This window comes from Polyodon spathula, chromosome 4, assembly GCF_017654505.1.
Source record: "Polyodon spathula isolate WHYD16114869_AA chromosome 4, ASM1765450v1, whole genome shotgun sequence".
Lineage (NCBI taxonomy): Eukaryota > Metazoa > Chordata > Actinopteri > Acipenseriformes > Polyodontidae > Polyodon > Polyodon spathula.
The window spans coordinates 2,906,304-2,978,392 of record NC_054537.1 but is presented as its reverse complement, the minus strand read 5'-3'; the positions used below and the strand labels follow the sequence as shown (position 1 = coordinate 2,978,392).

At 38.5% G+C, this 72,089-nt stretch overlaps 2 protein-coding genes across 2 annotated transcripts; one reads left to right on the top strand and one right to left on the bottom strand.

Moving 5' to 3' along the window:
* Window positions 1–7,888: 7,888 nt before the first annotated feature.
* LOC121313781 (5-hydroxytryptamine receptor 5A-like) lies at window positions 7,889–11,674 on the bottom strand. The gene is made up of 2 exons (XM_041246575.1): window positions 10,910–11,674; window positions 7,889–9,396 (listed from the first exon to the last, which is right to left on the bottom strand). Exons 1-2 carry the CDS (start codon window positions 11,606–11,608, stop codon window positions 9,064–9,066), a joined length of 1,032 nt encoding a protein of 343 aa, XP_041102509.1. The 5' UTR covers window positions 11,609–11,674; the 3' UTR covers window positions 7,889–9,063.
* A 30,921-nt stretch (window positions 11,675–42,595) lies between these two features.
* Window positions 42,596–67,584, top strand: LOC121314058 (PAX-interacting protein 1-like). Its single transcript, XM_041246868.1, has 21 exons — window positions 42,596–42,783; window positions 43,731–43,865; window positions 44,293–44,336; window positions 44,735–44,798; window positions 45,402–45,515; window positions 48,124–48,882; window positions 50,386–51,196; window positions 52,082–52,176; window positions 54,931–55,026; window positions 56,948–57,085; window positions 57,472–57,593; window positions 57,835–58,019; window positions 58,580–58,623; window positions 60,158–60,225; window positions 61,481–61,583; window positions 62,889–63,057; window positions 63,755–63,855; window positions 64,761–64,895; window positions 65,886–65,961; window positions 66,202–66,262; window positions 66,828–67,584. Exons 1-21 carry the CDS (start codon window positions 42,703–42,705, stop codon window positions 66,841–66,843), a joined length of 3,417 nt encoding a protein of 1,138 aa, XP_041102802.1. The 5' UTR covers window positions 42,596–42,702; the 3' UTR covers window positions 66,844–67,584.
* Window positions 67,585–72,089: the final 4,505 nt, after the last annotated feature.

Sequence of the window (72,089 nt, the reverse complement as noted above, 5' to 3'; positions counted from 1 at the left end):
CTGTTTTTTTAATTAATTTGTTTATTTTATTAATTACAGTACAGTATTATTCAATATGTTAATGACATGTTTTTGTATTTTTTTATAATTCATTTAGCTGAACATCTTCATCCAAGGCAACATAGAATTACTGTATTAAATAATTAAAATACAAAATGATACGTACTGTATAGTAATGTACAGTACTAGTTACTTTGTTTTATATTTTTTCTGTAATACACCTTTATACTACATTGTGACAAAGATGGCTGTAGTGGGGATGTCAGACCAGAAGAAACACACAGTACTGCGAGATGAAATGATAAATGAATGCACTGCTCTGCGGTTTATTATTATAAAATAAAACAGGACAAAAAAACAGGACACGGCACTTGACACCAAAATAAATAGACTAACAAAACAGACTAACACTTAAACCAACAGTGCACTAACAGACAAACACGGTGAGTCAAAACAACGCTTATTTATTTACGTTTAATTATCGTTTTACTTTCTCCGTCTCCAATCCCGTTCTCCACTCACCGAACACACAACCTGAGTGGCTGAAAACATGTTGCTTTTATGCAGCTGTACCGAGACTCTACTGCTAATCAATCATTCAATTGGAGTCGCGGTACAACTGCATGTGAATTAATAAAGTGCAATTCCCCGTGCTCACATATTATTACTTTTTACTTGCACGTGAAGTGCTGTGCAATCCTCGTGCCTAAATACAAATATACATTTTAAACACTCGTGTTACACAGACCCATTTATATCGCGTGTACCAATGACTATACACCAACATTAACATACAACACAAAATACACACAGGGGCGGGGCACTTTGCCACATACATGCATTGTATATGTACACTAATCAATTAATACTGTACTAGGTTTTGACTTTTGTGCTGATTTGGCAGGTATGTGCATGTACCTGGTTATTACATACCTTGGTTATAACATACTATTTCACTATATATATTTCTGGGTTGTATGTTGTAGTGTGTAACAATGCATACGTAAGTAACAGAATTAAAACAATCCTGTTTCCACAATAAATAACTGTCTGTATACTGGGCACTGTGTGTAGTGGGGGAGTAGACAGGTTGAGAGTGTGCATAATGGAAGGAGCAACACCAAAAGCATAGAGACAGACAAGGTTAGTCGGCCAGGGGTCCAGGGCCAGAAGGAGGAGAGGGCAGGAGGGGCAGAAAGAGGAGAGTCTGCAATTGCAATTCATATTTTTGTGATATAGAATCGGTACCATTACATGTTCTTTATGCATTTTAAATTAGGCTGTTTATTACATCAAGTAATTCTCAGATTTAATCACTATTCTTCTGGACATGTTCATGCCTGTCATGGAAAATCTCAAAATATAGTTGCATATTTAGAACGGCTTGTCACTTCAAGGGATTTGGGTTTCTAACACTGAAGGACTAAATTATATCTGCCTTATGAATAACTTATTTAAAAACTCCCTGAGTAACATTTTGTTTTAAAGTAGTTTGCACAGGTTCCGTGATTGGTGTAAACTGGGAATGGGTACTTGTGATTACATTTTAAAATCTCTGGCTTTGATTAGCTGTCTGTAAAGCAGCAGAGAATGAAATTCAGGGTTTAGAAAAGATACAAAAGAGAAAACATGGAACACAACATTCCTACATTTTACCAGGGAGACAAATGCAGTCCAATCTATTATCCATAGATTATAACTGTTTGTTTGCCTCAAAGAATGTTTGGGTGATGCATTACTTTAAGTGGCCCTTGTTTAGTTTATTAACTGTTAATAACTAGTTTATGACTACAACAGATGATGATCATTTTTTGTTAGAAACCAATTTACGAACTGAAAGGTGTGCTAATTACAATTGATTAATACATGTTTTCATCTTTTGAATAGGAAATAAGAGGTGATGTCCACATGATACTAAAACAAGGTATTAAGTAAAGTGAATTAATGTCGCAACACCTTTGTTAATTACTGCACCTGCTACTGAGAGTTGAGATATGTCTCACATTTAAACAAGAACACAGCACACCTAACAGCCTTTAACACGAATGAGGCCCAATGTCTTTGTCAAAATGGATTACAATGTTGAGCTATTGGTGTTGGTACAAATCGCTAACGTAAGGGGCGGTGTTGTGTGATAAACTGTGGTTACAGATTCTGGTCAGTGCTTTTGCATTGTGGTTAAGATGCTCACGTGCTGTGTGTGGGGTCGCTGGTTTACACCCAGCCTCTGTCCTGTTACATTCAGAATATGTGGCTTTAAAAGACAACGTAGTTGAAATTCCAAATAAATTATTAAAGATATGGAGAATACTGACACAGTGCTATAACACAAACTCTCACTGGGAATGATTTTAAACATAGAGAGTTTGCTGTCCACTGTACCTAAAGAATAATTATGAATTAGAATAACAATGTTAACAACATGAATAGTCATGCTACGCCATTACAAGCTATGAGTTCACCAAATATTGTTGATCTGTGTAAATCTGACATCAAGTAGAGAAAAGTTTAAAGGGCCTTGGCGGCATTTTTATTTAAACTCTACAATAGTAAAAGCCTATTGAACTACAAAATGCAGTTCAGATACACCTGAGTAACAATTACAAGTTTGTATTATATACTGCCTTAAATAATGGAAGGAGCTACATCCAACATATTGTAAAAAAAAGTTAAAATAAAAATCTAACCATTGCAAAATGCAGTGGAATGTATTATTATTATTATTATTATTATTATTATTATTATTATTATTATTATTATTATTACTAATAAAGGCAATTTCGAAAAAGTCTAAAATGTAGAGATGTTATTTTATCAATACAACCTTCCAGCTAATCAGTTAGTTGCAATTACATATATTGGCATGATGGGCAGTTATCTCTGCAGTAAAAGTTATTAACAGTTATCCTTTCTCAGATTTGTATAGAGCAGTGTGGCAAAGCGTAAGCCTTGCACAATGAAATATGTAGTTTATTGTATGTTTTTGTGTTAATTGTTACAATTGATGTAATTGTTTAGCTGGGGACGATTACCAGTCTGCGTGGAGCAGCAGCAGAAAGCAATCAGCTGTTCCAGCGGGCGGGTGGGCGTGTCTCAGCGGAGCGTCAGTATAAAAGCGTGGCGATCGCTGTGATCGGGGCTGCTGCAGGGCCTGCCGTTTTCACGGCACCTTTTGAGTTATAGTTTGGGGTATTGTGTTATATTTTGCACTTTTTGTACAGTTTGCTGTATTTGTCCTCTGTGCGTTACCATCGCAGGTAACGTCACATGACCGCCTTTATTTTACTTTCGTTTTCTGTTTTTGTTAATAAATCCTGCGCGCCTGTGCCGGCGTTTCAACACCACCTCAGTCTGTCTGTATGCTTGAACAGCGGCGACCCACACGCATGACCCGAGGAAGACCCTGTCACAAGCACTTATAGAGATATGCAGGCACTTGAACGTTGATAATAGGAGAAACCCCCTTACCATACAACCCGAGAGGAGGATGGTTTCTATGGTTACTACACATAATGAAAGACATTGCTTCTCACTGGATTGCCTTCTCCGCCAGGTCAGCTAAGAAGGACTCAAGATCTCTCTGTATGACAGCAAAACCTAAATAACAGCCAAATATATTTAACATTACATTTAATGGCCTCCTGCATTTTAGTACTGTGTTTCAAGATGTCTCCAAACCATTTTCAAAGAGCTTAAAGTATATTGTAGGTGTCTTCCCACTAGGCACAGTCCGGTATGAGGTAAGTCACTTGCTGAAACCCAGCACATTGCACACAAAAGCCCATATTGTCCACTTGGTCAAATGTAGTTTGTTTTATTTTTATTATCAATATAGAATGGATCCCCATAGCTCCATCGAAAAGGTTCTCAACTGTAAAATTGAAATTCATATTTAATTACGTTATTTAAAAAATGCATCATGGGATTCTGTATTATTGTTCAACCATTTTAGGGTATAATGCATTATGTATTGCAGAGTGTTGGTTTGGTTTTCAAATGGCAATTTTCTTTTCTGATAGTGATTTCACAGTTACAATACCTGATACAGTACACTTCAGTCCTATTATTTTCCGATCTCCACAGGGAATCTGTAAACACACAAAGATTAGCAATAGCTGAAGCATGGCTGACTAATGTCCCTTTCTTAATCACCTGTACTTGTCACTCATCTTTGTGTTCGGAAACCTTATGCCAATGTAGATTCCTAGCTGCATGCCTAGCTTCTTTGTGTTTTATATTTGGATTCACAATTATGGGGGCTACCCGTGGAGTTGAACCAACCTGTTTTGTCTGTTTGTTTTTCCAGGACCTGAAGTTATTGCATAACTGAGAAGGCATCATCCTTATTGTTTTATCGCCCAGTAGAGTGCAGTGCTCATTTTCAGCCATGGGGTCAAAGTTATGATTGTGTGTAATTATATATATTAGTAAGATAGCAGGGAGGGGGTTAAATCCTTCCCTGCAGAAAACGTGTGAGAATGCACATTTGGGTGAATGGGTTAATTGGTTTATTGTTTAGTAATCCCCTGCCCCTGGTGCTAATTGTAAATTAGAGCCAGGTGCAGGGTATTTTAAGGATACAGCCAGTCTGTTCAGGGCTGCTGAGGGAAGGAACAGAAAGTGTGCTCTGGTTCCGAGCAGTCGGAGTGAGGTACTGTGATAAACTGTGATTTTGTGGTTTTGGTTACCGGTAAACAGCTCAGCTGTCCGGGGTGTTAGTAAGAGGAATCCTGACTGTATAGTTAGTGCTCCAAGAAGGAGCTAGGTGTTTGTTTGTTTGTTTATTTTTGTTTGTGTTCATTAAAAGCGTGTGCAAGCGCTGTTAAAAATCCATTTCTGTGTCCTGGGTCTGGTTATTGAAGGGGCAACAAACCGTGAGTTGAGAGGATCTTTCACTATAATACACACACACACACACACACACACACACACACACACACACACACACACACACACACATCTATATACCGGTGGTCTTCACAAAAGCCCCTGAACCAACTTGACTTCTGTGCCGTAGGATCAGCTGCATTTATTGCTGTAAACACATATTGCTGTTAGGGCTGCACACACCTGTACTGCTCTCTGCTGCGCTGCTTTTGCTTGTCCTTCTGAAAAGTAGAATTGTGTGTGTTCTGAAGAATTCAGCAGAGTAGTTGGGCTTGCCAGAGTTGAGCTTTGTATGGATGTTTCTTTCCACATCTGTTTCTGTAGTGCAGTTTGCAAAGCTGATTGCGCCCATCCATTGGGTTTGGCTTTGTGTTCTGATACCACATCTCAAAATAAAGCAGTAAAAATGAACTCTGACACTGCAAGATCAAAATACCCCCTTTTTTAACAGCACAAGACAGGAAATAATTCACATTTAAGGTTACAGGACTGCTGATGTACTGTATTTTATTGTACTGTACATATAGTAATGTTGAAAAATGGGTCAACAAATCGCCCATGGGGGGAAAAAGAACACACCAGCAGGATTAGTGTAGAGTTTAAAGAGTAAGTAGCAGGGACTGTTTATATAACATACCTGTAATATTTATTTTTATTGTTGCTTATTCTTCTTTCTTTAATCATTAAAATAGACACCCGTGATTTAACTGTTCTTGGATTTGCTTTCTTAAAGACACATAGGGGCTGTTCTGTCTTAGCCAGGTGCTACACTGTCGTTACTGATACTGTGCCCTGTCGGTGAGATCAGATGAGATTAAAAGCTCTAAGACCACGAGTGCACACGAGCTCGGCTCTTTTGCATTGTGATTAAGGTTTGTGTAAGTTTATTAATTACTTAATTTTGTGAGATTTAGAAATAAATGGGCTGGAAAGGGCTTTGTGAATAAACCATGTGGCCACAAACCCAATTATATCTGCTTGGCAAGTTGTTTTGAAAGAGACAGTGTTTTTATGAGGTGGACATGATATTAGCTACTGGCAGGCTTTAATAAGGACATCATTCAAAATTGCTAGCTTTGTTATTTATGACAAGTCTTCCTAGTATAATTGTATTGGGTATTGTCGATAAATCCCACACCACTACTAAGTTCAACAGTTTATATTTTTGTTCTTATTTTTTGGTTCTGAAATCTGCTTTTGAAGATTATGAAGTACATTTTTAAACAATATGTAGAATTCATTTAGATTTCATGAATTGTGGCTACAGATAATAATCTATTCCATTTATTACACTATGTAACACAATTTTTGTTCCTGGGTAGTAAGTTTTATTTCCTAATACAAAATGAGTAGTTTTTTGAGATTTACAATTATACTGTAAATACAGTATAATAATAAATCTCGAAAAACTACTCACTTCTAAATATTTTGTAGTATTTTTGTATTACTTTAGTATAAATACATGTAATTGGATTCATATGTTGTTTTTTTCTGACTATGTGAACGAAAAGACACTAATTTGCCCGTTTTCCCATTAGAAATAGTGATATTTTGAAATATCACTGTCCTGGTCACAAAAGCAAAGTCTGTGGGGAATAATAGCCATTTTCTATACTTTTGAGGCATAAGCAATTAGGAAATAACACTTACTACCCAGGAACAAAAAAATAATTGTTACATGGTGTTATTCATTCATCCGTCCCTACCTTTCCCACCTAGATGCAGAGATACTTTGCCATGCATTTGTCTCCTCTCAACTCGACTGCTGCAACTCTCTATATGGTGGTCTCCCGGCAGGCACCATAAACCAACTGCAGCTAGTTCAGAATGCTGCTGCCAAGATCCTTAAAAATCACGATCACATCACCCCCCCTGTCTTGTCCAGCTGCACAGGCTACCTGTAAAGTTCAGGATTATTTTCAAAACTCTCCTGCTCACCTACAATGCCCTTCATCACACAGGTCCCAAGTACCTTCTCAACCTGCTGACCCGCTATCTCCCTGCCTGCAAGCTGAGGTTCTCCGACTCTGGCCTGCTTGTTATCCCCAAGCACAAGTGCACCATGCTTGGAGAACGCTCGTTTAGCTCCAACTCTGGAACTCTCTCCCAGCTTTGTTGTGTGATGCTCCTGCTGTCGTTTGCTTTAAATCAAAGACCCACCTGTTCTCTCTTGCTTCCCATGCCCTTTAAGTCTGATATCTGCTATTAGCTACTGTGTTGCTGCTACTGTTTCATGTATTATGTCATTATCATGTATTATGCACTTTCCCCTGTGTTTTAATGTATTATGCTTTTTTCTACTGTATATCATGTATTATGCATTTCTCTGTATTTAAAGTATGGTTTTTCTTCTTGTAAAATGCTTTGTGATGGTGGTCCACTACGAAAGGTGATATATAAAATAAAGATTGAGTGAGTGATATGAAGTAAAATTCTTACAAAGCAAATGCAGTATAAGTCTTACCATTACTAAGGTAGATTATTAGAAAGGTTGTTTTAAAGTGATGACACATTTAACCTTTTTCTATACATACAAAAGGGGCAAAGCTCAGTAAGGCTTGTTCTCCTTTACTGTAAGGAACATCTTTTAGTTTGTTTCTTGCACATGTGATAATGTTGCTGGTGCGAAGAGGAGGTAACACAAAGCTTTGGGTAGCACTCCTTAAGATAAGTACAAAATCAGCTCATTACAGTAGCAGACATCATTTTAATACTGTATATAGAGTACTGTGCTACAAACATATACACTGGATATAAAGCAAAAGAGTTCAGCAATATGGGCTGTACATTTCTCAGGGCAAAGCCACACTTTTTTTAAAAATATATACATATCTATAAAAAATAGTTCTTATGTACCATAAAAGCAATAAACACAACAACACTGGACTGTGATTGGTCAAGACCTGGTTACATGCCTGATTAACTAGCTAGGTAACCATGGCAGACTGTTCAAAAAGAACCCCAGCAATCCACAGAACTCTTAGGGATTGTCCATCTAAAACAAAGTAACGCAGCATTACATACCCAGTACAACACAACAGCACAACTGCATTTTATTTTGCTACCGTTTCGTAACAATTAAAAGAGGTGCACAACTTTTCATTCATCAAGCATGCAATAACTGTTACACAATCCACACCATGTGTGATCAAAATCAATACATCAATAACTGTTACACAATCCACACCATGTGTGATCAAAATCAATACATCAATAACTGTTACACAATCCACACCATGTGTGATCAAAATCAATACATCAATAACTACATACATACATAATTAAATAAATACATAAAAAAATGAAAGAATAAAAAAAGCTCTGGGATATGTAACAGGGTGGAGGCTGGGTGTGAACCAGCGACCCTGCACACCGCAAGCAAGCGTCTGAACCACAATGCAAAATGGGCTCGTATGCATTTGTGGTTTCAGCGGTTTTAACCTCCTCTCGCCTCAACGACGGGACAGGATCAATATCAATGTTAAAACCATGTAGGCCTGCTTTTCAACTGTGGGCACATTCCCTATTAAAACATTTATACTGGGATGGATATATAGGCTAGTGCTTGTCGTACAATTTTTGCATTAACTTATTGGTAAATGAAGATTCAGCCGTGTGTTTACTGTCCATGGATACAGAATTGTACTCATGTTTGACTGAGGAGTGTTATAATCACATTGCTAAGATCCATGAGCTAAAGTATATGCAGCACAAAAAGTAGCACACGTACTTCATCAAAAACATACAAAATAGTTATTTTGCCCATTTCAATTCAATGTGTTCAGTGTTCACTGAATTCCTTCAAGATCAGTCCAACCTTAGAACAAAACAAAGCAGGTTGCTAATTGCAAAGATGTTTGCCAATTACAAAGCAGGTTGCTAATTGCAAAGGATATTGCCATTTACAAATTAGGTTGCTCATTTTTTGTTAACAAATCACATTTTTTTTTTTTTTTTACTACATTGTATCTCTCAGTCACTGCTTGAGAGGGCATCAGCTATTTTTGTTTTTAATAATTGTTTAAATAATAAAGCCCCCCCCAATTACTATATTAACAACTGATAGTATGTGAGAGGAGAATGAGCCTTCTCAAGTGACTGATACAACATTAACATTGCTTCACTGCAGGAAGTCTTTTAAAGTCTCTCAGCGGGATGCAGAAAATCTCACGCCGCTCACCGCTGGCGAGAAAACAAATTTCTAAAGGCGTTGTTGTAGTTTTTGTTAAAGGCTGTGTAGATCAGCGGATTGAAAAACGAGTTGGAGTAGCCGAGCCACAGAAAAATGCTTTTCCAAATAGGAGGGATGTCACAGGAACACAGAGGGTTAATGAGTTCTGTGATGAAGAAAGGGATCCAGCAAAGAACGAACACCCCTATGAGGATTCCCACCATCAAGGCAGCTTTCTTCTCCTTCTGCTCTCTCCAAGTATCCTCATCCGTCTGGAAAGTGACTGTGGCGTGTCGCACTGTGAACACCCTCTGTGGGTGATGGGAGGCTTCTTTTACCTGAAGGATGCATTGAACAAACACTTTGTGAGCAACGCCTGCAGTACACCAAACACAAAGAGCTCATGACAATATATTCCAAACAATCATCCCTTATGTGTAATGATTACATTGTCATGAGAAATATTGATAGATTTCCTTTTACAAAAACTCCAAAACTCAGTCAGTAAAACAACATGGCTTTCCCCTTAAGACTTAAGGCTAGATTTTCAAAATCATCACTAGCATGACACTTTCATTCAGCAAAGAAAACAGGAAACACCCAATAAAGTTACTAACCCAGAAACACACAGCTCAGACACTTCATTGAGGGGGCTTGTGAAGTCTGAATGTTTTTCTTATTTGTTTGTAACTGGTGTTATTTTGCTTTCAGACAATGATTGCGCAAATGAAAATCTGGAGCTTTGAGAATCTAGTCCATTGTCTTCAATGTTCACCTTTGTTCCTTCAAGAGCGTGCAGAAGTGCAGCCTTGTAATATGCACAAAGCAGGCTGCTCAATTTGTGTTCACTAATTACTATGAATAAATATCATGCTTACAATAATGTGTTCACCTCATATAGAGGAAAATGAGAGATCTATGAAGCAAAGGTAATGCATATTAGGAAACAGAATACTTGAATGAATTGCAGATTCACCAAAGATAATGCACAGACTGGAAGCACATAAGAAAATATACTTAAAGAAATAGATCAGGTATATCTTTAAATAGCCTTTTTAGATATTCTTAGCTAGGTACCATATGCTGATCCATTTTATTCCCCCTTTGTGTAAGTATAAATGTCAGCTCAAATTATTTCTGGTGACTGGAGGGTAAGAACTAGTGCAGAATGGAAAGACTAAAAGTAATCAATGCCATGCGTACAAATTTGGTCAACTGGATTTTAAAGCTTTGATTAGCCATACTTTAAGCAGAAGTGGATCAACCTGTAGTTTTACTGAACCACCCAAGTCTTACTTCTTACTACTATTGTTTGTTCAATATATCTTCTAAATGAACAGTTAAACCTCATTTAAAACTCACAGAGTTCATTCATAAATACAAAATATGTAGCTATGTAGTAATATTATAAGAAAACTGGTAAAATCCTTTCAACAATAATATGAAGACGTCTAGTCAAAGTTTTGCAAATAATTGTACAAGTTTCTTTTAGCACTACTACATTGCTAGACAGCGCTGATTTATGACCACCACTGTGCTGCCAGTCAACATCAGACTTAAACTGACTTAGACAGGTATGTGGGAGGGTCTATTTTAATGATCGTAACTACAGCACTGCTACCCTAAGACCTGACTGCATGTGTTATTATAGTAAGTGAAGATAAAAAGGGAGTCAACAAAGAGCATTGGCATTTAGATTCAACATTGTTTAGATACTGTTACACATTGTTAAGGGATTGATGGATGGACAGACATATAGATAGATAGATAGATAGATAGATAGATAGATAGATAGATAGGTAGATAGATAGATAGACAGACAGATAGATATATAGATAGATAACAACCTACCTGCACAACATCAGCCATTGGTGTTATAGTATTTTTGTCACGGGATCCAATTCTGAATTTGGCAGCTTTATAAATCTTCCAATACACAAACAGGACGACACACAGGGGAACATAAAAGGCTCCACATGTTGAAAAGATGGTGTATGAGGGCTCTTGGCTTACTTGGCACTGCTCTTCATGTTCTGAGTATGTCTCCCCCCAGCCAAACAATGGGGAAAGGGAGATTACTGCAGACAAAAGCCATGTTATAACAATCATGATGTTTGAAATTCTTTTCCTGGTTTTCAGTGTGTATTCTAAGTGTCTGGTGATTGACCAGTAGCGGTCCAAGGCAATGGCTGTAACATTCCAGATGCTTGCTGTGCAGCAGAGGACATCAAATGATATCCAGACTTGGCAAAGAACCCTCCCCAGTCTCCAGTGCCGACCATTGAGTTCATGCACCAAACTGAGAGGCATCACAAGTGCTGCAACCATTACATCAGAGATAGCCATAGAAGCAACCAGGTTATGGGGCACACGGTGAAAAGTTCTCACCCTGAGGATCGTCACAAGCACCAGCACATTCCATACAAAGGTGGCAATAACAAGCATGGCAAGCAACGTCAATATTAAAACACTGAAAATAGAAAAGGGTCTGTAGAAGTCTTCTTCCCCCACACTGTGGTTCGCTGAGACTGTCAAATTAGGAAGTGCCATTCTGCAGATGGTTTTCAGTCCTGTGCACTCTCAGAAAGATATGCAAATAAGGTAATTTGATGTGTTCACCCTGCATCATTCAAAGAAAAGAAAAAATATTCAGTGCTTGCATTTCTACCTTTCCTCTTCTGGTAACACCATGGAGAAGAAACTAACATTGCAAAACAAACGTTATGCTGCTGAAATGCAAAATCACTCATTTATAACCCATAATAGATTCCCGTTGGCAACATCTAATTTAATGCAATCATTTACTTTCACTGTAATGCCGGGCGTATCTCCATAGCTCTAGGAATACATGGGGATGTAGAACAACATACCTGACAAAATGTACCATCCTGCTGTTCTCAGGAAAGAGCCTGAGCAATTAACTCAATCGGCAAAAGAGACCCAGCAAATGAATAGCCTTTTTTATTTAAAGCAGGATGTTTTTTAAGTATCCAAATTCTCTGTTCTTCTTAAAGAAAACAAGCTGCCTCTTAGGAGTGCGTGTTGTTCAATTTTCAGCATGGGGATCAAGCTGGGTAGGCTTTCCTTCTGTAAATTGACCAATCGTGAATTATGAGGTGCAAAAGAATAAGTAGCCAAGCCCGTACAGTACGTCCTCATTCAAAGTGTCAGATATCACTTCAAATGATTATTTTTAATTTGAAGCTGTATGCTCCATCAGCTCTTTTGTGGTTGATAAGAGCTATTTGTATAGGTCGTGTAACTAGGCAGCAAATTGTTGTATTATTTCAGTAGCTGAGCTTCACTATTAAAAGGTTTGATATTAATATGTATTAGAGTTTTCAGAAATGAATAATGGGTGTTTATATAAACAATACGTTTTTGTACAGAGGAAAACAGGAAAGTATTTTTATAAATAGTAACACAGCAACAGCATGTATAAAAAGAACGGCAGTCTAAAGCAATGGCAACATTTCTATTGACGTAGCTTTAATATTAGGGCTGCTTGTTTTTTTACAGTAGTTGTTTATGATAATAAACCTGGATTTCTTGCTTCAAATTATTTAACAATATAAAGAAGAGAGAGTACCAGCAATACTGCTGGAAGGGTGCACATGGTTCATGTTTTTATATGTTTTATTTTATTGATGTTTGATTTTCTTTTTCAGCCATACTGGTGTCAGTTTACATATCAAATACATAGACTTTCATAGTTAGCACCAATGTTTAATTACGCTGAATTCACTTCTTTTCTGGGTCACAAATTGATTCACATGTCCTTACTTTGTTAAGACAGATGCATGACATGATTCAATTATTATTTTCTGGAAATTTACTGTTATAAAAGACAAATAAAATGCACCATAGTTTATTTCTGTCAGAAAAAAAAAACATTACTTAAAATTAAAATATACTTTAAACGAGTTCTGTTTCATGAAATCTCGAAATTTGCCTCCGTGATTAATGTAATTTCACCCCTGTCCATGGTCCTGAAACTGATGTGAAAAACGTTTATTTATTTATATGTGTGTGTGTGTGGTGTGTGTGTGTGTGTGTATATATATATATATATATATATATATATATATATATATATATATATATATATATATATATATATATATATATATATATATATATTAGCTCAAAGAGCCAGCTGCCCTTTGTGATGTGTGCTGTCAAGCTCATGAAGACTGCTTTAAACTAGACACCTAGATTTCAGTAAAGTGTCTAGAATTGTAACTATAGGGGGACACTAGTTTAAAAGCTGTCAGACTGGTGGGAAGGTGGAGAGAGGACTGCCTCAGTGCTGTAAAAATGTGATCTTTATGAAACGGCTTATACTGTAGTGAATTTCACCTTTTTCAAATGTCCACCTTTTAAATTATAACACTGTCAACTGAGCGCCAAAGAAAATTGCCCCGTCTCAATCCAGAGCTGCATCACTTTAATTAGTAAGACGTACCGTGTGTGACAGGCCAGAGGCTGGCTGCAAACCCATGGCCTTGCACCCCACAAGAAAGTCTACTAACTGTTATGCAACCGTTAGGCTCTTCTGCATTTGTGGTTATAGAAGTTTTAACCTCCTCTGGTCTTTCGCGAAGGTTTCGGTTCAGTAAGTAAATGCTTTAGAGTCACAGCAACATGAAGTGTTGAGTTAGTCAATAGAGTTGCTCCACTACTGAAGAGCCACAAGCTATATTAGATTCCTGAGACACTCTCTGACATAAGCAGTCTGTTTGGCACAACAGAGAAAATGGAATATCTGCTGTGAACCAGCAACCTTGTATTGCATGCTGTTAATACAGATGGCAGCTTTGACTAAAGCAGGAATGTCAAACAGATGCTGACAACCCTCTCCTAAATGCTTTCAATAATAATTTTCCCAAGGTCAATGCCAAATTTGGGGAGAGCACTGCTCTCAAAGTACCAACACAGAGCATAGTGCGGAATCATTTACATACACGTTTTGTTTGTTTGTCTCCTCTGTTAAGGAAGCAAGGCTTTACTCACTATTTGTTGAAAATGGCTCTTCTGCAAAGAGATATGGTGTATTTTCATTTGCAAGTGAACTTGCAGATATTAATAAAAACGTTTCTATATATTTTTTTCTCTCTGAACAACCTACTCTTGCATAAACCACATTTCTCTGCTTTTGTACTGTTTACAGTGTAATAAAAGGGTCCCTGAACCCCCAGCAGGGTGCTGAATGGTGTGAAAGTGGTATTAAGTTCTGCCCCTGTTTAGGACACTCAAACTATCTGTATTATGTATTAGTAGTTGTTACTAATAGGGACCCACTTACACATACAAACCATTTAAATGGCAACACTCTTTAGCTGGCATTGCAATATTTAATCATCTATTAAATAAAGAGAAGTCGCTTCATGGGATTACCTCACCGTTTGAACAACTGTATATGATTCAGTTCACAAAGTGTCTACAGACATCAATTGACATAAGAATCAGTTGGAATCAGCAGCAACAGAAATGGTGTTGTTTTAACTGAACCAATTGAATCATATCTCTAATGATCTCAAGACAACATGATTAAACAGCTGTGCAGTTATCAAAACACAGTCAGTGTAATTGACTTGGGAGAACCAGACCACCTGCTTTATTGAGACAAACTCATACATACTATAAATAAAGCATTGATGTCCATTCATTTTCTGTTATTTAAATCCTCTTTTTCTATTTAAATTGATTTTTTATTTAAAATTATGGAAAAATGAATAGTACCGTAGTTGTAGCTCTACCTTCAGATACTGTAAATTTAACACTCTTGGGATGGTGCAAATGGTGGTTTGTGAATAGTTCCATACCACACCAAATTACTAATAAAATCTTAAATTAATACATAAATAAAGCAAATTATTTATCACTGTGGCATACTCAAAATGTGAATTATAGTATGTTCTGCCTTCTAAATTATTATGACATCATTCACATCATTATTGCATCCCACATTGTCATGTTAGCTACATTTTAATGTACCTTAATATAAACAGTGAGAATTTGAGATGTTGTTTGTGTGTTAACATACTTTTCATGTATTTTCCTTTAGAAACTATATAACATAGATAGTAAAAGAAAACAAATGATTTAAATCAGTTATTTTCTTTAATAATATTTAATGATCAAGGAGTCTGATTTAAATTAGGTCTAATAAGCAAATGCTTGAAGAATGGGTTGCCTTTGGAACCACACCTGAATCATAGGTTTCATTTAGAAATTCATTCTTCCAGAGTCACTGAAATCAGTAAACCTTTTGAAAGAAATAGAAGACCACCAGTGCAGTCTGCAGGTGAGAGAAAAATACAAATAATTTACAACTTAACTATTTACCCATTACCTAATGCACTTAACTGTAAAGCAATGGACTCCTATCTTCAATTAGAGGCTCCACAATTATTATTCATTTTCATTAGATGGACACACAAATGGCATCACACTAATATATATATATATATATATGGGGTTTTGTTAAATGATATTTACAGTATGCTTTCTGGAGTCTTTGTAAAAAAAAATGTTCCAGTTTTAAAATGTAAAATCCTGCCTTGTTTTTCAGTCTGGAAGCCAACAGCAGGATGGTTACAGTCTGATGTGGGATAAGCTGTGCACGATTATCCCTTAATTAATAACAAAGCTTTCACTCATTGTAGTTGCATTACTACAATACATGCGGGGGTCTAAACCAGGGGCTGGTCTGAATATGTTGTAGATAGAGATGTAGATGGTCTGGAAATGATTGTTTAGAGCTCAGGCTAACCCACATTGTTTGTCTGTCTGCCTGCTGAATTCACCCTGAGCTGCTTCTTACATAATCAAATCAAATGACACACTGCCAGCTCAAGAAGACTCTCACAGCGCACATCTGATTGGTCCCGTTGCTTCCTCCGACAATCCCAACTGCTTCTGATCCTGTCTGGTCAGTCTCTGACCATTGAGCTTAGGCTTGGATTACTATGGAACCCCTAGATGTGTTTTTTTTCCCTTCAGCCAATACATATAACAGCACAAGTTGAGGAGCAATCAGAGATAATAACAATATAGCAGCGCGTCCATATTCTGCTGGGTTTGCAGAAAAAGAACATGGATACTTTGGTGCTGATAGAGTGTTGTTTTACTTTCTAATTGGGTTATATGACTACATTCCAGGGGTTCATCTCAATATTGCGAGATCATAACTGCAAATAAGACAGGTCTTTAGACAACAACTTCAGGAGGTTATCCATCCATTATTGCCTATGTGGCAAGAGGACAGAGGGTGAGGCTCAGAAACAGTTTCAAAGTGCAAAAATAAAGCTTTTAATCAACAAAATACACAGAAATACATCAAAAAAATAGGCACAAGGGCCAAACAAAAAGGTTTCAAAACAAAAACAATTGAACACAAAACAAAACTTACAAAATAAATCTTCCAAGCTGGGCGTTGCCTTCACTGGTTTCAAACACACAAAAAAAAACCCCACTCTGGCTCTCCTTCTCTCTCTCCAACCTATCCCAAGACTCTCCTCCCTACTCGGAGGCTGAGGCCTCCTTTTATGCCAGGTGGCTAAATGATAATTGAATAATTACATTAGTTGATTGCTCCCACCTGGGGCAATCAACCTGGGCAGGGAGGAGAACTTAACTCCATCCCTACCAGTATTTCTAAGGGCAGAGCCCTGCTCTGCCACACACCTCCCCCCACGTACAAAGTACGGAGTCCCCTTATGTCCCTAGGGTGGGCTATTTCAGCGGGCGGTGGTGGGCGGGGTTGACGTCGGATCCCCCAAACTTCCATCAATAGCGGAGGCCCTGGACCTTCCGAGCACAGGAACGCTCGTAGGGAACCTAGACCCTCCCGCAGGAGCAGTGATGGTGGCACCTCTGGTGGCGGAGGCGGAAACGGCAGCTTATCTCCCTCTGGTGGCAGAGGCGGGAATAGCAACCCGTCTGTCTCTGGTGGATGAGGCAGGAACAGGAACCTCTCATGAACAGCAAGCGGAGACGCTGGACCCTCAGGAACCACAGGCGGATCCTCAGGAACCACAGGTGGATCCTCAGGAACAGGCGAAGCCGGCAGATACTCCGGCAACGTCAGTTCCAGCTCCTCCAGTGGCAATGGCTCCAGCCACTCCGGCATCGGTGATGGTGGCTGTGGACATTCTTGCGACCTCTGAAGTTTGGCTGGCACCTCCTGCCGTCGCAGTCGGGTGCGCCTACACTGAGCTCCTCTCAGCAGCATGTGCAAGGGCTGCTGAGGGGCGTCAGCCTTCTCCCCTTCTGGCTCTCGGGTCCGAGACTCCTCCCCCTCTGGCTCTCGGGACCGCGGCTCCTCCCCCTCTGGCTCTCGGGACGGAGGCTCCTCCCCCTCTGGCTCTCGGGACGGAGGCTCCACCCCCTCTGGCTCTCGGGACGGCGGCTCCACCCCCTCTGGCTCTCGGGACGGCGGCTCCACCCCCTCTGGCTCTCGGGACGGCGGCTCCACCCCCTCTGGCTCTCGGGACGGCGGCTCCACCCCCTCTGGCTCTCGGGACGGCGGCTCCTCCCCCTCTGGCTCTCGGGACGGCGGCTCCACCCCCTCTGGCTCTCGGGACGGCGGCTCCACCCCCTCTGGCTCTAGGGACGGCGGCTCCACCCCCTCTGGCTCTCGGGACGGCGGCTCCACCCCCTCTGGCTCTCGGGACGGCGGCCCCTCTGGCTCTCTGGCTCTCGGGACGGCGGCTCCACCCCCTCTGGCTCTAGGGACGGCGGCTCCACCCCCTCTGGCTCTCGGGACGGCGGCTCCACCCCCTCTCCAGACTCCTCCTTGTCTGGCTCCGAGTCGAGCTCTTGACACACGTCCTCTTCATGCCCATACTGGCAGCAGTGAGAGCACCACTCCTCTATTTCTGGATTTGGCAGCGGTGGCGCCGCCTCCTCGTACTGGGTGGGGTAGATGGCCGCCGTGTGCCCATATGCCCCACAGCCGGGACATAACTCTGCCGCAAGCCTTTCTAAAAACAACTCCCAGTTGTCATCTACGTCCTCCTGGGCCAGCTCCATCCCAGTTTCTGACACCATATGTGGCAAGATGACAGAGGGTGAGGCTCAGAAACAGTTTCAAAGTTCAAAAATAAAGCTTTTAATCAACAAAATACACAGAAATACATCAAATAAATAGGCACAAGGGCCAAACAAAAAGGTTTCAAAACAAAAACAATTGAACACAAAACAAAACTTACAAAATAAATCTTCCAGGCTGGGCGTTGCCTTCACTGGTTTCAAACACACACAAAAAAACACTCTGGCTCCCCTTCTCTGGCTCCCCTTCTCTGGCTCTCCAACCTCTCCCAAAACTCTCCTCCCTACTAGGAGGCTGAGGCCTCCTTTTATGCCAGGTGGCTAAATGATAATTGAATAATTACATTAGTTGATTGCTCCCGCCTGGGGCAATCAACCTGGGCAGTATTTCCAAGGGCAGAGCCCTGCTCTGCCACAGCCTATTTCTGTATTTCCAGTCAAATCTTTAATGGTATTGTATCTCAATACGATAGGTAGGCCAACTAAAGCTTCCCACACAAGCCTTGTATCTGTAAATACATTAACCATGCAACACAAGGAAAACATGTATCTAAAATGGTCAAGGAAATCACTTCTGTTAATCATCGTTTATGAAAGAGACAGAAATGATTGGTTTAAAAGATTTGACACCCCAATTCTATCTACCCTGTAGGCTACAATATGCATATTAGAATAGCTTACACATACTGTGAGTAGAACTAGAAATGAATAAGTTCACATTGAGCCAATGTGCTGTGCCATTGTAATTGTTTCTGCCTATGTCTTAAACTCTAAGCACACAGCATGAATTTGAGCAGCCACGATACTCTGAGTTCAGTAAGGGAAAATGACTGTGATCAATCTGTTGTATTTAAAGGGCAGGTAATAGGAGAAGTTGATGTCAACAGGTAATGCAATCGAGAAGTGTTATCAACTGTATATGGAAATTCTACCATTGTATATTTTGCTCCCAACATTTTATTTGCCTGACACAGCATTGGACTGGTATATAGAAACATATGGAAACCCTGGCCTTTAGGGCAATTTATATATATATATATACAAAACCATTTCCACAGTTTTTCCGGTGTTTTCCGTTGTTTATGGGCTATCCACCAATTTCATTTTTTCTTTTTGGATCAGGGGTATTTTATCAGTTAAAACCGAAAACCAGAAGCCCTAACTATATTGTGCATTTTACATAGCCTAGTTCTTTGCTGAATGAGACATGCAGTTCTTTGTGCAGTCATTGTAATCTGAGAGTCTATCGCTGCCGCAGAATGATTTAAAACCCACACAGTACCTTTGTTCATCTGTGTGTGTAGGCTATAGACTGAAGTGTCTGTGTCTTTCTTCCATTCTTACAATGTCTTCCCATGTCAACGTATATGGTCCCTCATGTTGCTGCCTAAATCCTAGGGTTTAGAACTACAACTGTAGTGGAGGGGGAACAGAGATTCTGAAATGTATCTAGAGGTTTCTGTAAGTATCTGCATATTAAATATTGCTTGCCGAATGCAGTCCACAAAGACAACAATGAATATTCTAGGTGATGCATATTACACTGTAGATTGAAGGGCCAAGTATAAAAGTGGCCTGCAGGCATTTAAAGAGCATTCTCAAAACAGCATCACCCTACTTTTATATATACGCACTCTTAAACTGTAACAAATATTATATCGTCCAGTGGGTAATATGTAAAGGTCACTTACCTAAACCTCTGTCCACAGCAGCTGCTCAGCAATGATGATGCCATCTGCTAATTAGATTAGGCTGTGACAACAGCTGGATTTCTGGTTTTCTTCTAAATGATCTAATTTCGGGTCCTCTTTTGTGCTTACATACAGTATGCCTTCCTTTAAAATTCTTCTAATTCTGGATTCTTCTTTGGTGAACTCAGACAATTTCCTACAGTCGTCTATCAAACCCAAGTGTTTATATCCAACAAACTTCCGAACAAAAAACACATTCACCTTTAAAACTTACTTTGTTCTAATTAGCTTTTAATTTCTCTACAAATACTTTTGTTTTTCAGTTTGGTGATATTCTTGTTATTTTATATTTGCACAGCTGTCTTAATGCAGTTCCAAATAGAGAACACATTTGGGCAGTGTTTTTGTATCTTACTTGTATAAAATCTGAGAAAACTGGTATTGGTTAAAATTGGTAGGATTCAATCAGAAACTAATATACACCTAAAACATCTAACTGATGAGAAGATTAGTCAATGTCAGATTTAAAAAATAATAAGCATTTCTAAGTCAATACAGTGAACAAGACGAGCAATCTCTTAAATGAATAGCTTTCTAATTTAATATAAGTAACCTGTTTTGAGATTATTCAGAAGTCTGTTATACCGACTGTCATTGGCTCTGTTCATCTCTTCTGAAGTGGTGCAATAAGCACTAAGCACAAGACTTGAAACGGGACTACAGGAGATAAGGAAGTGTATTTCTGTCTTGGTAAGATGATCATTCTTCCATTTGTTCCTTGAATTTGACTGATGTCAATCGAACCAAGCGTTACTGTCCTACCCCCTCCACTCATTGACCAAAATGACATGAAAATGCTTGAAAAACAATGTTACATTCTGGGTGTCCTTTGAGGTAGTATAAAGAATCAACAAACTGGAAAGCAGCACAATTCTCATTGATCTCAGAACACACATCCACACTAGCTTAAGATTTAATCTACCCTGCAAGCACAATGTTATCAACGTTTCTGCAAAATGAAAATACATCTGTGTTGTCTTAGAAAACTAGCAATTACAAATGAGTACCTACATTGATATTCTACAGCGAGCAGCATAAATGGACCGACAATTTCAAATGATACTTCAATAATTTATTTCTGAGACAAAAAAGCTTCCAGCTAGTTTTCTTGATGGCTGATGAGATGCTCTATATGCATTATGTGATCTCATTATATCTGCAGCCTGTTTTTATTTATTTATTTTTTATTTTTTTGCAAATTCCAAGGAATACAATAAATACACATCACAAAAATGAAACACAAAAACGGAAGTGTGTTCTTTTAAACGTGTGCAAGGTATACATGAGTAAATTGACCACTCACTCACTAAGCGCGTCTGTTATTTAAAAAGACAATCTGAGAATGAATGGTGCCTGCTGCCTGCTGAGCTGTGTGTTTTTGTTTGTTTGTTTGTTTGTTTTTAATTATTATTTACCTGGAGCATATATAGGATAGATGTTTTTTTTTTTTTCTTTTATCTCCCATTTTCACAGCTGGGGGGTCAGTATATTAGTAAAAAAAAAAAAAAAAAAAAAAAAAAAAAACCTTGCCTGCTGAAAATACATAGGTTTTTTTCTGTTTTTGTTTTTGTTATTTTGTTTTGTTTTTTCTCAGCTTGTATTCCATAAATCCCGAGTAAAAACATACATTGAAAAGTAAAAACAGTTTTAAAATAAAAGCTGTTGCTACAATGAAAAAAGAATTTCCCAGGCGGCCTGAGACGATGTCTACTCCAAACTTCGAAACTTCATTACATATCAATAGTTTTCCTAATTATATCGAGTTTCCTAATTATAGCAGAAGTACTGGAATGAATTAATGTATACTTAATTCTGATTCTGTATTTTTTTTTTAATGCATATATGTTTATAAAACTTGATTGTACAGTCTGAAAACTGTTCAGCTATGTATGAAACCCCTTAATATTTTTTATTTATTTTTTTTTAATTAAATTAACTGCAACCACTGGATGACTTGTCGAATTAAGTTGGATTCCACAATATCATGTTTCGACAGAGAACCACGTGGAATGAATGAGCTGTCCACGCTGATGGTGTTTAATCTATGTGATCTTTCCTTCTCAGTTTACGAAGTCAACTGAACTATTTCAATTGTCAGTCGTTTTTCTTTAGTTCTTAAATGTATTGTTTCACAGTAGGTTATAGCCCAGTTGAAACAGTTTCAACACTCTGTAACACATAAACCAACGATTATAGAATTTGATACTCGTTAGAAACCCATAACAATGCGCAACAACAAAAAATACACTACAAACAACGTAAGTGAGAAACGCTTACCTCGTGCATAAGGACAACTCTTTTGTGCTACACATTTAAACTGAAAAAGGGGGTTTGATAGTTTTATTCCTAAACCGTCTTTACTATAACTTTAAAAAAAGGAGCATACTAAAAACAGAAAGGAATGCATGCATGCATACTTCAACTAATTCAATAAACTCACTAATACGAACACGTCTAATCAAATGGACCCTAGCGTTAAACAACCTACTAACATCAAACTATATTTTCACATAATTTACACAGAATTATCTACACTTGAAAACTAAATTAACAGTAGCAACCACGAAAATAGCTTACCTTTAAGAAGAAACAAAAGAGAAAGGCAACGAGAATTGTACAGTCCCTTTCTTTCGTCTTCCCTTAGCGGTGCAGGGTCTTGCAGTGGCTTCTGCAGGTGTAACGTGGGACTCAAGACCGTCAACACACTGACTTTGGAAGAAACCAAACAAGGCAGTAAAGGGGGTGCCCCAACTTGAATTATTCATCTTTATTTTTGGCATCAATTACGTTTGTTTTCGTTTTTATAAAATGTGTGGCCTAAAAGTACAAGTAACTTAAACAAAACATTAACAATAAGACAACAGCAAAACAAAACGAAGAAACAATACAAGTCGCATCCCTTTTTTAAAATAATGTTTAGTCTGAATAATACTTTTTCGCAGGCGGGTGTGTTTATTTTTCGAATGCCGCGGGCACGTAGTGTACGAGTTGTACAAACAGCTGGAGCTCTGGAGCCCTATCAATGAGCTCTTAATCGGTGAAATGCATGTTCTTTTATTACGCTTGTTGCACACATAACCAGTAAATAATGTCTGTTGATTTTTAATGATAAACCATGGTATTCTGTGCTAACACGTACAATCTGAAAAAGCAGACTACAACAGGCGCCTAAGACCAGAATCCGTGTCTCCTTTACAACGATATCGAATCTTTTCGTCTCATTAACGTCACCCAAATAGATGCGTCTTTACGCATCTAATGTCCATTTCTGTAACATATATGACACAACGATTAGTCACTCTTCTGTGTTATTATTTTTTAAATCATAAGCCAGACTTTTTCATTTGCAGTACATTATGTGTTGCCGGACAGGGAGAACATTATTATTATTATTATTATTATTATTATTATTATTATTATTATTATTATTATTATTAGAAACAGAATCTAGTTACATAAATAAATATGTTTTTTTTTTTTTTTTCATTTAAAAAGTGCTTGGGCATTTCAAGGTTCACCTATGTGTCGTGACATGTCATTACGTAACAGTTTTCACAATGTAACTAACCATTGGTAAGTCACAAAATGTATTGATATATATATATATATATATATATATATATATATATATATATATATATATATATATATATATATATATATATATATATATATTAGGTTCTGTGGGTGTTGTCGAGTGATTGAAAACGAGACATTTTGTGTTTGAATTGAAAGTGATGGTCTCAAGGAGTCGAATGGGTCAAAGTTCAAGTATATTTTCCTCTAGAGGAATTATCACTTTTTGACGTCACTACTGTGGTATTATGCCTTATATATATATATATATATATATATATATATATATATATATATATATATATATATATATTAGCATGAAATACAATTTAACAATCTCTAACAAGCCCTAATAGTCTTTTAATATCTTGTCAGGGGTCCCAATAAACCGCCTCACATAGACAGCAAGCGATTGATTATGTTGCTTCATGTAAAGTGTGGAATGGAAGCAGAACAGCATCACAATGGTTGCAAAATTGCTTCTAAAATAAGTGAGCTAAGTTATTATAATAATGCTGATGTCATATGATAAGTTTATGTTTTACTTTCTGCAATTCAACCACAGCAGAAATCTTTTCATTCCTTGAACTGCACAGTATATATTTATTTGTCTACTGTAAGATTAATAAGTTTAATTATTGTATTAATTATTCACCAAAGTGCGGGATTGGCAGCACTGGAGACTGAAGTCTGCTTCATTTATACCCACACAGTGGTGCTGCTCAACCAGTGCCAATGTGAGAGCCACAGTTTCCTAGGAGCAGACTGGGGGTGAAAGAGCAGTTCAGTCTCTATATTCATATAAGGAATTGACTCTCTAATGGGGAAAGCAGATGCTACAGCTAAAGGGTTGTTCATACATGTGCAATGGTGTAAAGGTAAGAGTGGCATGGATGGGAGCTGCTTCCTGTCTTTGATTTTGCAGTACTGCTGTAGATTGTTAATACTGAGTGGTGCTTAGACTGATAGCTTTACTGCAACTAATATGATCACTGCAATCAACAAAGAGACTATTCATGCCATAGCCACACTCCCTTACAGTGCTCATTTCTTCACAATGCTGCTCCATTTCTTGTCGATCCAAGGGCGATTTAAAGGAGTGTTACCCAAGGCTTTCAAATCCATTTCTTACTGCTTGTTAGCACTGGTCTCTATTATGAAGTGGTTTTTGTTCATAAAATCGATAGCACTTTATATCACTGTGTACAAGAGATGTACCAAATGGCTCCTTTTTATATATTTTCTTAAAAAGGTAAACTACCATGAGATTAGTAGTAATTGTAAGCAACATGATACAATTGAGAGTTATACATTTCAAATGGCCCTTTAATAGCAGTGAAGGACGTGGTAAGATTTAAGCACAGTGCTTGCTCTGTGCAAACTTGTAATAGAGGCACAGCTTGAAATTGTAATAATTAATTTAACATACTCCCTATCTCAGAAGAGCACTATTGCAACGTTCACAAAACAAGTACAGTCCAGATTATATTCAGTTTGAATATATATATATATATTTTTTTTTTTTCCTGGAATATTAATACAGATATTTCAGTATAAACATGCATAGCAAAATATGAATGTAATAAAGAAGCACATCAGCATTACCAGCCTCAAGGTTTTGTTTATAGCCCAACCTAGAATCAACACTTTATATTTCATTTAGGTTTATAACATGCTTGGTATAAAAATGAATCTGTGCATAATGCAAGGCTATATGATAATGATAATGGATTCTATAAAACAAAACATATAAACTGTGACACAAACGTGCTGGTCCTTTCTTACTGGTCTGGAGTAATAAAGGAATTTCCCTTTTACTACCTTATCATAAAGTTACATTTGCAAAGCTTTCCCATGAACTATGAAACCCCTGGTTAGCATGAATGATTACAAGCCCATTTAGATATATGACTGGGTATATTTATTGTTCAAAGCATTATTAAATATTAGAATTGCTTTCTGCCACCACTGATCCAGATGAATGTTCCCATTAGAGCACAGGAGAGCACACTTTAAGGAACACACACTAACTGATCACTGCAGCAACCCTGAGGATATTGAAGTCCCCATGTTAGGTTAGACAAGTGCAGCGTTCCTATAAAAACATTTTGTTGTCATACCTTTCTTAGTTATAATGAATTGTTTGCTGTTTTATATGACAGACCTTTTGTTTAAAGTATAATATTACCTGGATATTACCTCAACTATAGATCCAAGTCTCTGAGTAATAATATGTTCAGATAATTAGAAAATTACAAATAATAATAATAATAATAATAATAATAATAATAATAATAATAATAATAATAATAATAATCTTTATTTTTATATAGCGCCTTTCATAGTGGACCACCATCCTCTCAACCTTTGGAGACCCACTGAAGGTGTAGCTGGTACCGACTGCTGACTTCTTGGTTGCTGTCTTTCTGACAAAGTGAGAGCCGGACTACCTGTCCTTTGGAGTGCCCATATACTAAAATAAAGGGTGTGTAACGCGTGCAGCATTTCACGTGCTATGATGACTGGCATATGAATCATTTAGCTCTCCTTATTCATGCATATTATTATATTAGTGAATAGAGCAGTTGTGCCTTCCTTTTTGCGGGCAGTATGGGTTTCTCTTACCACTCAGTATTTCAGGTAATTTATTACCATTTAGTGCATGAGACCCTTAATATGCAATCCACGCTAAAGGGTCACAGGGTTCTGAGTTTTTAGCTCTGAATGATTGCATGCATGATTAATCATTTTCTGAAGCTTGGTGTTCAATTAAACATAAAATCGGTACTGAAATATTATTAGAACGGATTATGAAGGCAGAGAGGTGGAGGGAATTAAAACTTCCAGATAGTGAATTTGTTTTGGTGTCGATTAATGATATGGAATTAATTACATCTAATACAAAATGTTTCAGGACTTTACAAACAAATGAACCCATGATAGCAAAAGGGCAAACCAAAGCGGTGGTGCAGTATCTGGAAGCACTTTGACATTGTAATCGGAGAAGTGTTACATTTGTACAGTTTACTACATCAGCATTGACTTGGTCTATATAGCAATGCTTTCTCTGCATTTTTCCACACTGCTTACCTTCTACCCTTAAGTCATTTAAACTACATGTTATATAGAGAATAATGCATGGGGCAGTATGTGATTTGACAATGTAATGCCCATCCGAGGGGTTTATTCAAGCATCCCACTCCAACGCTGGGCATTACATTCTCATTTGTCACACACTACCTGATGCAGTATTTGATATAATCTCTGGTACGCAATCTCTGGTGTGTAATTCCCAGCTGAGTACGAGCGAGCAAAGACAGTCGCTCTGAGAGGTACGGTCAGAATTCCTTTCAGTTTAACGGGGCTCGCTCTGTTGCTGGTGTTAATAAGCGCATGTTTCTCCTGTAACAATCACTCAGTTATTACAGGAAATAACTGGCGCCATCTGTGTTTCTGCTCCTCTGGTCTCTCTCTTACTATCTTCTGGCTTTGGGCTTTTGGGGGGAAGGGGGCAGTTACAATTCTCATTGTCACCACTAGATACCTGATGCATTATTTGATATACTCTCTGGTACCAATCTCCTGGTGTGTATTCCCAGCTGAGTACGGAGCGAGCAAGACAGTCGCATCTGAGAGTACGTCAGAATTCCTTTCAGTTTAACACGGGGCTCGCTCTGGTTGCTTGTGTTTAATACAGCGCATGTTTCTTCTTCTCCTGTAACAATCACTCAGTTATTACAGGAAATAACTGGCTGAACATTTTGAAAAAAATGCTCACCAGTTATTATATACATTTACCATAGAGCAATCTGTGTCTCTGATAAACTATCACAAGCTCACAGACTACTGTTGTGTAGAACCATTTATTTGTATTGGCTGACTGTCTCAAAGTTTAAAATAACAACAAAAAAAATATATCATTATAAATCATTATAAGAAATAACGAACAGAACATGAATCACTAATCACTAATCTTCCTAATCCAAATTCAAAACGTGTCTCAATAAAACACTATACCCAACAGCGGTACACTGTTTTAGGCAAATACTACAGATCTCAAAACACAATGTGCTTTCTCTTTGAGTGCCAGAAAACTATAGTCTTTTTAGAAAGGCATAGTAGAAAACAGCCTGGTAATGCCATTTTCTTTTTATCCTCAATTCAGGCACAATGCTTGAGTACAGTAATTGCAATAAGAACTATTCAGAAAGGTTGCAAACACAAATGCACTTACACCTATTTCTATTTAAATCTATGAATGTGTTTGTGAAGTCTGCATTTCCTTTCTATGCAACCCTTCATGCATGAAGGTATTGAGTCTATTAGTCAATTTATTTTCTTCTTCTATACTGTTCATTGTGCATTTCATAAAAAGAAAAAGAAAAATCCACCTTTTCCTTCCTCATCTTTTCTGCAGCAGTGGTTTAGAAGATAATAATTTATAGTTAGCAATCAACTGGCTGCACACATGAAACACAATACATCTTTGTGTCTCAATATCTTGGTCTTTCTATGGTTTTCTTTTCATATCACATTTAAAAAGCACAACAGCATAACAGTCGAGAATCTAGTAATCTCTTTCTTTTGCCATATTCATAAAAAGAGACACATTTAATTTAGATAAGCACAAGTCCTCTACGGAAAATGAATAGTTATAGATAAGAAGTTGAACAAATAGATACAAGCAAATAGAGACAAATAGATACAATACAAATAGATACAAATAGATATGAGCTTTATGTGATTACTGATACAACCCCAAGGAATGTGCTCATTCAAAAAATGGGGACACTTATACATGGATCATGTCCGTCTGCCACACTATACCAGATGAACCCCATAATTTCATTGCTTTCTACCCATCTTAATCTAATTCCTTTAGAAGTGTCAGATTGCATTTCACCATAAACTTGCTGTGATTATGGGATTAAGACGATCCTCTCTGCCTGCACTATTTTTACAAAACTGTTAATACTGTACTCCCCTTTTCTATTGCAAATTAAGCTAATAGGTATATTTCTATTGGAGACAGAATAGCCAGTGTCCAGTGTTTACTGCTGTTAAAGATCAACATTGTGGAATGAATGTTTCTACAACGTCTCTAAACAGTTTGTAACCAGACCATATTCTGCAGGCAGTAGACAATGTTCAACAACATTTCGCTATAAAGATATACAAAATAAGACAGAAAAGGCATATAAAAAATTCATGAAGTGTGACATCTGTCTTAATAATAACCTGCTGCTTCAAACCCGGTGACAACAGCTTATCAGGCAGTTTTTTGGTTTTATCAAAACGTAATTTCCCTGGGAAATGGAAAACAAATTTCTTGTCAATCACTTTCTTTTAAAATGTCCTGCTAATTGCTGATAATATCTTCAGACTTCATTGGCCACAGATTATGCATATTTATCCCCAGGAGGTGAAAATAACCTTTTAGTTAAAAAATACTGAAGAGAACATATGTTGTGCATGTTTGTTTTGCACATTTGATGACATATTTTTGAAAATTGCCAGTATGTGCACTAAAAGCATAGCAAAAACAACGACAACGGCAATGACAACATTATTACACTGCCATCAGCCAACAATGCATCCATTTCTACCAGACATGGCCATAAAATAAAAAAATAAAAACATGAAAATTGACCTTTGAAAACCTTTAATACCGTTTTCAGTTTAATGCAATGCAATTTCAGTTAATATGCTTCAACTATAAACAACTAATGGTCCATTATCATGCAATTCAACTTCTCTGTGCCTATAGAGCAGTGTCAGCAGCTTAAATGCAAGTATGATCGGCCAGTTTGAAAAGTGCACAAGACATGACATTTATTTTTATTTAAATATGTTTGCTGTAATAAAAATGTGTCTTTCTTTTTTGTACAGGGATCCTGTTATATATTTATCTGACACATATATCGGATTAGTAAAGAAGGGTTTATACAGCTATAGACAAGTCTGAAGTTGTTTTGATTTTGGATATTCACAGTACACTATATAATACTACAATTATAGCGCCAGCTTCAAGCGCTGCTACCAAAAAACCAAACAAAGGAATAGTTTGTCATTTACAAGGTGTACTCTTTGTACATTGCTAGACAAAAGAAAGATACAATTGCAAAGGTACAATTATCAGTAACAGCTGTGATGCGTGTCCATATAGCTATGCATGTAGCTTAGTGTGCAAAGGACCCCAGGATTCCTGTGAATAGACAAGCTGTAGCTGTACTTCTGTTGAATTTCAAACTTTAAAATAAAAAGTTAAATGTAACAAATATGCAAATAGATCCCATTGATATAGCGACTGTAGTCTTGAATGATAAAGACACTGTTTAATGTTCCACAGAGGCTTGCACTTCAGAGTGATGAAGGTGCAGCTGTGTATATAACATCATTAACAGAACATGTTTGTGGTGTGACAGTGCTATTTGCTTTTTCCCACATGTGGTTTGGCTTTTCTTTCCCATCATACCAGTGCCAGTGTCCCTTGCATTTAATCTTCTTCTTCCTAGCGTTGTCCGCTGGTGCAGGGTCCGCTCTTCAGATCTTTGAACGCCACTTCGCTCGGTCTTGCGCCTCGTTCGGGCGCAGGCTGCTGATTTTCATATCTGCATTGATCATGTCCTGCCATCGCTGCTTCGGTCTTCCACGTGGGCGCTGGCCGTCGATCTCAAGATGGTAGGAGATGCTGGCGACGGTACCAGGCGCTGCTCGTTGGACGTGGCCGTACCACCGTAACCGTCTTTCCCACATTATTGCATCAATAGGAGTGATGCCAAACTGCCGTCTGAGCATGTCGTTGCAGATTTGGTCAAGGAGGGAGATGCCCATTGTCCAGCGAACCATACGCATTTCCATGGCATGAAGACGACGCTCGGCAGCTTTGGTCATAGGCCAGCATTCAGTCCCTTACAGCGCCACTGGGAGGACGACTGTTCGGTAGATCTTCGACTTCAAGCGGGTTGGCATCTTCTGGTCACATAAAATTCCTGTGACCTCTCCACCTCATCCAGGTTGCATTGACTCGCACTCGCATGTCGCCGTCGATTCCTCCGTCGTTCTGCAGGTTGGATCCCAGGTACCGGTACAGGTCAGTCTTTGCCAGGTCCACGCTGTTGACTTGGATGGAACCAGCGGCTGGGCTTGTTGCCATGTACTCGGTTTTTGCAGTGTTGAGGCGAAGTCCAAACTGGCAAATTCGATCGTTCCAGGCCTGCACCTGTCGTTGCAGCTTATCCCTGGTTGTGGCCGCAAGCATGACGTCATCAGCGTAGAGCAGGGTCCATGAGACGTTGCTCTGCAGGTCATGCGTGATGGTGTCCATGACGAGGATGAAGAGGAGTGGTGACAGTGCAGAACACTGGTGGACGCCAACCTTCACAGGGAAGCTGTCAGAGATGCCCACTGAGCACCTCATGCGGCTGGTGGCGTTCGTGTAGAGCATACAGATACAGTTGATGAGAAGTTCCGGCACTTCATGGTCACGCAGCGCGTACCAGATGAGTTGGTGCGGGACATGGTCGAAGGCCTTCTCCAGTTCAAGGAAGGCTAGGTGTAATGGTTTCCTCTTCTCTTGGTGTCTCTCCAGCAGCAGGCGTGCGGCAAAAATCGCGTCTGTGGTGCCCGAGCCTTTCACAAATCCGCACTGGTTGATGTTTAGCCTGACGATGCTGCACAGGCACTGGTCGAGGATTCGTTCGAAGATCTTCATGGTGTGGCACAGGAGGCCCTTGCATTTAATGGCACTAACAAAATGGTTTCCTGTGTTAAATGTAGCAGCATAGAGAAGATGTTGGGATCTTCTGTAAACCTTTGTGAGGTTGTACACGGTCCCTTGCATTGGGATCTTCCGTAAAAGTATGTGAGGTTGTACGCAGTCCCTTGCATTGGGATCTTCTGTAAACCTTTGTGAGGGTGTACGCAGTCCCTTGCATTGGGATCTTCTGCAAACCTTTGTGAGGGTGTACACAGTCCCTTAGATTGGGATCTTCTGTAAACTTTTGTGAGGGTGTACGCAGTCCCTTGCATTGGGATCTTCTGTAAACCTTTGTGAAGTTGTACGCAGTCCCTTGCATTGGGATCTTCTGCATGGATAAGTTTTCTGAAAGACAGGATGGTCAAGCCGTGATTTCCAATACATGAGAGTAGATGTTGAACTTCAAGCTGATTTGAACTCGGTTCTCGCCAAGATAAGCACCAACAAAGACGTAGCTTTGCAGTAAACTAATGTGATCAATCTGCATCTCCATCCATTTGCGTTGTTTTCCATCTGATCATGTAGATATCCTTCTGTCTGGTATTGATTGTTGATCAGGGATCAGCTCATTTTGCCTCCCCAGCGCATCAGCACACACAACGGTTGCAATGCTGGCTCCGGGGATCAACTGAGTGCGGTCTCCCCAGCGCATCGGCGTGACAACCATTTGGATTCAGGGTACATCTCTGGTGTCTTCAAGTGGGCACCTTCCATCCTCTGTGTTTCCCTGACTAGAACACGACACCTCAAGAGGGCTCAACAGTGATTCTGGTGTCCCATCATCACCCCCCTCCATCCCCCACTCAGCTCAGCCCAGCTTACTTACCTGTACATCAGCGTTGCTTTCTTTCTATTGTGCTTGAGATCCCCATCCAGAATCTTTCTGGCTCAACCACAACCAGTTGCTGCTTCTTTCTGCTGCTTCAGATAAGTTCTTCACTGTGCGACGCAACTCTTGGCCACTGAACCCGATGTCTCTGAGAAACCGGGTTGTAGAGTGTGCCACAAATCCTCGACAACCCACCTCCACTGGGTAAACTAGGACACTCCGTCCTCACTCTTCCGCTTCAGCAGCTAGTTGAGCATACCGAACTTTCTTCCTCTCATATGCCTCATCCATAGCATCTTCCCATGGCACTGTTAACTTTACCAGATGATCAAGGCGCGCTGATCCAGACCACAGACAATATCTAGTCGGAGGTTAGTGGTGGCAATCTCACGTGGAAAAATAAGCCATTGACCAACATCTGCCAGCATCTTCCAGTGTCTAGCAGCTTCCAGTTGTCCTGGGCGAGGTTTGGTTTTAACACCTTTTCTTGGTGGTTGCTCTCTTGGATGGAGGAATATTGGCTTTTGTGTGTATTGCTTTTATGGAACTGGTGGCAACTTATTGGTCAGGTTACGCTTGTCTTCCAATGCTAAGGCCAAACATTGCAAAATCTGGTCATGGTGCCAAGTAAACCATCCTTGGCTAAGACCCACCTTACATCGTGTCAAAATGTGCCTTCATGTTGCAGGTGTTGAACACAAAGGACATAAGGGATCCTCACCCACCCAGAGGTTTAGGTTCTGTGGTGATGGGAGAACATAATATGCTGATCTGATGAGGAAACTGATCCTGCTCTGTTCCATTGTCCACAGGTCTTGCCGGCCGATCTTGCGTTATTCCACACTTTCCCATCTCATCCATTCTCCCTGCTTGTCCGGGGAAATGGCCTTTACACACCTGATCCTTTATTCCTGCTTTTGCACCTCATTGACTACCAGATTCCTCTGTTGAGCCGGGGTTGCCTTGTGCCATGTAGGAGGAGATGAACTGAAACCAAAACCTCCTTTTCCATGCTGAACTTGCCCCATAATATCTTCGATTCGAAGGGCAGCCTTAGCATCTTCCACAGCTTTCTTTGCCATCCATTTTCTTCCAGTTTTCAACACAGGTGCTGCCTCCCTTACACATTTGTCACGTGAATCTACTAATGTCATTTCCAGTCAGACTTTGGTGCACTTAAACTCCTCGGTTAGAGCAGAGATTGGTAGCTGCAGTATTCCTTTACCATAAAGTCCGACTCTGCTGAGGCAGCGTGGAACTCCCAACCATTTCCTGACGTATGAACTGATTAAAGCTTCCAGCTTATAAACTGTTGTCAAGGAAACTTCATACACAGTCAGTGGCCACAGCAGTCTTGGCAGTAGACCAAACTGAAAGCACCAGAGTTTCAGTTTGCCTGGTAAAGCACTGCTGTCTATGCTCTTCATCCCTTCCACTGCTTGCTGTCTAACTTCTCCCACACAAACTGTGTCCTTTAGATCCTCATCGTACCATCTCCTTAGACTTTTCACTGGCTTCTGGGACACTGTTGGTATTGCCTCACCATTAATGGTCAACTGCAAATATTTCAGAGACTGTTCTTGATGTTGTGGAAAGTGAACAATAGTTGCTGGAACACACAGACATGGTATGCATATTTTGCAGCTGGATAATATGATCCACAAAGATGATAATATGATCCACTCTTCCTCGGTGCCGTACAGATTCTATATCAATGAGTTGCTCTTTTTCCTCTTTTCTATACCAAAATTGCATTATGCACCTTCAAAAGTCATTGGGAAATCTCTGAACCGCCTTGAGCATCCTGGGTAAACACTTCAAGGATATGTGGCTCAGATATCCTTTGTAATAGTGAGTGTGGCAAAGTAGTTTGCAGCGAGCAGGTGCAGGAGTGATGTACTGATCAATGAAAGACAGACAACGATAATCCAAAGTGCAACAATGTTTATTTATAATCCTGGTCTGGTGACCACAAATAATAATCCCAGGCAATACAGCAATGTATATTGTACTGTTCTAAATAACGGGTTGCAGTCCCAAATAATAACAGTCAATTTACACACAAATACACACACGATCACAAGTCCCGAGTGAGTGGTTTCAGTGCAAGTGGTGAAATACAATTTAATACGTGAATAATGGTGCAGTGTTGTTCAGGTTTGTGCTGGCTTTAAGCGACAGCTCCTGGCAGTGTGTTCTATGAAGTGCAAGAGTGTTGTTTAGTGCGCTTGTGTGTAGTTGTTGAATACAAGCGCACGTTTGTTGCTTTGTTCTAATTTGCAAACCAGCTAGTTGAGCCTGGGAAAAAACAGCATTTGATAGGTCAGAGGGCTGCCTTTTCAAAGTTAGAAAATAGAATAATAAACCAGCATTGTTCAATTCCCCAACCTCCTTCACTCCATTTTAGCGTACCGCAATATGCTTTCTATATAGTTGAAACAGTTCCTGTTGAAAGTTTAATTTATTTTTGAAGGTTAAAAAAATAAATAAAAAATCATTGTCGAAACAAAATTTTCATGAAATAAAAAGTCATTAAGTTTATACTTGTTTAAGTCTGAAAAAAACTTTTGTGACAAAAATTTACTGTGTAACGTGACATGCACTGCAAAACCTTCAAGAAAATGCAGGTGGGTATCTAGACATGTTCAGAGTTAATCACAGGAACTTGTAAGGGTTATGAAATGTGTTCATACTATACCATCAAGGACTAACTATTGTAAACAGATTTTTGCGAAACGATTACCTCACATTTTAGTTTAACACATTTTAGTCCTAAGAACTGTAGACCTATTGCTTGTTTTTTTTTTTTTTTTCTTGTTTGAGAACACGTTTTGTCAGCACAGTAACAAAACTGATGTGCTGTACTCAATCTTGTTGTACACACAATTTGTAAATGGTGGAGAATAATAAGTAAACTAATAAATTAAACATTATTACAAATAATCGTTTGTGCAAAATAACTACTGATGGAATTGTCACATGTTTAATTACAATTGGAAACCATGAAAACAATTTTAAATGTAGCTGGAAGAAATCAACATTGTTATAGGGGTGGCATCAAAGACACTGCTTGCAAACAGTGCCAACAATCGCCACCGGCTGAATATAAAAATAATCGTAAAGGGGTAAGAGAGCGAGTTCTTGGGCAAATAAAAGTTGCTATTAAAAAAATGAAAGAAAGAAACAAATCAAAGAGAAGGACACCAGTAATCACACTGTTGAAACAGATTCTGACATTCATTCTGAAAGCTTTGTAATAGATGAGAAAGAAGATGAAAGTGGTTTCAATGGTTTCGAAAATGAACAATGTTCACCTACAGATTCAGTGACAGGTTTTAATGTCCATGATCTCATTACATCAACACCAAAAAGTTCCAAAACACTACACAGTGCAAATAACTTTAATGCCTTACCTCATGATCTAGAAGGTAAAATTCTGGATTCTCTAGAAATTCCTCTATCTGTTATGTCTATGCATTCAAATGATGAAGCAAGAAAGGATCACCTAATACAAACAAATGCTTTAAATCAATCAAGTGAAAATTTAACACCAACAGATGACGCTTGTTATTGCTGGTGTAATATGCCATGGCATGGAGAATAACTTCTGTGATAACTGCATGAATTGGTTTCATCCTGAATGCATATATAACATGCATGAAGAAGCTAAGGACATCAGTTCCATTTTTGTCCTGATTGCAAAGACTGATCTTCTTTACACAGTGTGCCTGAAAGTGAAAATTTGACAATAGATCTAAAGAAGATATGTATTGATATAGATGAGGAAAATCTATATCAATACATATCTTCTGTAGGTCTACAAGCGTCGAGGTGTCAGGCTTTTACATCATTAATGAATGCTTTAATTGAGTCAGATGCAACAAAACACAACAATGCTTTCTTGATTTGTTTGTGTGAAACGAATTAACCCAAGTAATCAGTTTGCAAATGAGATTTGACACAAAGGGTTAGATTCTCAAAGCTCTTCATTCCAAACCATCATTAGTATGAATTTTGTTTTTCAGAAAGTAAATAAATAAATAAAACAACAACCAAATCAGAAATAGATAAATATTTTACTTCTTATTTGTTTTATAGTTGTAAAACAGGTTATTTTTTATGTGCAAGAACCATTTCGCGCTAAAGGACATATTAAAAAATCCATAGGTCCCAAGTTTCAGAAACTGGAATGCTGGGCCAGACTGTTGGTTGATTTAAGATGATCGAATTTGACATTTGAATTAAGAACCCATCTGTGACAGAAATGGCTTGGTAGTGACATCAGGCCAGAAGCAGGAACAAAAACAAAGAAGCAAGTACTGCGGTGAAAGGTGCTGGGGCACCGTTTATTCAAACAAAAATAAAATAAAATGTTTTTACAAAAACACACTGCTCACAGAGCAAAATAAGTTTTAAATAAAAACACAAAACCGAATAGATCAGGCTGGGCAGATTGCTGTCACTGTTCCTTTTCTATTCTATTCTATCATTTCATTTCGCCTCTCGCTCTCCCATATGCTCCTCTGTACCCCCACCCTGAGTGCAGAGAGCTGCAGGCTTACATGCAGGTGACAATCTCCCAATGAATTAACCCAGGAGATGGTCACCTTCTGTACAAGGTTTATGCTGTGGATGGGGCTTCCCATCCATGCTACAAAACAATAACAAAATATAGGGCTACGCCTTCATATATATTTTTAACTAACCACAAAAACGAAAACAAAACAGATAAAATAATACACACTAAACACAGGGGCGGAGGGGTACCCCATTCTAAAATAAATAAATAAATTTCTACATCATAATACAAAACAAATACATTTTACAGCTTTTACATTTCACGTTTTGCACTGCCCCCTTTTATATACAGGGCTCCTGGCCCTGTTACACCATCAATGAATGGGTTGTACATACTATCATATGTGGATAATGACAAACTTCCATTCTTCACCAAACAGTACAGTGAGCTCACATATCAGTTTTATTTTGCAGGTTGTACAATGACTCCCATGGCTCTGCAGGCTTTAATATCAATTGGCAGGTCTGACCCATGGAATGCTGGTCACTTGGGTGGTCTGGAATCTCTGTCACTGCATTTTCCAATGTGAAAAACTATGGTAAAAGTGGCTCATACTCTCAGAGGTCATGTCTTTGCATCAATGTCCCCACACCACTTCCACTGCCAGTGAGCTGTCACAGGGCTGCATGATAAGCTGCTGGTGTTCAGTGGATCCATTTGTGAACATTTTCCTACATCCTTTTCAGTCAAGGGGAATGCTATTTTCTGTTTTGAATTGTATGCCTCAATTGCACTGGTTTATTTTGCACTTCTGTGGTTACAGGGAATTTGAATCAATTCACTAAATTATCAAATGTTCTAGAGTTTAATTTCACAATTTACATTCAATTTTCCAAGACAGAGGACTACACTTTCCTTTATTGACTCACTTTAATTAAGCTCGCCAAAAACAGGGTGGGTAATTGAAAGTGAACTACATTTGTCAGGTTAAAAAAGAAAAAAAAAAGTATCTGCCATAAAAACTCAGGAGACCTATGCTAACTATATAAACATAACTATTATGAGAGGATTGTGTGTTTGCTGAATAAGATTGAGTGTGTTTTGTAGCATTAAGACTAATTCTATAAAGTTGTCTTTCAATGCCAGTTTTATTATTTTCTATAAAGGCCAACAGTCAGCTTCTCTGACATGTCTCTTAATGTGAGAAGGCAATTGTAAGATATATTTAGACACCCTCATAATAAATCAGAAGTTGATTAAGGAAATGGTAGTTATCATCCAAAACCCACTTTGGTGGTGTACAATCTGTTCAGGGATGCCACAATACAGTATTGAATAATAAGTCAGTTGGAGAGTTGTGTATGTTTCAGATTTTCAAACTAAGTAGTTCCCTCTGCTCTTAAAAAAGGTATTTTCACTTGGTCAAGGAGTATTTGATGTCATGTACAAGAAGCAAATGAAGGCCAAAACAGCTAGTTAGTGGAGTAAACTTAGTAACCCTAACCCTAACCCTAACTCTAACCATAACCTTAACTCTAACCGTAACCCTAACCCTAACCCTTCCACAGTGTTATAGCGGAGAAATACTCAGAACACTCTCTAACCCTAACTCTAACCCTAAGCCCCTAACACTTACCTTTCCACACAGTGTTGTAGAGGAGAAATACTCAGAACCCTAACTCTAACCGTAACCCTAACCCTAACCCTTCCACAGTGTTATAGCGGAGAAATACTCAGAACACTCACTCTAACCCTAACTCTAACCCTAACCCTAACCCTAACCTGTAACAGTTTCTTTCATTTTGGTACAGTTCATTGTCGGGGTCACATGTAAAATAGAATTCACAGCTAAGGTCCTCTCTTTCAGCCTCTCTCTCTCTGTCCCTCAGTGTCACACAACCACTCAAGTTCAAGTCTGCGCCACCTTCTTTCCTCGTGGAAGCTTGTTCCCTTTATTTATAGCCTTACACACACACTCTCCCCCTCCCTTATTCTAACGGTGTGCCCCGTACCCTCACAACACATGTAACACTAAACGAGACATGACAAAAAGAAAACAAACAAACAAACAAGCGTCAAGCAAGATGCCATCGCCTGGGTTGTTACAATACATTTCCTGAAGACAGTGGTCTGAAGAATGAATAGATCATAATGGCATGTCTTACACACAATGAGCTGAGCACAGTTACTGGTGACCATGTTCCATTTGCATGTGATAGATGAATGGGTGAAGCACATGCCTGGATAGTGACATGTCAGGTGAGTGCACACGACAGGCTTGAGGAAAAGCATCTGCAGTGTCGAGCCTCTGCTCCCATAAGGCTACATGTCCAGAAAACCAGAAGACACAGGGGTCCCCAGGACCAGTGTTGGGAACCACATGTCTAAGGGGTATGTCATGTGAGATCAAACTGTTTGTAAACGTGGCGTAAATTGGGCATGTGATAAAGATCTGTAGCATTGATATGTCCAGAGGTTAAAATAGTGTGGCAGTGATAAGAATTCTACAGCTTGCAAGCACACTGTATGAAAGTGAGGGGTCTGTGTGACCCGTCCACACTCACAAGATCATTGGCTCAATAGATCAGATTCTGCAAAGAATCTGCGCAGAATGATCTCCGTGAACGCACCCAAGGTTTGTGTCGTGTGGGAAGTTGTAAGAGGGCTTGATTAGGGCCAGGTTTGCTAATTTAACACCACTAGGCTCTCCGGTGCTAAACTTTCAAAACAGTGTAGCCCCAATTTTCTAAATGATTTGCACTCCTGTAATGTCAATTTGCAGGTCTGTCAGCTGAAATGGGTTATGCCAAGGGCTGTCAATTACTTGAAGTGAAGTTCCAAGTGAAGTGAGGGCCAAGGTCAGGTGCAACATTTTCACAATGACTCCTTTCTCCATCTCCACAACCACGCACTTACTGTAGCTACACAAACATTACACATGTTGTTTCAGAGTTTTCATCAGGTTTAATGAATCAAAACTCTCTTTTCACTAACCTGCCTTCCTTGCTGTCTTGTTACTGCTAAATCTCCCTTCCAAAATAGCAGCATTGTATAACTAAGGACTGTGTCCAGCAAGCTCCACGTGCAGCAAGGTCTACGTGCAGCTAGGTTGCATACAACTGTTTTGTGTTTAGGTGCCTTTGTACAGTTCTTTCATGCACTAGTGCCTGTTGCTTCAAAATCTTTCATAAAGTCCTGGGCTGTTAATCTTGGATTTTTTTTTTTTGGCTGCCCAAGCGATTCTCCTAGCTGACGTACTCGTACATGTCTTTGGAAGTCCACGTCTTTCAAGCGTTTCAGGTGAATTTGTTCTCTGGTGGTTCTTTGCTCTGATTGTGGATTTTGGTATTCCATATTTCTTTGATACTGTTCTGTAACCATGTCCTTTATTGTATTTAGTTTGCAAAGAGAGCTTTTCTCAAACATAAATACAACTTTGTCAAGCTGTGTTTCCAAAACGTTCTTCTTTAAGAGATGTTGGAAATAATTATCTTTTTTTTCTGGATATTGACTTTATAATGCAGCTTAGTTACTGTGTAATGGCTTTCAATCAATTAACATCTTTTGAAATCAGTTCTACTACATTTTTACACACGTTTAATGTAAGGGTGCCCATACTTTTATCATGAACAGATATTTAAGATTGCTCAAGTGCTTTTTTTGTTAATTAGTGGCTAATATTGGCTAATATTCACTAGATGCTTGTACTGAACATGTTTTTTTTAATTATCTTATATAAAGTGTAGATTGCCAGTGCTTTTGTTTGTGGCTGCATGTTCAACATTTCACGCAACCTTCACAATTATAGACCCCATATTGTTTATTTACACTAAACTCCCAAATTGAGTTAAAGCTTCATGAACAGGGCCAGACCCATAAAGAAAGTTCATCTGAGATTTGTTCTACTTTAGACTTTTCGACAAAGAAGTAAAAATGCGTCCTGCACTGTAAACACACCATTGTATATGGTGGCTTCTGATATATCAGCAGCTGAAATTTAGCAACCATTTCCAAGAGCATGTGTGCTGCCCTCACAGGTATGCTTAATAATAGCATAGGTGCTTAAGTACACACAGCCAAATAATGACATGTACTGGAGATATAATATATTAACATAATATACACTTCCCTCAACACATATCACGTAAGCCTATTGTATTACAGTGCTTCTCAAATGAAACTTTCCAGCAAGAAGGAATCCTCCTCTATGATAGAGGGTGCTCAAATTAATTGCCCTAATAAAATAAGCATACAGGTGCAAAATGAGGATCCATTTCATACATTAAAACAAACTGCTCCCCATTTAGGAGATGAATGAAGCCCTTTGTCTGCTTTTCCAGTGTGGGTTTTGTGCATGTTGGAAAGAAACTGGTTTTTGCACATATTTTTTGTAGTTCCTTTAGACTATTTTAGGACAATGTCTTTCAGTTTCAATTAACAGTGTAATTGGACAGATCTGTTGCAAAGGCAAGTTAGCTGCATGTGCAGTGGACATTAATATAAATACAACAAAGCTGACAGACAAATCCAAAACATATGCAATCTGATATTAAACTATTCAAATTACATCTTTATCACAGCTATAGCTTCATTTGCTCTGGGAACATGAATACATTTAAATGAATGCACTCCTAAAACCGATGTGTATGTTTTAATACAAGTTAGGCACTGGGGAGCTGTAACCTCGCCCTCTAAATAAACATCATCTAATAGAGTAATGAATGAAATAAAATACACAAAACCATGACGAAAAAGTAGTTGTCTTATGTGTCATGGTTTTTAATATTTTATTTTCGATTACCAAACTCGATTTTCGATTTAATATTTTATTTTCGATTACCAAAACCAAACTAATGTATACTATTAGATAACGTACTTTACCGACTGGGTGTGTGAGGACAGATATTCATAAACACACTTATTAACCTGCTAGTAAACCAAGGTACAAGCACAATCAGTGTTACAAGCTGATTTCATACGGGTTAAACTGTGTGTTAATAGCGTATGTAGTCGTGTGGTTGTAAATTACCTTTTCCACGTTTACAACTTTTTAACGACCATTGCCACTTTCTAGTCTGGCTAACCTAGAATTTCACGATGTTAGGGTTTAATACCAGATTTGCAGATCGAAAAACCTGCCAGCTTTTTCTACGCAATTCATTGGGATTGGGATCAGCTCTGAAGCAGTTAACATAATTCGTAATTTAAAACTTAAACTTTGGGTGTACTGCAGGTCAGGTATTTATTGGCACCTCACCAAAACATGTTACATGTACAAAAAAAAAAAAAAGAATGAAAAAAAATAGTTTAACAAAATAAGATCAGCTATTACCACTTGAAGATGTGAGATATTAAATCACTTATTCTGTAGGTAGCTGTGTAAAACACACACTTGGGGGGACGTGGGGGACGGGACTTAATAGCTAGCTTGACAATACCATAAAATTGCTGAGTACTACCGTTTTGAACTTGTATTATTATTATCATTATTATTATTATCATTATTGAATACAATAACAAAACCGGGACGCTTTAACAAGGCTCTAAACTGTGCCAATCGAAGTGTTCCCCGACCCTCATGAAGTGGAATCGGCAGCCCTGGCTGCGGTACTGCGTGTTCCGAGCAGAAAAGCAGCCAGTGTCACTCGCCGTACGGTTCAATTAGCCGGTGCACCGCCCTGTCAGGCGCGCCTTGCTTTAATATTCGCTTTCCCTGCTAGCGGGAAAAAAGCAGCGCGGCGCATCACAGACACGCTAGCCTCGGCCAATGGGGCGTGACGTTGTTTATGCAGGCTCCTCCTCTTAATGGCATATCTCATTTATACAGGGGAAACGCGTTGTACTATTCATAGCACACACGAGAAAATACTCAAAACCAAAAAACGTATTCATTCACTCATAGTCAGATTTTAAAGTTATATATACATATATAAAGCGGGATTAAGCCGGCAAGTCGTAAACAGAAATCTGCACACCATTCCTTATGAAGACCCCCCCCTCTTGAAACGGTAAAGTAGAGGCTCCCACTGCGCGCCCTGTGCAGTTTGGCGGTTGTTGTGGCGGAAGAGAGGAAACGCATTAACTTTAACGTGTGTTTGTTCTTAGGTAGTTTGTAATATTCTAGGTTTTTATATTTTTTTTTACACTTCAAAAACTATGTCCGATGAGGAGCTCACGGTTCCAGAAGAGCTGTTTAAAGATGTTAAATTCTACGTGGTTGGAGACATTGAACAAAAGGTAGAGCGACTGTATGCCCTGTGTGTGGAGGGTATAGTGTAAGTGTGGATAGCCGCACTAATAGTTTGCGTTGGCTTTATAACGGGTGTTGCGTGCATGGGCGTTTATACAAGTGTGCACTTATCCTGCTGACGTGTACGCATATTAATTACGAATTGCTTGACCTAGTTCATTGTTGTCGGTGTACCTTAGCAAAACACAGCATAGTAACGCTTTTCTTTTGCGACAGGGCCTCCATCTGTTTTTTTTGTAAACCTTCTAAAATGAAAGCATGTGCATGTCGTTATTGTGTCCTGCGAGTGCGCTTGTTTACCGAAACTGTTTAGCGCCGTTTTATTCCGTAGGCAGCGTGCACGTTTAATTTGTGTTTTTACATTCCTTAATTCGGGTTGCTAAATAGTGTGCTCTGAACTAGCGTGCTGTGCTCCTGTCTGGGATTGAATTGCATGTTGTAGCAGGATGTTGCTGGGTTGAACTTCCTGCCAGATAGTGTACCCCTGAGTTGTAAAGAGGGGTGTTGATTATAGGGTTGATTTTAAAAGCTTATGCAACAGGAGCCTTATTTCCATCCCTGAAAGTCAGGAATCTTTAGTGTAATACAGCATGCTGTCCAACTGTCGTTCAAGGTGTATTTATGTACGCCAGCGTAATGAGGGAAAAAAACAGTATGGCATTCTGTTTATCTTTTATTTTACCTTTTTTCCCAATACCTTTTTTTTTTTTTTAATGGAAAAGTTAATATGACAATAGGACTGTAATTGAATGCAATTAAAAATGGTGATATTGAGGTAGATATAATTGTCATTTAACATCTGAAGTTATTGTGTATGAAGTTCATGTAAATATACCCTTAAAAAACAAAACCATGTTTTTAATGTTTAAATTATTTGTGTTAAAGTCTTGAAATCACGATCACAATCATCGCTGTTGTTGTGGTTTATTATTAGGTAGTTCAGCTCCTGAAGTCTGGGAAAGCCAAAGAAGTGTCCTACAATGCGCTCGCTACACACATCATTGCAGTCGATGGGGACAGTCCCGAGGTGGGAGAGGCACGTGAGGTCTTTGACCTGCCTGTTGTTAAGGTATGGACTATCAAGCCCTTTCAATGTTTGTGTGAAACAGTTTAGCGTTCCAGTTTCAAACAGCCCCTCATAGTATACTGTTATTATTTATTTAGATGAGTCGATTTGAGATCAAATTCTCATTTCCAACAACGACCTGGCATGAGACTGGCACTACCACAGCAAACAACATCAAACATTCTCATTGCTGTGTGTTTACATTATTAGATCCCATCAGGATTACAGTACATCTTTAGAAGAGTAATACAAAGATACAGTTGCTGGAAAGACTACAATGTTGTTGTTCTGCCAGCTCACACATGGTTGCCCCTTCTGCAAGCTGTTAAGTAGCAGTTCTAGGGCTCTCCGGAGTTGTGATCAATTCAGCTGAGCATTTCCAGTTCTGCTGTGGGGTTGGTAGGATTAATGTTTGAACTTTGTTTTGCAGCCGTCCTGGGTAATCTTGTCTGTTCGATGTGGAGATCTTCTACCGTATCCTTATTGTTTTGCATCACTTGTCTTGCATTAATTTGGACTATTGCAGTGTTTTCTGTATTTAAGTTACCTTGTGCAACAAACATCAATGTATTAAAGCTTAATCAAATTCTGACAAGCTCTCTGAAGATATCATCTTATTTATAATAGGATTTCAGAACTCCTGCGAAATTTACTTACCATGAAATTACTTATAAGAAATTGTGCCAAAGAATGTTTAAAAAGCTTCATCTCAAGTACGTATTTGGAGTCATAATCACCTGAGTTTTTTTTTATTGCTTTTAAAATTTTGTATTCCAAGTTGCCAGCTCTTTGCTGAACAAAACAGGTGTACTACCTGGTGGTAGCCTTCATTTTCCAGCACGTTTAGTTTTTCCTTGACAAATGACATGTAGAGTGGCTGGTTTTTCTCCAGAATCAGGGCAGGTTTTCTACGGCGTCACTGCATGTTTACCCAGGGTATGTACATTCAAGTCATTTTGTTCTTTTTTTTTTTTAAGTTTCTCATTTTTACCTGCTAAGAAGTTTGTTCTTAAAGTAATAATTGCCTTTTACTGTTGTGTTCTTGTGTGCCGTTTAACCTTGTTTTATCCCTAACGTTATTCCTGAACAACATGTTCATGAAATACACTTTTATTTTGGGATTGAATAAACAATCCACTGTTACTCTCTTTTAGCACTACTTGCCCTTTAACAGATGTCCTATTCAAGGTCGAAGTGTTCTGTGACATTGCAAAGCTATGAATAGGTACATTTAATAGTTCTTGAAAGGGCAAATTATACAAATCATTGCATATAAAGATTTTGTTATTGAGTGAGTCATTATAGACCACAGGAAATATGCAGAGAGGATCATCTACAGCAGGGCTTTTCAAACCCACAGTCTTCTGGTTTTCTTCCAACTGAGCTCTCAATTACTTAAACCCATAATTGAAATTTGCTTAATTAGACCTTTTTAATTGTTTTCAGCTCTTAAATAGTTGCAAATTTCTAGATATACATACTTAAAAAAACTAAACAAAAACATGAACTCGTTTCATAATTGATTTTTTGTTGCACCAGATTTCGTCCGAGGACCGCAATACACTCTGGGCTTTGATAACCTTTTATGGAGGGGATTGCCAGTTGAACCTGAATAAGAAGTGTACTCATTTAATTGTACTTGAGCCAGCTGGGGTAAGTGTACTGCTTTCTTGCTTGCTGCGTATGTGCAGTCATGATTTTGGATGGTTTGAGTTGACAGATAGGGGCCAGCCAGCCAGCCAAGTCTGTATGCTCTTGGTTACTGGTGTCATTGCTTTTTCGAAATGTTATTTTGTGCATATTTTAAAATTACAGCAACCTCTGTATTCTCACTAATTTAATGCACCAAGGGAACTGCTTACCTCACAGGTTATGTACAGTAACTTGTTGCATTGAGCCATGTTTGTGCTTCAGTTAAGCTTAACTCTTTAAGGACCGGGATTGTGTTACACGATCATAATGAAGTGGACTTCTAGGACCGCGATCGTATAGACACGATAAAAAAGCACTTTGTTTTGATGATTTGCAGGGCCACCTTATTTTGCAGTACAGGCTTGAAACGCATGTCATTGGATAGGGGAGGGGCTGACCTTCAGATTTTTTTCGTGTGATGTCACTAAGAGGGACATTTGGTGTCTAAAGGGCGGAGACAGTTTACAGCAGCACACAGAAACAAAACATCACAGGATCTTGCTTAGAGCGAATAATAAAAAGGGAAACGCTGTAAATGATGTATTGACTCATAATTATACTAGAACATTTATTCAGTCTCATCTCATGTTTTAATACAACATTTATTACTATCAAGAAATGATATAAACAGATACTATTTCATGAACTAAATGTATCAGGTATGTTTTTTTTTCCCTTACTGATAATAATGCAATTAGTAACTATTATTTTATTGATAAATATTTATTTTGAGAAAATAATCGAGAGTAGCGTCCGTTCTTGCTTCTAAATCCCCTGAGAATAAACGTGTATTATTGCATTGCAATCACTCGGGTGATGCAATCTCTTGCAATTTGCACAAACGCCAATATTTTTCAACAAAACTTTCAGGAAGTATTATAAGGTCCCTCGAGGCATAGAATAATGTGTTTTTATACATGTATCTATAAGCAGAATGCATGATGAATGAAAGCAAGGACACCATTTCGAAGATGCTACTGTGAAAAATAGACTTTTTAGTGGATTTTCATAGGAAGAGAGTCAAATACAGCCAAAAATCGCTGGTCCTGGGGCAGCATCCCACTGAATGCTTGGTCCTGGGTTAAAGGCAGCACTGCCCGCTGGAATGTCGGTCACTCAGGTGAACGCATTGGATACAGGTGCCTCCACAGGTTTGTTTTACAAGGTCAGAATTCCAGCTGGTTTGGAAGTGGCAAGCACGTCCCCCATCTCCTGGCAGACAGTGACAGTCTGTTTTTACTGCTTGATCACTCTAACAGCAATAGATATGGCAAACACACTGGTGAATAAAACATGCATGGAAACACCGTGTACTTACTGGTATACGTGCACTATTGGATGACTGAACGTAATATGTAGTAGATATACATACAGTATATTCCTTGTGTAAACAAGCTTTTTCACATAAATAATTTGTATACGCGCCTTATCTGTTGTACTGCTTGTCTTACAGGGCCAGCATTGAAAATCAGTGCTAGATTCAAGGGAACTTGGAAATAAATTTTCCTGTCTTCCAGAAATGTGCAGTTTCTGGCTGGTTATTTTCATTTCACATCAGTTATGCATCCGGTCATCCCGTCTGAATGTGTTCTGACTTCACAACGTCAGCAGCTTCAATCCAGCCTCTTCAATCAGAGACATTTCAGTGGTTCCTGACTACTCGTCCAAAGTTCAGCGTTTATTATTTGGTGTGTCTGTCTTACCTACTCGCATAGCCTCAAGTACCTATTTAAGTACCAAGCAGCCCATAAAATGTTTTTTTTTTTTTTTTTTTTTTTATTGCCATTGCTCAAAGAAAATGGGAATAGTTCAAACACATCTGCTTTGTGATCAATTCAATTTAATGGGGCTTTTGACTGGTCTGGTAGACAGCAATAATACTGAGGGCTTTGTATCTGCGTATACCAGGGTGTGTGTGTAGCTTGACGTTGTAGTGTCTGTGCATAAGGCTGTGCTCAGTTTATTACAGGAAGAGTGTTTAGTGTTTATAGCCCAATCCTCTCGGCTACAGGGGCTGGCAGCCAATAAACCTCTTCCAAGTGTCAGAAATTACCAGTGTACCTTTTTTCCAATGATAAAATTGATGATTTGCTTAGGCACTTATATGCAATCATCTTGCTCAACAGAATCCCATATCTTTAATTAACTGAAGCTTATTTTCAGTGTTAGGAAATCTGGCAACAGTAGACTTCCCCTAACATGGCTGCCCAATTCAGGGATGTAGTTAGGATTTCAGATTTTGGCTGGGAATTTAGGTTGTGAGCATGTCTGTGTAAGTTAACCAAGTATTAGACAGCAGTTTTTTAAAACCGGTATAAATTCCCTTGTCGTGTGAAACGGACGACCAATGGGATCCCTTGAATATGCATACAAGGTTTTAGAAATACAACTGGTAGAGAAAGTATTACACTTCAAGATACTGTCATTATATTTGGTACAAACCACACAATTTGAAATATTGCTGAAAATAAAAATCTGGGTACAATTTTGTGAAAGTGTTACTGGGTATTCCAACAGTGCAAAAGTATTGTAATGTGTTTTTTTTTTTTTTTTTTTTTTTTTCTATTAGGAAAAGTATGAGTGTGCTTTAAAGCACAGCAGTATTAAAATAGTGACTCCAGACTGGGTGTTGGACTCTGTTGTTGACAAGTCCAGAAAGGAAGAAGAGAAGTACCATCCACGACTGAATATCCTGGAGGAGGAGGAGGAAGAGGAGAGCGAAGAGGAAGAATATGACAGGGGCTCGCAGTCCGATGGCAGCTACATTGAAAACAGATCAAGGAAGTACAGCCCAGCCTCGTCTTGTGAGGGGTCCCCTTTGAGCACAGAGGGGTTCTCCCCAAAGCAGCAGAAGAGGAGTGACCGATTGAAAAGTGAATTGATGTTTGACGATTCCTCTGACTCCTCGCCAGAGAAACAGGAGAGGAACCTGAACTGGACCCCAGCTGAGGTTCCCCAGACAGTGGCTGCTAAGCACCGGCTGCCCCATGGGAAGGACACCGGTCTAATAAACCTGTGTGCTAATGTACCACCAGCACCAGGCAGCGTTGTGCCCCAAGACGCACGGAGTAACTTGTGTGCTAATGTACCACCAGCACCAGGCAGCGTTGGGCCCCAAGAGGCACGGAGTAACTTGTGTGCAAATGTAGCACCAGGCAATACTCTGCCCCTGGAGGCACGAAGTAACTTGGTGCCTTCGGGACAGAGTGCCCAGGGACCAGAGAGGCAGGAAATGATGGCTTCTTGGAGCCCAGCTGTACGGACATTGAGGAACATTACGAATAGTGCAGATATTCAGCAAACTAGCAGGCCGTCAAATGTTGCACATGTAAGTTAAATCTTCTGCTTGCCTGTTGATATTTGTATTGGTCACATTTATTTTTTTTTTTTTTCCTGGCTTTGTTTTATAATGATCGCCTAGATACTTTTTTTGATTAATTGATTCTTCTTTTCTGTGACTCATTCTAGTACAGTTACTGGGGAAAGATGGGCAACATAGTGTGAAGAATTTAAGGAAAAAGGGTGATCTTAGAAAATACTAGAGAGTAAATAGTACTTAAGAGTCCTTGATTTTGTAATGGTCAAAAAAGTAGATGTCTTTCATGAAAGGCTTAAGCTGTAATCGGATTTATGAGCATTTATCGATTTTTGCCTGTGGATCAAGACATTATAAGGAGTATTTTAATGTTAAAATAGAATATCAGGACCCAATATGGTCTTTCATTGTACAGCTGTGATGTATTCTGGCAAACCCTGTGATAAGGGGTCGCAAAGATCTTCACAGCACTGCTTTGCAATCTCCTTTAAAAAGAACAATTTTATAGCAGACTGTAAAATGCCAAGTGTGTCTACTGACATATGAGTAGCAACATGAATATTTCAGCGGCTGACTAAGGGATACATTAATAAGGTAATTTAGAAAGCCAAAGAAACAATCTGCAGTTATCAAGATCAAACCAGTCCAGTTAATTGAACACTGAGCAGTAATGTATTAGAAATGAGCAGTAGAGCAAGTTATATATAATAATGCGTTCAATCTGTGACCAGTTGATTTTGTAGCAATCTAATCGAAAAAACATTGATAACAAGTACCCTAATAATCCTTGAGTAACAATCTTCTTTTGGTTGTGGCCTTGGATGATTATATTATGTACAGAACATTTAATAATTACTTTTTTTCACAACAGTGTGGATTTGCTTGTTAGTACCAGCAATTAATGGGGTATTTTGTTTAGATTTGGTCTGTTTTATTAATAAACTAGCATGTTTATTCATTAAAACGTTAAATTATAACAAATGAAGAGAGGGACACAGATGGGAAGAAATGGTCTACAATGTTGGTAGTGTGCTGTTTCTGCCCATGATAGACACAAAAATTCAATCTGTTGAAGATTGATTGCCAAGTTGTTTGCTTAGTGATAACATGCATTTAATGTCATTTTTAAATCTGGCAGTCTGATTTCAAAGCAATTTATGGGAATGCCCTGTTAGTAATAGAGCTGTGACAAATAACACCTTCAGTGATTTATTTTTTCATTTGCAGATATTTAATAATACAGAAGTGGAATATGTAAAATATCAGAATATTACCCCCTTGTTGGGAATAGACTGTAAAACCTTGCATGACGATTGTCAGTTTTTGTTCACTGTTTTAACAGACCTACAGATATGCCAATAGAGGTGCACTCCATCTGAGGTTATGCGCTGTACCTATATGAACAATCTGAATTTGAGCGGGGCATCAGCAAACTCGCTGTGGAAGAAAATAAACCACACGGTATACCCCGTTCTCTCTGTCTGCTAACAGATTTTTTTTGTCTTCCCTTTATAGATCTTACAGACCCTTTCAGCCCCTACAAAATCTCTGGAACAAGCAGCAAATCAGACTCAGCAGGGGCATCCAAACGCAGTACTGTTTAACCAAGGAAAGCCGCAGCAGCAGCAGCAGCAGCAGCAGCAACCCCAGCAGGTCCAACAGCAGCAGCAAAATCCTCAACCGCAGCAGCAGCAGCTACAACACCAACAGCATTCTCTCTTACATCTCCAACCACAACAGCTTATGCAGTTGCATCAACAGCAGCAGCAGCAGCAGCAGCAACAACAAATTCCCCAGCAAACCTTTCCACCACAACCACCACCACAACAAACTCATCAGTTCCTCCATCAGCCACACCAGCAGCAGCTCCACCAGCAAATCCTCACTCAGCAACATCAGCAGCAACATCAGTTTGCCCAACAGCAACAGCAGCAGTTGCGACCTCAGCAGTTGCATCGACAGCAGTTGCAACAGCAACATGTTTTGCAGCAGCAGTTGCAGCAGCTGCAGCAGCAGCACCGATTACAGCAGCAGCAGCAGCAGCACAACCAGCAACAGTTGCATCCGCAGCATCCTCAAAGTGTGCAACAGCATTTGCAGCAGTTGCAACACCAGCAGCAGCAGCAACAGCAGCAGCACCTGTTGCAGCAACAATTACAACAGCAGCATTTGCAGCAGCTGCAGAAACAACTGCAGCAGCAGACTGTGCAACATCTACAGAGTCAGAATTCTCATCAGCAACAGAATCCACAACTGCAGCAGCAACAGGCACAGCTGCAGCCAGTGCAGCCGCAACAGCTCTTTGGGCATGAGCCCGGACTAGACAGTATGTATTGCATCTTTCTGTCATCCATCCTTTTATATCAGGCCTGGCATTCCATAACAAATCTTCAGCTTGATATCCAAACTAATGTGGCTACCATTTTGCATTTCAGAGACTAATTTCAGGATAATGGAGATCATACACTTTACCATATTGCCCTCAAATTTCACAATTGTTTCACAGCCTCTCGCCCACATCCTTTAAAATGTAGACTTCATATTTGCACAGCTTTATTATTATTATTAATTTTTTTTTTTATATATTTTTTTAATTTGGCAGGTGCCTTTATCCATGGCCACTTACAGGTGTTACTGGGCAGTACAGGGTTACAATGCATGGTCAATATAAATACAGAATAGTTTACAATAAGTGCAAATTATACAGTAATGTACAATATGAAATATGATGCAACAAGTTAGGATTACAACGATTTATACCTACAGTAAATGGTAATAGTGCATCAGCTGAGGATCCATTGAATGCAAGCATATATAGGGAGCAGCCAATGGAGGGTGCAAAGCATGAGAGTAGTGAGTTTGAGAGAAAACTAGGCGAGCTGCAGAATTTTGAATGTGCTGAAGGGGTGGATACTTGAAGCAGGGAGACCAGGAAGGAAAGAGTTACAGTAGTGCAGTCTGGTGAGTATAAGAGCTTGGACGAGGCGGAGAGTGGAGTAAGTAGTGAGAAAAGGACAGATTTGGTAGACGCAGCAAGTGCGTTTCAGGGAAAAGATGTGTTGAGAGGGAGGGAGGGGTCCTTTTTGCAGATGGATTCCTTGATAGGTCTGCCAGATTTATTTATTTTTTGGTTTGTATTTTTGTGAGCACATGCTAATGCTTTCTTTATGAACACTGTCATTGTGTTTTTAACTCCAATCCTTCTCTCCAGTTCCAGAGCACGGTTTCCTAGTGGGCTGCATCTTTTCTATTGCTGATTACCCTGAGCAGATGTCAGACAAACAACTTCTAGCAACTTGGAAAAGGGTAAGTAATTGCAACCGGGTAGGGGTTTAAATCAGCTGTATACAAATATAACGTCAAAATAAGTCACTGTATTCTGTAAATAAGGAAATAAATAAATAAATGAGACTTTGAAGCAGAGGGGACACTAGTGTATATGTTGCTAAAAAAATGTGGAAAGGTGTTTATTTGTAGACAGTGATGTGCAAGCTAAAAGTTTCAGGCAACTTTGTTGCAAGCAACTGTATCAAAGGATTGTTGATTTTATAGAAGCAACATTACGTCATAGAATAAATCAGCCAGTGAAAGTGATGTAAAAAGTCAGCTGCTTCTCAGGTGGGGTGGGGGGGGGGAATAACAATGAAATGGCTGAGAAAATGAATGTGAAGCTGTTGTGGGATATTGAGAGGGAGGCTGTCCATTGACTTTTTTCAGGGTGGTGTTTTTTTTTTAAACAGTTGGTATATGCAATAAATAAGTGTCCATTGGTCCACTCCTGGTAGTTAATGACCAAGTTGTCAGTAATGCCACAATGTCGTTGAGCGGCATTGAGGTTGACACAATTATTAATATATTCCTTGAAAAAAACAATTTACTATTATGAACATCTGTTCATGTTAAACTGCAGCGGTGTGTGTTAACGGTATGTCATGTTTAACTCTTTGAGTAGTGAGTTTTAGAATATTTTGATGGGCCCAGTGGAGTGAGGTTTTTCATATTTACTCTCCTCACTTCAACACATTTGTTAGTATTTTGTCATAGCGAAAGGTTTTGACAAAAATAATAGTTAATAAACGAGAGAGAGAAAGAGAGAGAGAAAACATCCAGGTAAACTTGTGGTGAGGGTGAATGAAGGCAGTGAGGAAAACGTAGGTCAGTGATCATTGGCACGTCGTCTGAGCGTGACCCACTCGATGTTGAAGGTAAATATTTTCACTAACACCTGATTTAGTAGAAGAATTTAAATTGGAATTGGAATTCAGTATAATTTCTAGTACTTCTTTCCCACAGAGCATTTCTCACCGTTTTCCAGACATTGTTGACATTTTGTGACTGGGTTTGTTGTGTGTAATTCTGTAAATATCTGGCAGATGGCGCAAGAGACCAGTACAAGGTGTTACAGACACCTCGTGTTGCAATATCAATTGTCAGCAGTTTTGTAGACTCAGTAATTCAAGTTCAAAGCTGCGAATTTGCAGAACGTAGCGGTACGTTCGTACTCCCTGGGGACCATTAATTCAATGATGTACCGGTACGTTCGTACTCCCTGGGGACCATTAATTCAATGATGTACCGGTACGTTCGTACTCCCTGGGGACCATTAATTCAATGATGTAGCGGTACGTTCGTACTCCCTGGGGACCATTAATTCAATGATGTAGCGGTACGTTCGTACTCCCTGGGGACCATTAATTCAATGATGTACCGGTGCGTTCGTACTCCCTGGGGACCATTAATTCAATGATGTACCGGTGCGTTCGTACTCCCTGGGGACCATTAATACAATGATGTACCGGTGCGTTCGTACTCCCTGGGGACCATTAATACAATGATGTACCGGTGCGTTCGTACTCCCTGGGGACCATTAATTCAATGATGTACCGGTACGTTCGTACTCCCTGGGGACCATTAATTCAATGATGTACCGGTGCGTTCGTACTCCCTGGGGACCATTAATTCAGTGATGTACCGGTGCGTTCGTACTCCCTGGGGACCATTAATACAATGATGTACCGGTGCGTTCGTACTCCCTGGGGACCATTAATTCAATGATGTACCGGTGCGTTCGTACTCCCTGGGGACCATTAATTCAATGATGTACCGGTGCGTTCGTACTCCCTGGGGACCATTAATTCAATGATGTACCGGTGCGTTCGTACTCCCTGGGGACCATTAATTCAATGATGTACCGGTGCGTTCGTACTCCCTGGGGACCATTAATTCAATGATGTACCGGTACGTTCGTACTCCCTGGGGACCATTAATTCAATGATGTACCGGTACGTTCGTACTACTCAAAGGGTTACGTTCCCGAGTTGTTTTCAGTGGTCATTTTGTCTCAAATAAAGGCTTTCATTTGATACAACTTAATAATAATGGATAGAATGAGTCCTAATTCTTGTTTATAGCCATTGCAGTTCAGCAGATGCAGCTTGCAAATATTGTTACACAGTTACCAATGTCTGAGATATATATATAAAAAAAACCTCACCTATTTACAATTAGTTTTGTTTACATGTTGATTTACAGCAATAAAACAGAAAAACATTCAAGCAGGTTATTACTGTACCAGGTTACCTTTTCTTTAATATATTACATGTTGATTGGTTGACAGTGACTTCTAAGCTAATTTCTATATATCTCATTGGCCGTTCCATCAACTTTCTATCTATAATTTATATTTATATAATTTAATTTCTAATCTATACTGTAGAGTAGTGTCCCCTGACATTTGAAGCATCAATGTAGAAGCAACAGGTTTCATTCTACATTTTCTGGCAACATGTAGACTCTGCCCCTTGAGTTAAGAGAAGGAGGTTATCAACAGCAACTCCCACCAGCGGTCTGTCTTTCTTGAAGACAGACTGCAGAAACTAGTGGTATTATTATTTTGTAGTTTTCCCGGTGTCAAGGTTTATATTTAGCTTTAGCTTTTTTTGCCTTTGCTCTTTTACTGAATATTTATTTAAAATATCAACTCCCAAATTGCTTAAGCTTGATTTGCTTGTGTGTGCTGTCTTGCAAGTTTTCATAATGTCCTTTTACTGTTGTGTTAAGATTATTCAAGCACATGGTGGAACAGTGGACCCTTCTCTCAGTAGCCGATGCACACACCTTTTATGTGAAAGCCAAGTCAGCAGTATGTTTGTTCAGGTAGGTAAATAAGAAAAATCATATCGCTATCTATACCGGATTCTGCTGAGTCAATGCCCAGGTTGCACAGAGTTGTTGGGGCTTTTGGTTACAGCATTAGAATACAGAGCTCAAAGACACTTGCTCAAAGTACCCTGTGGTAACGATCTCTCCCCCTAGTTCCAAGACACAACCTAACACCTCACAGTTCAGCAGCATGTCACAGTGCGGAAGCTGTTCCAGTTGAAGCTGCACTGGGGTTAGCGCGCAATACAAAACTGTACCAACAAATCTTATTTTTTGTTGTTTTGCTGTATTCCTTCTAATAACATTAGAATATAATCTCAACAGTGCAAATACTGTAACCTTGCCAAAACAATAGAAAATACATTCCAACATTGCCCAACCATTATTGCAGACGGAGTATTTTTAACATTAGGTAGGTAGATGACATTTACAATTGGGCATGGTTAAAATTCTAAGGTAGAGCACAGCACAGAGTCACGGTAAAGAATCAAGAAGTGCAGTTTGACTGGTGAAATACAATTCAAAGTTGCTGCAGTATGCCCACTGGTTTGATAGGTGGTTTTGTATTATTTTATTTAACGACATGCCTGTCTCTCCTACATATTTCATTTTATTCAATTTAAGTAAAACTATATACAAGGTTGCTATCCTTGCATGACAGAATTTTTAAGACTGAGTATTTATTTTCTTTATTTGCGATTTCACTTTTGTCTTTACCGATTATATGTGAATACTTTGCGTGTGCTTTTACAGGTTTCAGTGTCCCTTAATGTTTCAGCTATGTTTACTGAGTTTACATCCATGCAAAATAATATGGAATATTCTCTGGAAGTTTAACCTTTTGATATTATTAACCCTTTTCAGAAAATGTGTTGTGTCCTTAACATACGTGTTTTTCTTTGTGCGTTTTTCGGGTACCGCTAACCAATCCTGTTCTTGGATTTTGTGGAAGCATTTAATTTAATTCTTTCGATATAAACCCATTTTTATATAATCTATCTGCCAGAATTGTCACTTCTTTTATTATGCCGTTATTATTAGTTTTTACTGCTGCTTCTTATGTGTTTATATTTTGCAATTCAGCCCCTACTGCTTTTATATTGTCATCTGTGTTCATTATCACTACCCCAGAACCTTTATCTGCTGCTCTTGTAATGATGCTGTCATCCTCTATTCTGTGCTTTTTCTTCATTCTTAGTTAAATTTAGGCCTGTTACTATTTCATTTCAATATACACGTCTAACCATGTGTTTCTTCCCTCTGGAGGAGTCCAGTGATGCTTTCTTTTAATTTGTATTCCATGTTGATGCACACATTCTGATTCTGTGTGTGTTTCGTCATAAAGTATTCCCATTCATTTAATTAAAAGCATTTCATTTTATTCAGTATCCTTATTTATGTATCTTCTTGCAGGAACAAACTTGAGCCCCTTGAATAGTAAATCTTTCTGTGAGGCTGTTAATGTTTTATCAGATACATTAAATACTGTGTCCACTTCATGACCCTTAGCGATCTTCTCTGTTTGTCTTTGATATTCTTGCTGTTGTGCACCCGACTGTTAGTTGTGTCTTCATTAATATTATTTGATGCTTTTCTTCAGTCCCTATTCCACGTTCTTTTATTTGTGTGTGTATTTTATTCCTTGCAGTTAATGTATTTAATACGTGTCTGTTGCTATTACATTAAGTATAATTCAAAATGATTATTTTTATGTAACAGATTCATTGGTTCTTCATTGCATGAAACTGAGGTTTCTGTTCTTCATATTGAAAGCATTCCTGGCCTACATTTCAGTAAACATGTGTTGGTCTATTTATAATATCTGCAGCAGCAACAACTTTGGCCTCTGTAGCCCAGGTCTGGTGCGAATTAATGTGCAGTAGTTATTTGTATTTGATGTGCCTTGCTTTGGTAGGCTTTGAGAGAGGGGAAGCGCTGTGTGACTGCCCATTGGCTGAATACCATCCTCAAAAAGAAAAAGATGGTCCCACCCCATAGAACCTTGCATTTTCCTTTTGCATTTCCCCCTGGAGGAAAACCTTGTTCACAGCATGTGAGTAATCTGGCTGTGGGAATGAAGAGTGGTGATTAAGGGTAAAAAGAGTTGAGCCAGGATTAGGTGCTAATGCTGCTGGAGGGCAGAATTAAACTCTGGTGGTGGGACAATAAATATACCCCTTAACAAAACTCTAGGGGAAAACTGCATGCAATTTGGGTGATATTATGATGTAATGTAGAAAGCATCATTCTAGTAAATGTGTTTTTATTCAAAGTGAATAATTGATCATGTATATGTTTGCAGTGATTTATATATAAAATCAGTAGTGGTAAGCCTGTTCATTTTGTTGGCTTGAATATCCATTCATGAATATGGCATGCTAACTATACTGTAAGGTGTATCGTTTTATGTATTGTGATATCATAATCTCCTACTTGCAGATCATTTCTGTGACGGGGTTTGTGGATACTGATCGGGATGACCTCAAGTTAATGGCTTATCTGGCAGGGGCAAAATACACTGGTTATTTGTGTCGCAGTAATACAGTGCTCGTCTGCAAAGAGTAAGTATACCTGTATTACTTTTGAATAAGCTACACATCAGAGTGAGAAATGCTTATCCTTGTTTGATTTAAAAAAAAAAAAAAAAAAAAAAAAAAAAAAAAGTTGTTAGGACTTTCTCTGGAGTTTACCCATTATGTACATTCTCAGTATAGTACAGGGGATACAGTGCTAGCATTATCTTCACATTTTACTATGTTGCTGACCTATCCATGAACTTTCACATATTTGTTCCCTGTTCAGACCCAGCGGGTTAAAATATGAAAAGGCCAAAGAATGGAGGATTCCTTGTGTAAATGCCCAGTGGTTGTGTGATATCCTTCTTGGAAACTTTGAAGCATTGCGGCAGGTTCAGCACAGTCGTTATTCAGTATTCAATCTTCAGGATCCTCTGGCTCCCAATCAGCACCTCGTTTCAAATCTTTTAGGTAAGTGTTTCGTTGTGTTTTAAGACAAGTGAACTGCGTTTTGCCTCATAAAACATGAGTTGTTTCTCGGGTGTAAAAGTAGTAGACATGTATCTTATTGCAATGGACCCCAAATCATGGAATTGGACCAGGAACTAACATACTTTTGGTGTTACACAGTAGGCAATACAGATTTAGAGTCTGTTTTTTGTGAGTGAAAGTGTTTCCATGTATTTATTAAAATTACAGTCAGTAAGTTGAGGGAAGCTTCTATTAATATTTCCATAAAAATTTTAAATAGAGGGTTTCAAAAGTTCTTGCATAAATGCAGACAATTTCCTTAAGCAGCTTCCATATGATACCAACTTCAGTGCAAAGCGATATAGTCTGACAGTGGAAACCACAAAGTATGTACATTTAGTTTTTAGATACCTGTGGAACAATGGAATAGTTACTATTTTGAAAAGGTTGGTAGAATGAGACAGTAGTGTAGTTCATGGATTGAAACAGTAATGTATTTAAAGTCCAATGTAAAACAGAAATGCATGATTTTTAATATGAAACATTTGTTTTTCATGCAGCTGCTTGGCGGATACCGTTAAAAATATCACAAGAACTCCTAATGGTAAGTGGTGTTTGTTCTGTTTATTATTGTTATTAGCTATTGAAACACTGTGGTGTTGTAATGTAGTATGGAATAAAGTAGCCAAAAGAAAATGGTATTTCTATACTAGCCACAAATCTTCATCTGGAAGAAACATAACAGCAGAGGAGGTTTTCTGCACTACGGCAGACTGTGGTTCTTAACACTGCACACTTTGGCTTTCATTATGCGATTCCACCACCAATCTGTAGCACTGGAAACCAGGCTAAGGTACAACTCCTCTCAAGTGCCAATGTCTAGCGAATCTGAACTTGCAGCCAGGGAGACCTTGTTACTGTTCTACTAAGCACACCTGTTTGCAAACTACTGAATTAGTCTACATTAGCCAGCTACAAACTGCATTCACAGCTTTGGCCAAAAGCTTTTTATCACCCTGTAGAATTAACTAAGTCATATGAAACCTGTTGAATAATTCACTATGTAACACAATTTTTGTTCCTGGGTAGTAAGTGTTATTTCCTAATTGCTTATGCCTCAAAAGTATAGAAAATAGCTATTATTCCCCACAAACTTTGCTTTTGTGACCAGGACAGTGATATTTCAAAATATCACTATTTCCAATGGGGAAAATGGGCAAATGTGTGTCTTTTCGTTCACATAGTCATAAAAAAACAACATATGAATCCAAATTAACATGTATTTATAATAAAGTAATACAAAGATGACTACAAAAGATTTAGAAGCAAGTAGTTTTTCGAGATTTACAATTATACTGTAAATACAGTATAATCGTAAATCTCAAAAAACTACTCACTTGTTACACAGTGTAATGTGTTAACACATTGAGTTACATACTGCTTTGTGGTTTTCCAAGTGACATTTCAAAATCTAACATGATATACTGTACTACTATTATGGCTTGAACCTCTCAGAACTGCATTTCCCATCATGTGAGCAGGAGGATGGGGGGGAAATGTAGTTCTGTGAAGCCATTTTGAGGCAGGGAATACAATTTAAAAGTGGTCAAAATGTTAAAAAAAAATTAAAGAAATTAAAACAACACACACTTTACGCAAACAGTTGTAGCAACACATGGGAACACGTAACAAAATAAAATAAAAAAAGTCCTTATGTACCCTTTAAATAAAGATCTAAATGTCTCAGTCCTGGGTCATGCTAAACGTGTGACCATAGCTGTAGATGTTAATGTATATATTTTGTGCAGTATGAAATACCATCCACCCCCAATATTATTATGTTTATTAAATCGGTTCTTGCTGTTTGCAGCCCCTTTTTTTATGCAGTCTAGTAGCATGCAGCTTTTGGGATTTAAAGAAACAGATTGCTGGTTTCTGTCTGGCATCTGTCTTGAAATCCAATTTCTGTCTAATGCACATCAGCCCTGAAGTAAAAAGGCAATCATTTTGGATTCAGTGCAGTGCATTTTCTTAAGGGAACAAGGTTGTCGTGTTTCAAATAAATCAAATGAATGCCCATAGTAGATGACATTGAGTTCCCATACTTCTTAAAATGATATGGTACTCGTTTCCAACAGAGCTTGCGCCTGAACCCAAAACAGAAACCCAATGAACACGGCCTCCAACCTCCTGCAAAAAAGCCCAGGTAAGCAAAAAGGAAAGTGCACTACTGCCCTATACAACAGTAACCAAGGACATTCAGCCTGTACCTGCTGCAGTAAAGAATATGGGGGGGTACCATCTCTACTGCCCTATACAACAGTAACCAAGGACATTCAGCCTGTACCTGCTGCAGTAAAGAATATGGGGGGGTAAAGGGGGGTACCATCTCTACTGCCCTATACAACAGTAACCAAGGACATTCAGCTTGTACCTGCTGCAGTAAAGAATATGGGGGCTACCATTTCTACTGCCCTATACAACAGTAACCAAGGACATTCAGCCTGCACCTGCTGCAGTAAAGAATATGGGAGCTACCATTTCTACTGCCCTATACAACAGTAACCAAGGACATTCAGCTTGTACCTGCTGCAGTAAAGAATATGGGGGCTACCATTTCTACTGCCCTATACAACAGTAACCAAGGACATTCAGCCTGTATCTGCTGCAGTAAAGAATATGGGAGCTACCATTTCTACTGCCCTATACAACAGTAACCAAGGACATTCAGCTTGTATCTGCTGCAGTAAAGAATATGGGAGCTACCATTTCTACTGCCCTATACAACAGTAACCAAGGACATTCAGCTTGTACCTGCTGCAGTAAAGAATATGGGAGCTACCATTTCTACTGCCCTATACAACAGTAACCAAGGACATTCAGCCTGTACCTGCTACAGTAAAGAATATGGGGTGGTACCATTTGATTAACAAATTAGTGATGTGAGGGACAGTCCATTTACATATGTACTCATTTTTGTATGTTCTGGTAATACATTTATAATACATGTGCAGCTATTTTAACTGCTAATATCTGATATAACGCTGATGTGCAGACTTCAGATCTCTAATATTTTGGAAGTTCCTCTGGCACACTAATGGTACATTTACCAGTGACCTAATACAGCTGGCCTCTTGTGGTCATGTGACCTTTTGGTTTCTGGATGTTAAAGACCTAATGGTTTGTTACATTGGCTTAGTACTGGACGCTGTATTCTCTGATTGTGTTGGTCAAGTTCGAGCATGGTTATCCCATCAATATTACACATCACATACCCATTTTACTTCAAGGTTACATTTCATTCAGACCCAAATGGCTGATATTGAAATGGTTGTGTTTGGGTTTGAGGTTGATTTGTAGCAAGCTTACTTTGAGCTGTTGCAGGCTGCTATGCAAGGTGTTGTGGCTTTAATTATAATGACCATTTACCAACTTGTACAAACCTGTCCTCGTTTCTGTAGGGTTGACGATTTGCCACTTCCCAGTAAAAAGCTGCCACCAGAATCAACCCCTGCCATGCTCTTCACTGGGTTTGAACCAGCACAGGTTCAGCAGTATGTAAAGGTAACATTAATAGTTTAACATTTGGAGACATCTGGTGATATTACAATATTCATAATGTGGTAATTTGAAATACGTTTTTGTTTAACCTGTTAACCTGTTTGAGTAGCGAGTTTTAGAATGTTTTGATGGGCCCAGTGGAGTGAGGTATTTTTAATTTTTCCTATTTACACTCCTCACATCGATACATTTGTTAGTAAGCCTGTTAGCAATGTATTACACAATGAAAATACGTAAACAACTATTTCTTACTGTAAGTAAACAAAACAAATAAATGTTAATCGTTATTTTGTCATAGCGAAAGGTTTTGACAAAAATAACAGGTAATCAATAAACAATAAACTACAATCCGGATCAACCACAACACGTCGCTAAAAAGAAAATCAGAGAGAACGGTGTTCATCATAACCGGGTAAACACATGCTGAAGGTGAAGGCAGTGAGGAAAATGTAGGACATTGATCCTTATCACGTTGTCTGAGCTTGGGCGTCTCCTCAATTGGATGACTTCCACCTTGTGTGGTATTTTCTAGAAGCTGCGAGATGAGAAAGTGCCTGATCTTGCTGAAAGGGGTCATTTTTTAGATGTAGTTTTGTGGACGATGAAGGCGATCAACACGGCCATGTCAAGCAAGTGGAACAGTAACTTTTTTTGTACCACTTGAGAGACTTTGTTGCACAATCGACTAAACTAAGTCTTCACTGGATGCCTGTAACTTGATGTTGAATAAAATATTCTTCACTGACACCTGATTCAGTAGAAGAATTTAGATTGCAATCTGAATCGGAATTGAATATTATATCTAGTACTTTCTCGCCGTTTTCCAGACATTATTGACATTTTTGTGACTGGGTTTGTTGTGTGTAAGTCCGTAAATATCTGCGCAAAAGACCACTACAAGGTGTTACAGACACCTAGTGTTACAATATCACATCAGGAGTTTTGTAGACACAGTAATTCAAGTTCAAAGTTCAAGTTCAAAGCTCAAAATTTGCATAACGTACCGGAACATTTCATACTACTCAAAGGGTTAATACCAAGTTTTATATTAACTGTAGACAAATAATTGTCAGTAATGGAGAACAAATGTAGGCTTTACGGTGGATGTGCAAGTAAACCCTAGTGATACAAATGCATTTTTCCTCAACTCTAAGAAAACATTAGTCTTTGTGAATAATAGTCATAGAGGCAAAGGTTATATCTACAGAAAAAAAGTGATGATGATATAATAATAATAATTAATAATAATAATAATAAAAATAACAATAATTAATGTTATTTTTAATAATATTGTTTCTCTGCTGTTAGAAATTATACTTCCTGGGAGGAGAAGTTGCAGAAAGTGCACAGAAGTGTACTCATCTAATTGCAAGCAAAGTGACAAGAACTGTGAAGTTCCTGACTGCTATGTCCATCGTGAAGCACATAGTCACCCCGGAATGGCTAGAAGAAAGTTTTAAAAGCCAACAGTTTGCTGGTAAGTATCCTCCACCGAAAAGCACTTTAATTATGATGATCCTTTTTATTATGATTATTAGTTCTCAGGGGAAATTATATTTCCCAAGCATTTATTGATGTATAGAATGCAGTTTTCTGTTTTGAGTATTGAGATTTACAGTCTTCTAAGAAATTACACCTTTTGCACCTACACTGTGTGAAAAGGTACAAATTAAAGGTCCCAGATTATTTTGTAAATGAAATATTAAAAACAAGTAATTTCTGAAGGGTGCATACAAAAAGGAAATGATAAATAGCACTTTTACAATCTACTGTCTGCATGGAATAACAGTGAATCATCAAATGCTGGAATATCTAGGAAGTACTGTATTATACACTTGGAAAATCACTGAGACAGTCCAGATGGCATTATTTAGATATTTTATTTAATATCATATCATCAAAGAACCAAAATGATACCGCAAGTGTCTACCGGAAGCCATAATCTTAGTACAGTATTTCATGTTAGATTTTGAAATGTCCTGTTTTTCTATGTTTTTTAGTAATTTAATATGTTAACATAACTTTATTCAGCACGTTTCATTTGACTTTATGAAGCAAAATGATTGAGTTCTATAGGGTGATGCTAGCCTTTTGGCCATGTCTGTACATGTCTGTCGCGCTCATGGGATTAGGGATTGAACATCTTATGTTAAAGTATGTGGTGTTGTTCTCAGATGAGCAAAACTTCATGCTGAGGGATGCTGAGGCAGAGGTGCTGTTCTGTTTCAGTTTAGAAGAATCGCTGAAGAGGGCACATGCTGCTCCACTGTTTAAGGTAACTTTTCAGCACAAGAGAACTGCAAAAAAAAAACCCCAAAAAAACAGAAGCAAAGTAACTGTCACTCGCTAAAATTATTGCTGGTTCTCTATTCAAAGTGATTGCATTAAGGTAAAGAGGGGTTAAAAAGTATGTTCTTTAACCCTTTGCAGTCCATTTATTCAGCACCATTCAGGCATGTCAGGTCCAATTTATTTTCACATGCGCTGTTTATTTTACACGCGCTGTTTAAAAGTTGTTTTTTTTCCACAGTAAAACAGGTTTAAAAAGCGCTGCATATCAACAGGACACTCAGTACTGCGTCTACAGCCCTGCCCACTCCTTATTCGCTGTATTTATCACTTACCTCTTCATAGTCGTGCATACTGATAAATCATCTCCTGATCGCTCGTTTTATCGCCCAAACTCCTCAATAATGCGATCAAAGTTATTACTATAACATCTGAAAAAGCTCTGGAAATGTCTGATATTTGAGCGCTGGATGTGGAAGCAGCTATCTTGTTTGTTTATGTCTGTTATCTCTGTGGTGTAGGGGCTATATGTATTGCTCAGATTTTTTTCTTTTTTTATCAGCTCCTATCGGTCGCAAGCGGCCATTCAAAGGTTTTCTCTTCTTTTTCCGGAGAAAAAACGACCAGAGTCCTGTGCTTGACATCTTTTTGTTGATGTCGGACATGGTCCAACATAGGACCGCAAAGAGTTAAAGCGAGGCTTTTAACAGTTAGTGAAAAGTTGATTTTATTTCAAATGAATTTGTGTTAGGACACAGAAGAACCTAATTTGCATTTTTTAAATTGTTTTATTTCCCTATACTACTTAATCTTACAACTGTCTGCTGGACATGATATAGGGTACAACTGCTTTTCTTGATAAATAATTAAGCCATTATGTTTTTTTTTAAGGGGAAATTTTTTTACATCACTCCTGGGATCTGCCCTAGCCTTACAACAATGAAAGCCATAGTGGAGTGTGCTGGTGGAAAGCTGTTGACTAAACAGCCATCCTTCCGCAAGATCATGGAGCACAAGCAGAACAAGGTGTGTTTACTGCAGTCTGCTGACTTCTGTATTGAGCACTTTTGGGCAGGTGGGGACAAAACTACATTAAAAAACAAAGGGCTCTTCTTTCTTTGAAATGTGACTATTGTCTATGAGTGATTGCATACCGAACCTGGCTACTGATAAAAACTGAGGAAATTGGAAATCTATTAGGCACTATTGTTATTGCTGGGATGATTATTATTCTTTCTGCCAAAAGTTGCTCAAAAACTGACGGAATTCGGTAGGATGGTAGATGCTTACGGGAAGTTGATGAATGTTAATTGAACATATGTTGTAGGTCGCATGGTTTGGCTGCCATATTAGATTGAAAAACAACATTTTACCTAAATGTAAAAATTCATATTCAAAAACCACTTATTGCAGAGTGCTGAAATTTAGTATAGTTGTTGAGGGATAGTCCAAGATTAGTTGGTGTTTGTAAGAAGCTTATAGGTTGTGTGGTATGGGGCTATGCTGCATGACATAAAAATCTTATGGTACAGACATCGTAATCACAAACTACAAAGATATTCTTCCAAACCGCTAGTCCGATTGAACCAAAAATTGCCACATTATCCTAGTGTGGTTGTCTTTTAAAATTTGATCGAGTGAAGTTGCTACAATAAAAAAAACATGGAGGCCAAGTTCGATGACATCAACATGCAAAACTGGCTAATAACTCCTTGGAGTGCCGATAGGGCCGTTGTTCCTATGGAATACACAAAGTAACTCGTGTATGCGCGATAAAAAACATCATTGCCTGTGACCTCTCCTAAAGGTCAAATGTAAAACTGGCTTATAACTCCTGAGACAGTGCACATAGGGTCATGATTACTATGTAATAATGGCATTCTACACAATTTGCTGAAGTGTTTGGTACTGGAAGCCGTAAAGTTGATGCCAACATTTTATTAATAATAATAATAATAATGTCCTATATTTTACTGAATGTTATTGTGATAATTAACACATTTCTTTTCTTCTCAGAGCTTACCTGAAATTATCCTGATCTCTTGTGAAAATGATCTTCACTTGTGCAGAGAATATTTTGCAAAAAATATAGGTAAAAAGCTGCTCATGACATGTTTGTGCTGTCTTTGAGCATTTCAGTTATCGCTGTCCAACACCTGGTGAAATGTTCTTTACTCAGTTTAATACCAAAATTAGGATGTGCTTAATGAAATGCTTTATGTGAGCTTGACATCCATTATCCATGAACTGTCTGCCTGTAATTTGTTATTTAGAGGTATTGTTTGTTTGTTTTTTTAAATTTCTAATATTTTTGCATGTTTATTGTTTTCAGATGTCCATAATGCAGAATTTATCCTGACTGGAGTGCTCACACAAACCATGGATTATGAATCATATCCTTTGAAGCTTGCACATGAAGTCTTGAATAGATGGAGTAGGCGGGTTGAAATGGCATTTTAAATGTCTACTTTAATACTTCTTTTATGTGTCTGAGTAGGTTATGTTGCTCCCAATAGTTTCAAATTGTCAGTCTTATTTTCCTGGCTATGCGCATTCAAATCACGTGACATCAAGTGACCTTCCAACTGTGCTGGCTGTTCAATGTCAGTCAATTTGAAATACAAGTGAGGTAGCTGGAGCTGCTCTTAAAATATATTTGTGTCAAAACAATAACGCACAACTTAGCACAGTAAATGAAATCACATTGTGTTCTTAGTGAAACAAAGAAGAAAATACTGTAAATGTCAACTCAACCACGTGGTGTTGGAGAGAATACATTCAAAATCTAGTGTCTAGACACCTGTAATTGTACAGAAACAAGGAGAGCTGAAAGAAGGGATCTTGTATGTTGAAGTGCAGTCTAGTTTATTTTTTCTTTTTTTTCTTTAACTGTGTAAGGTTAGGATTAAGTCACTGCAACTTTTGGAACCCTTCACATGATTTCCTTAACAATCCTACATATAAATTCACGTGATGCTTCTCTGGTGTCGTGTAGAAGCAGCCATAAGAAGTAACAATAATAAAACAAAATCCTGCTGCTGATACTTTATAACACATTCTAATGAGAGGAAAGAAGATGGCTAACACTGTGTTGATTTTTAAAATGTTTTCTATTACTGTTATTGTAATTCAGAATTGATTTAATATTTAAAGTAGCTGTGGGTAAGCTATATTAAATGATTGTTAGAAAAAGAAAAGTTTTATATTGTACAGTTTGTATCCATTGCAACTGTTTTGTGTGTTCTATTTTGGAATAAAATGTGATGTTTTTGATTACATTTTGTGAAGCTCTAAATCCTCTTTTAGGCATGTGCAGCTGCCAGTGTCAAAGCCTCATAGGAAACCATTTGAGGTAGACACTTGTTGTGTTATATAAATCATGAGTGCTAAATGTGTTGGTGACATTAAGAGCTTTGACACATTTCAAAATGTTTTTTTTACCAGTGTGTGTATATATGTATCAGGGGCTGTGATTGGGTAAAACCTAGGAGGAAAAATAGATTGAACTATTGTCCTAACATACTTGCGCCACCGGGCAATAGTCTCCATCTGTCATGTGATTGGTTCACATCACTGTCAGTCCCGCCCCTTTTAAAGAAACGCCCTCCACCTCCACTCCTAAACAATAAGATAAAATGGCTGGATGAAAAAACTGCTGAACGGCGATTCTGTGACCTAAGAGAAAATGAATTACAAAACATACTACAAAAGAAAGAAGAAAACTGGCGACAAGAACTTCAAAAATATTTTTTATTTTTGTTGTTTAGTTATTTACTTCTGTTGTATCAGCTATATTAAAACAAAATACTGTAAAGCCATAAATATTTGCGACCAAAATATTTGGCGAATCCCACAAAACCTATTTTGCTCCAGAAATCAGAAATTTTGGTGACCTGTTGCACTAGTAGTATATTGCATTTTTTTGTTTTCAATAAAAGGCTTGCAAGTGTTTATAGCCCTCCTCTCCAGTCCATATTTGAGAGATAGATACCCTGTAAACCTGGAAAGGTACATTCTGTTCTGAGTAGTATTGACAGATATCTTGAACCACAACATGTGTTATATTAAAAACCCATGTAAGATAAACAATTGCATATAAGCTGCAGTGCTCTAGGAGAAAATATGTAATATCAGGGTTCTGTGGCATTTCATAAACCACCCGAGCTCCACTCTCAGTTTATAATGTCACAGAAACCCTCAATGAAATGTTCTTGTAATGCACAGCAGCCCGTATATTATTCTATCTATCTATATAGTTGTAGTCAAAAGTTTATATACCCCAATGGAAATTTATAATTTCTAGAAATGTATTGGAAACAATTTTAGGAAAAATCTTTTGTCGCAAAAGTTTTGCTTTTTTGGATAAGGAAAAGTTGTTTATTTCAGCAAGTTTCTTTGTCAGAACTCAAATACTAATTTAAACCCTTTGATGCTATGATATTGTTGTCTACAAGGTGCTAGAAATGTCAATATGATAATGAAGAACTTAATTCTAGAAAATGGTGGATTCTAGGTGAACATTCTTAGACAGTATAAAAGGGTTAGGCATAGGATGATTGCTGTCATTACCAATAAGTCAATATGGGGAAAAAATGAAGAATTATCTTTAAAGCTATCGCTTAAAGTTTGCAAAACGGCATTTGAATGATGGATGTGAGTTCTGGTCAAAGGTTTTGTGGAGTGATGAAACACAAATCGAACTATTTGGTCACACTAATAGTCGTTACATTTGGAGAAAGTCTGGTGAGGCGTACAAAGAAAAGAACACCATGCCTACTGTCAAGCATTGAGGTGGTTATATGATGAGGGACGCAGCAGGTAGGCTTTTGTGGAAAAATCTTGGGGAGGCCTTCATCCAGCAGTGGATTGAAAAAGGCTGGAAATGATGATGAGATGATTTATATATATATAGTACTGTGCAAAAGTTTTAGGCAGGTGTGAAAAAATGCTGTAAAGTAAGAATGCTTTCAAAAATAGACATGTTCATAGATTATATTTATCAATTAACTAAATGCAAAGTGAGTGAACAGAAGACAAATCTAAATCAAATCCATATTTGGTGTGACCACCCTTTGCCTTCAAAACAGCATCAATTCTTCTAGGTACACTTGCACAAAGTCAGGAATTTTGTAGGCATATAGTCAGGTGTATGATTAAACAATTATACCAAACAGGTGCTAATGATCATCAATTCAATATGTAGGTTGAAACACAATCATTAACTGAAACAGAAACAGCTGTGTAGGAGGAATAAAACTGGGTGAGGAACAGCCAAACTCCGCTAACAAGGTGAGCTTGCTGAAGACAGTTTACTGTCAAAAGTCATACACCATGGCAAGACTGAGCACAGCAACAAGACACAGGGTAGTTATACTGCATCAGCAAGGTCTCTCCCAGGCAGACGGGGGTTTCCAGACGTGCTGTCCAAGCTTTTTTGAAGAAGCACAAAGAAACAATCAACGTTGAGGACCGTAGACGCAGTGGTCGGCCGAGGAAACTTACTGCAGCCGATGAAAGACACATCATGCTTACTTCGCAATCGGAAGATGTCCAGCAGTGCCATTAGCTCAGAATTGGCAGAAAACAGTGGGACCCTGGTACACCCATCTACTGTCCAGAGAAGTCTGGTCAGAAGTGGCCTTCATGGAAGACTTGCGGCCAAAAAGCCATACCTCCGACGTGGAAACAAGGCCAAGTGAATCAACTATGCACGAAAACACAGGAACTGTAGTGCAGAAAAATAGCAGCAAATCCTCTGGACTGATAAGTCAAAATTTGAAATATTTGGCTGTAGCAGAAGGCAGTTTGTTTGCCGAAGGGCTGGAGAGCGATACACGAATGAGTGTCTGCAGACAACAGTGAAGCATGGTGGAGGTTCCTTGCAAGTTTGGGGCTGCATTTCTGCAAATGGAGTTGGGGATTTGGTCAGAATTAATGGTCTCCTCAATGCTGAGAAGTACAGGCAGATACTTATCCATCATGCAATACCATCAGGGAGGCTTCTGATTGGCCCCGAATTTATTCTGCAGCATGACAACGACCCCAAACATACAGCGAAAGTCATTAAGAACTATCTTCAGCGTAAAGAAGAACAAGGAGCCCTGAAGTGATGGTATGACCCCCACAGAGCCCTGATCTCAACATCATTGAGTCTGTCTGGGATTACATGAAGAGAGAGAAGCAACTGAGGCTGCCTAAATCCACAGAAGAACTGTGGTTAGTTCTCCAAGATGTTTGGGCCAACCTACCTGCCGAGTTCCTTCAAAAACTGTGTGCAAGTGTACCTAGAAGAATTGATGCTGTTTTGAAGGCAAAGGGTGGTCACACCAAATATTGATTTGATGTAGATTTTTCTTCTGTTCACTTTGCATTTTGTTAATTGATAAATATAAACTGTTAACATGTCTATTTTTGAAAGCATTCTTACTTTACAGCATTTTTTCACACCTGCCTAAAACTTTTGCACAAAACTATAATATATATATATATATATATATATATATATATATATAATATATATATATATAAATAATATTTAGATTATTTATTAAAACAGAATAAATACACTATTACAACATACATACTTTACTCTACGTTCTTTGGTGTCCTCACCTTACAAGGTGCCCCTGTATGAAATTGAACCATGAAGAGTAAAAGCAGGTGGAGGTTGGGGAGGTGAACTCTAGCGCACAGTGGAGACTTAATGGATTGAGGTAAGATATAAATCATTTCCTTGCCATTCATTGGACATATTGTTTATCAAGTGACAAATAAGAAACTACCTATTGGACTGATGATTAGGTGTTGGAAGCATCTAAAATATGTTTGATGTTTACATGGTTTCATCTACAGTGAGTGAGCTCCATGCAAGAGATACTGCTTTGCTTAATTTCACCCACTGTACCAGTATATACAGTCTTGGTCTTGCAGGCTAGTGGCCTACACATCCAGTAACTCAACCCACTCGTAATGGGTGAAGAGTGGGTTGGAGTGATGTGCAGTATGTGGGCCTATTCCACGTCAGACCATTAATCAGGATCTAAGATGCTGTGTTTAATCACACCCAGCTCTGCAAGTGATCGTGCCTGTCAGAGGCTGCAGTCCACACTTCATGAACACACCTTTCTGATTTTTTTTTTATTACAATCCCTTGTTTCTGTAGAGCTGTTCTGTTATTACTCAATATGGGAGACAGCACAGCTGAGAAGGGGACGCTAGTTAATGACAGCTCTTCTGAAAACCATGGCTTACTAGTGAAGCGATTCACACGGACACTGGAGTCCTGTTCTTAAAGTAAACTTGATCTTTTTCTTTTATTCAGATAAAAAGGGTAAGTAAAGAAATAAATAATAGTGCTAATAGCACTGGCGTGGTGTGTTGATCCCTTAATTATAGTTCAGTGTTTTCCTCTGACTGCAACCATTGCAATTCGACACACGTATTTTGTATATTTATGAATTATCAAGTATGATAAAATAACATTAGAGATAGACAGAACTATTAAAATACTCAGTACTGGTATGTACAAACCTAAAGTGAACATCAAATGATGTGGAACTGAAATAAAACAGTATTGCTATTCTACTAAACACAGGCACTACTGACTACAAGGGGAACCCACTTATCCTTCACTGAGAAGGGTTTTACTAGAGGTTCTCAGTTTGAAGAGGAGACTGAGCATGGAGTCCTTTCTGAATTTGCATACAACAGCTTGCTTCTTTAATTCCATTTCTAGAGCACATAGTTTTAATTAATACCAATAAGTTCCTTACTGGTTGCTCTTCATTTCCTCAATGATTAGTTATGTTGATGTGTTTCAGTTGTAAAGTTCAGGGAAAAGTCACGCTTCTAATTAAGATTAGATGCAAAAATAAATTAGTCAGTTTAATTACAACAACTTGATATAATAACATGTGGTATATATCTTGAAGTTAACTAAACTCAGACTCAATCTTTTGTTATAATTAGTGCTTTGGAATTAATTAATTTCTAATTTACAGTTGTGCTAATTACCTCAAACAAGCTAATTAATGGTAAGTAAGCAAATCAGAATAGTGCTTTCACCAATTAACATCAGTTATGTTTTAGACTGTCAATACAATCAAACATGTCTGTGTTCTATAAGTACATGAACAAATGTTAATGTATAAATTCATCCTTTATTGAATCGAAGTTTATGATGCTACCATAGCTATACTTGACTGTGGCGCTACCACCATC

Bases quoted from the DNA above. Each gene is read 5' to 3' on its own strand.
- LOC121313781 (XM_041246575.1), bottom strand. From the start codon at position 11,608: ATGGCACTTCCTAATTTGACAGTCTCAGCGAACCACAGTGTGGGGGAA. The intron at 9,397-10,909 runs GTAGGTTGTTAT...TGCATCCTTCAG, and splicing joins CAATGGCTGATGTTGTGCAG to GTAAAAGAAGCCTCCCATCA.
- LOC121314058 (XM_041246868.1), top strand. From the start codon at position 42,703: ATGTCCGATGAGGAGCTCACGGTTCCAGAAGAGCTGTTTAAAGATGTT. The intron at 45,516-48,123 runs GTAAGTGTACTG...TTTTTCTATTAG, and splicing joins TTGTACTTGAGCCAGCTGGG to GAAAAGTATGAGTGTGCTTT. The intron at 61,584-62,888 runs GTAACATTAATA...CTCTGCTGTTAG, and splicing joins AGGTTCAGCAGTATGTAAAG to AAATTATACTTCCTGGGAGG.